The sequence below is a fragment of the Brassica napus genome, unplaced genomic scaffold (genome assembly GCF_020379485.1).
Source record: "Brassica napus cultivar Da-Ae unplaced genomic scaffold, Da-Ae ScsIHWf_1824;HRSCAF=2460, whole genome shotgun sequence".
NCBI classification, from domain to species: Eukaryota; Viridiplantae; Streptophyta; class Magnoliopsida; order Brassicales; family Brassicaceae; genus Brassica; species Brassica napus.
In genome coordinates, this window is record NW_026015241.1 from 78,842 (window position 1) to 130,154 (window position 51,313).

Sequence of the window (51,313 nt, forward strand, 5' to 3'; positions counted from 1 at the left end):
TTCATTAGCTTTGCACCTTTCTTGTTCTGTTTTGAATATATGTTCATTGACTTTCTCAGGTCTTCTCGATGCTGGGTACAAAGTCTTTAATGCAAGTGGCTGCGTGCTGCACCCATGTTCAATAACCTTATGATCCATCGTGTTGGTAAACAACTCAGGTGAAAGTTTGTGTCTCCAGAGTGTTTGACATGCATTCAATGTCATGTCTCATGGTGTTTCCCCTTTGAATTTTGGTCTATGTACTCATGGTTCCGTTTATGAATGTAGATCCCTCAAGCTTGGTGATGCAGCGTGGATCCTAATCCTTTTACGTGGATCCTAATCATTTTACGTGTTGGTTTTATTTCATTTTCCTGTTTGCATTGTTTTAGATAAACTAGCGTTTTCTGAATACTTTAGGAATATGGATTAATCCTTTAGGACTTAGGACTTTTCTAAGTATCTAATTATATAAACTAGTGTTTGAATCCTTCCTAAGGGGTCCAAGTCAGCATCCACCTAGGAAAGTCGCCTCCTGTCCATGCGACACGTGTCTGGTGGATGAAACTCACCGTTTCATTTAAACGGTTTGATGGGCTTCAGCCCAACAAGGCCATCTCTGCTGCAAGACTTCATCGTCTCCGCAACCTCGATTTCTCAGCAAGGCATCTCGCGACTCCTCATGTCATCTCTGTGGCGGCTCCGCGATTGCCTCCCTCCGTTGCCGTGACCAAGCTTCCTTCGCGACCAAGCCACGTTATCTCCTAGCTCCCAAAGTCGTCGATCTCACTTCCAATTGCAGAAGATCTCAAGCCGCGGCAGCCAATCTCACTTCTATTTTCGTCTGAAGGGTTGATGGTTGACCGTCTCCGACTCTTCACTTCGTCGTCACCATTTCGACTCTTTGTAATTCGTCGTTACCGCGACCCACTTTGATTAATCAATTATCTTCTTTACTCCTTTCGTCTCTTTTTATATCATAACTAGGTGTTTTGCCCGCGATGCGGGCTTTAAACATTTTCATAAATTTTTGAAAAGTTTTTTGTACACTATATTCATTACTAAATAAATCTTAAAATAACTCAATATTGTATTTTTAATTATATAATTTTTAAAAAATATTTGATTAATATTTAATTATATAATTTATGTTTTTAATGTTTTACTAAAATACTTTTTCAGATAACAATACAATATATATAGAAATTATTTTTTAATTATATTTTTAGATTTGGATAATTCAATATTCTATTTTTAATTATATAATTAAGAATTTTATTTAATTAATATTTAGTTATATAATTTATGTTTTTAACTTTTTACTTAAAGACTTTTTCAAATAAAAATACAATATATACAGAAGTTATCTTTTTTTAAAATTATATTTTCAGATTTTGGATAATTCTTACTATTCTTAATATTAATCAATTATCTAATCAAATAAATTAAAATTTCGTTTTTATTTTTTAATTTATTTATTTATACATTTTATTCATTAAAGGTATAAACGATATTAACCACTCTAACTTTCAACGTGATATTTTTAAATTTTGGATAATTCAATATTCTATTTTTAATTATATAATTAAGAATTTTATTTAATTAATATTTAGTTATATAATTTATGTTTTAACTTTTTACTTAAAGACTTTTTCAGATAACAATACAATATATACAAAAGTTATTTATTTTTTAAATTATATTTTCAGATTTTGGATAATTCGTACTATTCTTAATATTAATTAATTATCTAATCAAAATCAATTAAAATTTCATTTTTATTTTTTAATTTATTTATTCATTTTATTCATTAAGAGTATAAACGATATTAACCACTCTAACTTTCAACGTGAGAGCTCCATTGCGAAAATTTACTTCGCAAATAATAGTATAGATTATGCTTTATGGTTTGAATCCTTGATCTAAACACAACAGGATTTGAGGATATTGTGGGAAGGTTAAAGGCTTATGAGGAACGAGTTCAGGATGAGGATCAGACGATCAAGGAAAGCTCCTATATACTAACACTGACTCTAAAGAGCAACCAGAGAGTTATGGCAGAGGAAGAGGCCAGGGTGGTCGCTAAAACAACAGAGGACGTGGAAGAGGACGGTATAATAACCGAACTAACTGGAGACAAGGAGGCGAATGGACGCAAGGAAGGGATGCATCCAGAGTGGTGTGCTTTCGCTGTGACAAAACAGGACATTATGTCTATGACTGTCCTGACCGTTTGCTTAAGCTCCAGTAGGCACAGGAGACTGAAAATAATAGCACACATGAGGCTGAGGAGCTAATGGTGCATGTGTTAATCTACCTTAATGAAGAAAGGGTAGTACCAAGCAAGTTTGAGACACAATCTGAAGATGATAATGTTTGGTACTTAGATAATGGAGCTAGCAATCATATGACGGGGAATCAAGGCTACTTCACAAGTATAGATGAGTCTGTTACTGGGAAAGTGCGTTTTGGAGACGACTCAAGGATTGACATTAGAGGAAAAGGGTCGGTTCTATTTCTTACCAAAGACAGAAAGAGGAAGTTCTTGGCTGATGTGTACTACATACCTGAGCTGAAGAGTAACATAATAAGTCTTGGTCAGGCAACAGAGTCTGGCTGTGAAGTCAAGATGAAAGATGAGTATCTAACGCTTCATGATCGTGAAGGAAACCTGTTAATCAAGTCAGTAAGATCGTAGAATCGACTATACAAGGTCACAATGGAGGTTGAAGGAACAAAGTGTCTCCAACTAGAGAAGGTCAGTGACTCAGCTCTGTGGCACGCAAGACTTGGACACGTTGGTGTTGATGCCATGAGAACTATGATGAGCAAGGAGATCATCACTGGTATGCCAAAGATGAGTATAGGGAGAGAAACGTGTGCCTCCTGTCTTATGGGAAAGCAAACAAGAGCTTCTTTTCATAAGGCTACGGCTTATCGTGCCACAAAGAGTCTTGAACTTCTTCATGGTGATCTATGCGGACCAATCTCACCATCAACAGCCGGAGGAAGTAGATATATATTTGTTTTGATCGATGATCATTCGAGATACATGTGGTCGATTCTGTTGAGTGAGAAGAGCGAGGCTCTTGAGCGTTTCAAAAGGTTCAAGCTTCTTGTGGAAACAGAAACCGGAGCTAAGATTCAAACGTTGCGTACAGACAGGGGTGGAGAGTTCATGTCTCGAGAGTTTCAAGCTTTCTGCGAGACACAAGGGATTAAGCGACATATGACTGCGCCATATTCTCCTCAACAAAATGGAGTCGTTGAGAGACGAAACAGGACTCTAATGGAGATGACTAGGAGTATCATGAAAGCTATGAAGATACCACACTACTTATGGGGAGAAGCCGTGAGACATTCAACTTATCTGATAAACAGGGTAACTACTCGAACACTAAAAGATCAGTCTCCATACGAGTGTCTCAAGAAGAAGAAGCCCAATGTTGGACATCTACGAGTATTTGGCTGTGTGTGTTATGCTAAAAGAGATACTCCACACCTTAAGAAGCTGGATGATAGGTCTAGAGAACTTGTACATCTTGGAGTAGAACCAGGTTCGAAGGCTTATAGAGTATGATCCGAGGATTCGCAAGGTAGTGGTCAGTCGAGATGTTGTTTTTGATGAAAACAAGGCCTGGAGTTGGCACAAAGCTGAAAAACGAGCTCTGGAATAACGTGTGAGGTCACGTTTCCAACACATAATGAGGCAATAGTCGCTGAACCCGAAACAGGAGATAGTGAACGTGGAGAAGATGAAGAAGAGAGTGACTGTGAGGAAGATGTCGAGACAGAGGAGCTTGAATCACCAATACTAAGAAGATCAATGAGGACTATAAAACCGCCGGGTTACTTGGATGACTATGTTCTTAAGGTAGAAGTGCTTGAGACAGAGAGACTCTTGTTGCTTATCAATGAAGAGCCATGGGACTGGAATGAAGCAAAGGTCGAGAAGGTTTGGAGGGAAGCTTGTGAAGATGAGATCATGTCTATAAAGAAAAACAAGACATGGACACTTGTTGAGCTCCCTGCGGGATGTAAAGCTATTGGATTAAAGTGGGTGTTTAAAATTAAGCGCAATGCAGATGGGAGTATAAGCAAGTACAAAGCAAGACTTGTAGCTAAAGGCTATGTACAACGTCATGGGATTGACTACGAAGAAGTATTTGCCCCTGTCGCAAGAATAGAGACAGTTCGCATTATCATTGCGTTGGCAGCGTCCAATGGCTGGGAAGTTCACCACCTTGACGTCAAGACAGCATTCTTGCACGGTGACTTAGCTGAGGAGGTGTATGTGTCTCAACCTGATGGATTCAAAACAAAGGGGAGCGAAGATAAAGTTTACAAGCTTCATAAAGCTCTTTATGGTCTGAAACAAGCTCCAAGAGCTTGGAACATCAAGTTGAAATCTATTCTTAAGGAGTTAAACTTCAGTAAGTGTTCAAAGGAGCCTTCTCTCTTTAAGAAAAAGACGCATGGGAGAGATCTGTTAGTTGCTGTTTATGTTGACGATCTTTTGGTGACTGGGTCATGTATGGAGATCATACGAGAGTTTAAGGCAGAGATGGCGGAGAAGTTTGAGATGACTGATCTTGGGAAGGCTCACCTACTATCTAGGGATTGAAGTATTCCAGTCCGAGCTTGGCATTGTGTTGAAACAAGAAAGGTATGCGCTCAAGATACTAGAAGAAGCAGGGATGAGTGAGCGTAATGCAGTCCAAATACCGATGGACTCAGGCGTGAAGCTATCCAAGCCAGAGGAAGAAGAAGACGTCAATGAAACAGAGTTCAGGAAGAACATTGGGTGTCTCAGGTACTTGATTCATACACGTCCTGATCTTGCCTACAGCGTAGGAGTTCTGAGCAGATATATGCATAATCCCAAGGTCTCACATGCAGTGGCGTTAAAGCAAGTGCTTAGGTATGTTCGAGGGAGCTGCTCTCACGGTTTGTTCTATAAGAAAGAGAACAAAGAAAGGGATACAGTGATAGAAGCTACAATGTGGATCCTAATGATGGAAGAAGCACAACCGGTTTTATCTTCTACTTCAATGAGTGCCCTGTGTCTTGGTGTTCGATGAAACAAGAAATTGTGGCTCTATCTTCTTGTGAGGCTGAGTTCATGGCAGCGACGGAGGCGGCTAAGCAAGCTATATGGCTTCAGGAGCTTCTAGGCGAGATTGTGGATGAGCCTAGCAAAGCAATGATACTGATCGACAACGAGTCTGCTATTGCCTTGACTAAGAATCCAGTATTTCATGGTAGGAGCAAGCATATTCACAAACGGTTTCATTTTATTAGAGAATGTGTTGAAGATGGACTGGTGGCCGTGAAACATGTAGCTGGTACGGAGCAGAAGGCTGATATCTTGACTAAGGCACTTGGAAGATGTAAGTTCAAAGAGATGAGAGACTTCATTAGTGTTCAAGAAGTGAAGGAAGAAGACATCAAGCTTAAGGGGGAGAATGTTGACCTAACTTAAGCTTGAAGTTATCTTGTTGTTATCCTAATGAGTTTAGGATTTGAATATCTTGAGTTGTAGTTATCTAGTTAAGTTTATCCTAATGAGTTTAGGAAACTATGAGTTAGTATATAAGAAGCTATCATGATGTGATAGAGCTTAACGTGTGATTGAGAGCTTTTAGTTTTTGAGACTTTCTAAAGGCAATAAAAGAGTTCTTGAGTTTGAGATTATTAACTGTGATTGTTGAGCTACGATCATATCTTTGGTTTCAATAAGCTTGGTGTCTGTAATGGTTGAAGTGGACCGAATTCTTAGACCACAAGGAACATTTATAGTAAATGATGGCATGGAAAAGATAGGAGAAATTGAGAAGATGATGGAATCACTGAAATGGAATGTAAGAATGACACATTCCAGATATGGAGAAGGAGTGATCTCTGTTCAGAAGTCATGGTGGCGTCCTACAGAGGTCGAGACCATTACATCGGCCATAGCAAGTGAAAGAGAATTGGTTTAATATAGTTTTATGAAAATGTTTCTTTTATGATCACGTTGATTGTTTACATTGTATTAGGCCAATATGTGTATCCTTTTTTGCATTGACGAAAATTGTATACAAGACATTGTCCCTATAATTTAAGCTTTTTATAAGTTTTAATTTGGTCCTAAACACCCGTCACCCGTGGAATATTTATACTACTGCAGCAAACTTATATAGACTGTCTATTTGAAATATAGGTATATGATGAGCTCATGTTAATTACATCACCAAAGAACTCTCAATAGAAAAATAAACTAGAGCAAAAAGAATTATTAAATTAAAAAAAATTGTAACCAAATTTAAAATATAACTTATTAAATTCAATAACCAAATATAGTAAAATTGTTACTATAAGAAATAACTTATAAAATAAATTCAATGTAAATTCTTATACCAAAAATTAATCAATAAATCTTATATTAAAAATTATAATTAGTTATTCAAATAACATGGTTTTGTTTGGTGTCCAAATATAATAGCATATAAAAATTCAAATAAATATCTATATTTTTAAGTAGTAACAATTGATATTAAGTTTTCATGCTACCTACCTTAAAATATTTTTTTGTTATAGGAAAATAACAAAACAATTTTCCAAAAAATTTATATATCAAAAATATAAATTCTATTGTACATAGCTTACAGAAAAAATGATAAAATAAATAGTAAAAGTTGTTATAAAAATAGTGAAATTAATGTCACATATAATTGAAAATGAATTAAATTTTTTAAAAATTACATCAAAGTGGTTTTAAGGGTAAAATAAGTATTGTGAACACAAAATATAGGGTTAGTTTATTTAATTAAATGTGAATTTTTTTACAAAATAATAAAATATAAATATCAACCATAATTTAATACATAAATGAAACTAATATATATACTTGCATAGTCCAACAGAAGTCATAATGTAAAGTACCTATAACTAAATAAGTAACAGAAATAAAATTATATAACTTATACTAAAACCAACAGATTAATATATATAATAAATATAGACACGTTTTCATCGATAATCACAACAATTACATTAGAAAATTTATTCACCTAACGAAACTAACTTTGTGTCTTTTACAGTAAACGAGTTCAACCAAAAAGAATGATAAATTTTTTTTAAAAAATTATAAAATAACATTTCATACATTAATTAGAATAAAATAATTTAAACTAAAAACAAATGTTAAGCAAAATATAATAGAGAAACTTCCCGCAGGTGGAATATGATGAGTCCATGTAAATATTACATAACTATTATTAAAATAGGCGATCTCCATTATACAAATGTACTATTTGTATTGACAATTGATAGAATTAAAGAGATGGAGATGCTCTTAACACGAAACAATTTGGTTTTGGTTCGTACTCTATTATATGTTCGTTTCAGTTTCAAATGTATTTTGTTAAAAAAATTGTACAATCAGTGAAGTTATTGCCTTAGTCGATAATGTTTGGCAATAAAAATATTAAACTGATAACATGGAGATTCATTATATATATCGACACAAAATAATGAAAAAAATAAATAATATATATAGTAGAAAGTCTATAAATTAATACTCGGTAAATGAATAGACACAATAATTAATAAATTTTAGTTATTTTCTATTGGACATATGTAGAATATAACTGAATTCGATAAAATAATACTAACATAACTTTTATATATAAAATTTTTATATAAACATAAACAAATCATCTTTTAAAAAATCAATTAATCTTTCTTTCTTTTTTAAAAAATTAACTATTCTGATGTTTTTATTGAATTACAAAGAAAAGACATATATTATCATCAAATTCAACACACATTATATATCAAATAACTTAAATAAGTAGATAAAAATTTTAATTAACATATAGTATCATAAAGTTATTTTCTTTGGAAGACAACAACGACTATTGTAAACAAACAAAATATATCTTATCACATATCAATATCTCACCTAAAACTTCCTGAAAGACGAAAATCATTATCATACACATTTCTTGCAAATGCAAACCTAAAAAACAAATCACAAAATCATATAATAATAATAACCTAGATCACAAGTAAAACATATCCCGCCCGTAGGGCGGACCGACCCTAGTTATATATTGTGATCTCTTGGCTTTGTAAGAGACACAATACTTTCAATTTATAAAACAGAAGCTTTGCTTTAAACCCTTGTTTTCGGCTAGATCATTGGTGATCTCAACGCAAACAAGTTCGTAGGTTCTCTTGGGCCTTCTCAGACTAAACAGTTGAACTACATCTATTGATTACTATTGTTTACTCTATCAGTTGGTATCAGAGACACCTTTTAGATTTTTCAATCTAAACTGCGATCATGGCTCCACGGAAACTTACGGACGAACAACTGGAAGAAATTCGCCTCATGCTTGAGACGTTTACTACCGGTTTGCAGAGCACTTCACAAACCTCTGTAACTACCGCTCTACAAGAAGTGTTACACGATCAACAAGCTCATCGCGAAGATCAGGGAGTCAACCCTCAAAATCAACAGCAACAACGCGATGCTCAAGCCGTTGATTCTGATGAAAAAGAGATGGGAGAGAACGTGTTCGCAGAGCACGGTCGCGACCAAAGGATACGACGCAGAGGTCAACACAACGCTCGCAGTGATGACAATGATCAATGTCTACAGCAACCTTATCGGTGGGAAACAAGTTTCCGATCTGAGATTCCATAATTTCATGGCACTTTGAATCCGGAGGATTTCATTGATTGGTTGAACACAGTCGAGGAACTCTCGAGTTTCGTCGAGTTCCTGATAACGCACGAGTTCCATTAGTGGTTACTCGCTTCAAGGGCCAAGCAATGGCTTGGTGGCAGCAACTCAAGGAATCTCGTCGACAAGCAAACAAGGCTCGTATTAGTTCATGGGATCGCCTCACAAAACATATGCGTCGAGGTTTCCTACCATTCAACTATGAATGAACCCTGTACAGCAAGTTACAAAACCTAAGGCAAGGGACACGTTCCGTTGACGAATACACCAGAGATTTCATCTTCATGACTTCAAGAATGACTTCTGGTGAAACTCAACAGTAATTGATTTCACGCTTCATCGGAGGACTCAGATCTCAATTGCAGGTGGCCTTGGCACAATTCAACCCAACGACAGTTTCTGAAGCGCACCAACAAGCAATCTCAATGGAGTTCCAACTCGTTCTTCCTGGACTTCAACATCATGAAATTGTTTCCAGCAGAACACAACAAACGACAACTCAGAACAGTCACCAGGAGATGGATCAGGGACAAAACCCGACATGCAAAAACCGCCTAACAACGTAGATACAATTTCCAATTCTCGTCCAGCTCGAACCAACGCTCTTCGTTGTTTCACTTGTGGAGAAAGAGGCCATATCCAAAGAGCCTGTCCTAACAAGACGAAACGAGGACTTCTCATCCAAGACGCAGACGACGAAGAACCACATTATGATGATGATGGCGAGAACGACGAGGATACCATCGACATACTGCAGGGAGATACAGGTTTGAACTTGGTCTTGCGACGTAATTGTTTCCTACCAAGGGAAACACACGAATCTTGGATTTGCACTAATTTGTTTCGGTCGACATGTACTATCAATGGGCGAGTTTGCAAACTCATCATCAATTCTTGAAGCTGCACCAACATTATATCGTACGAGGCTACACAGAAATTGGGTCTCTCCATCAAAGCTCATCCATCACCCTACACCCTGGTGTGGCTCAACAACGGCACAGAAATCAACGTCTCTAAACAGGTCGTGGTTTCCTTTTCCATTGGACACTACAAAGACTCTACGACTTGCGACGTAAACCCAATGGACGCTTGTCATTTGTTACTTGGGAGACCATGGCAGTTTGATCGGGATGCTGTTCATCGTGGAAAAGAAAACACATATAGTTTTGAGTTTGACAACCGTACGATCACACTACTTCCGTCCAAGGAACAACCGGAGCCAAGCTTACGAGCGGATACTAGCGCTACACCAGCCGACTCTCCAGGTGCAAAAACATTATTGACTCTTCCAAAGAACGGTTTTGAGAAACAAATCAACGATGCTGACATTGTGTGGGCATTAGTTGCCTCTTCTGCACCAGCCCCAATGACTGAAGAACCCTCGGTAGCTTTTTTTCCATTGCTTACCGAATTCACTGATGTGTTCCCCGCGGAACTCCCAAGTGATCTACCTCCGTAAGAGACATCCAACATCATATCGACTTGGTCCCCAACGCAGTCCTTCCTAATATACCACATTATTGCATGAGTCCACATGAACATGACGAGCTGCGTCGACAGGTGGAGAAACTACTTCACAAAGGCCATGTTCGGGAAAGCTTAAGTCCAGCAGATGTGCCCGCTCTGCTAATCCCAAAAAAGATGGTTCGTGGCGTATGTGTGTGGATAGTCGTGCGATTAATAAGATCACAGTGCGGTACAGATTTCCAATACCGCGTTTAGACGACCTTCTTGACCAAATCGGCACAGCAACAATGTTTACTAAGCTCGATTTGAAAAGCGAGTACCATCAGATACGCATACGACTTGGTGATGAATGGAAGACAGCGTTTAAAACTCGCGAAGGTCTTTTTGAGTGGACAGTAATGCCATTTGGACTCTCCAACGCACTGAGTACTTTCATGGGAGTAATGAATCAAGCTTTACGGCCATTTATTGGAAAATATGTTGTCGTCTACTTTGACGACATCTTAATCTTTAGCCATGATTTACCTAGCCATCTGGAACACTTGCGAACAGTGTTGGAGGTTCTTCGTCGAGAAAAGTTGTACGCAGCTCTCCATAAGTGTGTTTTTGGGGTCGATTATTGATACCACTCAAATTACCCTAAGGAGTGTTACTCTCATCAAAAGAGGTTCAGATGTAATACTTAGGGATCGAATCCACAAGGAACTAGGGAACAATTAAATCTAATATTTATTAATTCTAAGGGTTATAAATGTTTAAATGAGATAGCAATAGTAACAAGCAAAGTAACTAGTAAACGTAACTTGGTTGGAAATGATATTAGATGCAGGGCCACTATTCAGGTGTTGGAGATTATAATACCTATAGATGCCTAATTGTTGCATGCATGATATATTAGAGCTCAATCGCTGAACTAAGTGATCAGTTGTCGCATGTTTCACTGGTTAACATGCTAGATCTCGTGTCTCAACGGTTAGTATGTCGACAACGAGAGAGTGTCGATCGATGGTCCTGTTAGTATTCAGGCTTTCCACATCGCGATGGGAAGAGCAAGACTGAAGGACGGCGAAAAGGATGCCGGCTATTGCCGCCTGTTTGTCGAAAATCTTGAAGGAGCAGCGCTCGAATGGTTCGCACGCCTTCGTCGCAACACCATCGGTAGTTTTCGACAGCTCGCATCGGAATTCCTCAAACAGTACTCTGTATTCATAGACAGAGAAACTTCCGATGTTGATCTCTAGAGTCTCTCCCAGAGGGAAGACGAACCCCTCCGCGAGTTTATCAGTCGGTTCAAGCTGATAATGTCCAGGGTCAGCGGGATAAGCGACAAAGTGGCCATCGACGCGCTGAGAAAGACGCTCTGGTACAAGTCGAAATTCACAAAGTGGATAACTCTCGACAAACCGCGAACTATCCAGGACGCCCTCCACAAAGCAACGGACTACATCATAGTCGAGGAAGAAACTAAAGTCTTATCGCAAAAACATAAGGCGGCAAGACCATCCTCGAAAGATGCGGATCCGAAAGGGAAAAAGAAGAACTCTCGTAACGACAAATACGTCCATCACGAGGGGGAAGATCTCCAAGGGGCGCATAACTATGCGATCAATTCGGATCAAGGCCGAACCACGGGCAACACATGGACTCGCAATCAAGGGTATGACGAAAACACCTTCTGCGAGTTCCACCAATCCCGAGGACACTCCACGACCAACTGCAAAGTCTTGGGAGCAAGACTGGCCGCGAAGCTACTCGCTGGAGAGCTTTCGGAAGTAACTAGCGTCAAGGATCTCATCCTCGATTCTGATCGGCCTCCAAAGACGGATAGAAATCCGCCCGCTGAAAAATCCCCTCAACGAAACCAACCTGGGGATAAACGCTGTAGGAGGCCGGATGACAAAGGGAACGATAACAATCGTCGCATAGTCAATATGATCATCGGAGGATCACAATACTGCAGCGATACCGTGTCGGCCATCAAGGCTTACCTACGGAAGGCAGAGTCGAGTGCAAATTGGCCTACATGGTCTCCTTCTCGAGACGGCCAAAGTTGCTCGATCACCTTCATAGAGGAAGAAGCCGGCGGTATCGACCAACCTCACTGCGACCCGCTCGTCATAGATCTCGTCATACGAGATTTAAAAGTCGGAAGGGTACTCGTCGACACGGGAAGCACGGTCAACGTAATCTTCCGCGACACTCTCAAGCGGATGAGCATCGAACTCGGAGAAGTAATTTCGACGCCAAAGCCGCTCACGGGTTTTTCAGGCGAAGTATCGATGACTCTCGGATCAATCCAATTGCCAGTCATGGCCAAGGAGATCACGAAAATCGTCGAGTTCGCGGTAGTCGATCATCCCGCTATCTACAACGTGATCATGGGAACCCCATGGCTCAACGCCATGCAGGCAGTCCCATCGACCTACCACCTGGGTCTCAAGTTCCCAACGCCGAGCGGAGTCGCGGCCATCTGGGGATGCCAAAAACAGTCGCGACCATGCTTCCTCGTGGAGCACAAGTTAAGGCAAATCACGGCTTCTGCAACTGCAAACGGCAAACGCGCGAAGATAGATCGATCTTCAGCCAAAAGCGCCCCGGGAAAAGACGAATTAAAATCGTCTACCGACGCAAACGCATCGGACGTCGAAGCTCGACACGAGTCCGAAGCCCACGCTACAACTCAACCGGAACATCCGGAAAATAGCGTTGATCCAGCCACGATCGACACGGTCAAGGTGGACATCGCGACATCTACCGCCGAGTAAGAACACTCGCGGCATGAAACAGAACTACGAGATGGCTTGATCCTCGAAAGGGGTACGTAGGCAGTTCGTCAAAAGATGAATTCAGCTATCCCCCTCTCTAAAAAGGGGGGGGGGAGTGGGTGCGTATACTCGTATACTCCCACTTAGAAAAATCTTCGTTATTGTAATCGAGTTTTTAGAAACTTCAAAAACTTTTACTACAATATACGTTGTCCTTTTTATCGAAAACGTTTACGCTTTAGTAAAACAAAAAAGAAACTTTCAGGACACGCCTGAAAACGTTAAGACTCTTATCCGCGGCCCCTTCCGCCCAAAAAGCGTAAAGATTATCATCTTTCAAACACACAAAAATACATGTACAATCCTCGAAATAACTGCGAGACGTCGCAAAAGTTAAAATTCGAGGATAATATTAACAAATTGTTCGAACGCGACCACCAAAAACTTACACCCCGTTCGTCGATTGGCCCCGAAGAACACACTAGCCGTCTTAAACAAACGCAATTCGATCACTCTTTTGATCTTTAAAACGTCCAGCACAAGGACAAAAGCGCGCTACAACAAAAATCCGAAATTTTGGTTTAGCACTTCCAGTTAACTCTGAGAAGATGCTCGATTCGTACCATACAAGTTATATAAGCCGAGAACCTATCGCGGACTTTAAATCGGTACGAGTCAGGAAGAAATCGCAACAGGAAAAACGATAGCCGGCTAGTCACCGCACAAACCTTAACCGAAAGTAAACCTAGGTCTTGCCCTAAACCCAACGCTCTGGTCTCAAACATCTCAAGGCATGATATCTAAAAGATACGAGATCCTAAACCATGTCTCTCCGTTCGTATCTCAATGTTCTCGAAAATCGTAAAAATAAGTAAATTTTTGCGAAAATCACGAACGAACCAACAGATTGAACGTCTAAACAGAACTAGATACGAGATGACAACTCGTATTTACTTCGACCTTACTCAGGAAAACTCGAAACGAAACATTCATCATATAAATAAACCGCGTAAGGCGGCAAGGGATTCAAAGACACCAACGGCCAGTCCCGGTAAATACACATACGGCCATCTAGGCCTAAGCAAAATCCAAATTCAAAAGGCCACACTCGGCCGAAAACAGATAAAACAGAAAGACGAACATATTTCTTTCGATAAACTACTCCACCGCTCATAATCCAAAGTCAAAGTCCCCGGACAACGAAGCACCGAACGCATCCGTGGGACGATCCACTTCCTCGCCACCATCGGGAAACCCTGTCGAAACCTCCTCGGTATCAGGGGAAACTGAGATGGAATCCCAGAACCCTTGAATCCGCTCGTCGATCGAAGGTATAAGCGCCTCAGCGTGGGCATGATCATTCATCCCACTCTTCATCAAGCTCATTTTGTCCTCGAACACGTAGTCATCGGCTTGCGTCCTCCAAAGACTTCCAACCGAACCGCGGCACTCACGAAGGTCACCCACCGAGGAAAAGGCATTTTTGAGGTTCCCATACTCAGCCTGGAATTGAGAGGCACGAGTCTTCATCACCTCGACGATTTCCCTTTTGCCCTTCCTTTCCGCTTTGCGGATAGCCCGCGCATGATCGCGAGTAAGTTGCGCCTCTCGCTCCAACATCTCGCCTTGCACGCGAGCAAGATCCCGCTCCGCTTTCTCCGCTTTGAAGCGGTAAACCCTGGCTTCTCTATGACCCGCCTCAATGGCCGAGCCCAGCAAGCTCAGGCCCTGCAAAATCGATTGACGTGTTATAAACATACATGGGACAATCGCCAAAAAATTCTCAAAAAAAAAAAAAAACTAACCCCATTGATGATGCGAGATCCTTCCGCAACAACTCTCGGCCTCGCCGATTCCTTCGTAGGAGGAGGAGCATCGAAACCTGGTGGCAGATCAGCAAAGAAATCATCGAAATCCGGAATAGGGACCTCGCTCGAACCACTCCCATCGCCGTAAGCAAGGTTCGGATCCCATCCTGGAAGCATAGAGTCATCCATCGAAAATTCTATGTCGCCAAGATCGACATCTTTTCCCTTCCAAGAGCTCGACTCCGGCACAGCTCTTGGAGCTTCGACGGGATTCTGGTCATCAGGTTCGGAGTCGCTTCCCGTGTCCGCAGCCAAAGCAGGACCGGGTTGCACGAATCTTAGCGCCTTCCGAACCCTCTTCGGCGTAAAAGAAGTCCAGAAGAAGGGACCATTCCTGAGAAGATCCCTCACCACAATGATGTCCTCAGGGAACAGAGCAAGAGGATTGATGAAAGGACGATCGTTCGGTAACCTCCGGAACAGTGGAATGCAACTCTCTTCGACAGACGCAGCGTCTAAACGGACAAAGAAGAAAAACTTCTTCCACGAGTTAAAGTTCGAAATGAACTTCTTAACCACTGACATAAATTTCCGAGGGACCAACCTATGCTTATCCATATCCGTGACAAGTTGAAGCCTCAAAAGCGCTTCATAATGATCTATGGAAAGGGAAATGCCATGCTCGTAGCTTAGGATCAGGATCCCAATGAGATGCTGAATGGCGAGGGGAGTCAACTGGCTTATCGCAACTTCGAAACGGTCCAACACTCGGACGAGAATTTCGGGTATTGGGAACCATAGGCGACAACGCACTACGAACGCCTCGTAGCAAGTGAAGTAACCCTCCGGGGGGCTGTTAGCACATTCCCCGCGGCGGGGAACCCGGAACTCCACAGCATCCGGGATATGGTAGAACGATCGCATGATCACGAGAAACTCGTCGGTACTCCTGCTTGCATCCCCCTTCTCGACTCCACGATGGATCAGAACCGGGAACGACTTCTCCTTGGGAGGGGTCAACGAGCCATAGTGAGCAACCCACCATGCCTCGTTCTCGGCAGGATGTACCGAGTGAGGCACGAACTCCATCTTCGGAACAATGAGCTCTTCATAAGCACTCGCGGACGAAGATCCTTTTTTCGCAACATTTTTCTTGCTCGACATCTTTACACTTCTCTTGAGAAAATAGAGGAAAAGGGTGGAGAGAAAAGAAGTTTTTCTTAAGAAAGATCTTAGACAAGAAAGTGAAAAAATTGTGAAACAAGTTACCTCCCTTCTTATAGGCATGAGGATTTACTATTCAAGCTCGGACTTTCGAATATTAATTCCATCCATCACGCCTAACTTACCAAACATGCCTAACCGCACGCTAGGATCCTGCGGTGCATGATCCTAACGGGCTGGGGGGCTAACTGTTGGGGTCAAAAACGGTCGCGACGGAATTACCACTTTGACAATTTCCAAAGAAGTTTCTATTTCTGTCCTGGTTTCCAAATTTCTGGAATCCGGTACCTCCGATGTAGTTCACATTTTCTTCTCCTTTCGTATCTGCAAACTTCTCCTTCAGCTGAACAGACTTGCTTCCTAAGAAGCTCATGCACCACATCTAACTTAGCTCTTACTTCGTCCATCTGTTCCTTCCTGATAGAGGCTACAGACTTCTTCCGTTCAGAGTCAGTGTTTTTGGTGCTGCTGCTGTTAGCAAGGTTTTCGATAAGTCTCACAGCTTCCAACAGATTCCGAGTGGTGAAGTTTCCTTCATTCGCCGTATCAAGAGCCATTTGATACTGTTAGGCGAAACCTCAGAAGAAAGTGCTTAACAGCTGCACTTCGTTAAATCCGTGGTGTGGACAGTCTCGCTGGAAGAACCTAAATCTAATCCACACATCTTTGAAGGACTCTCCAGCTTCCTGCGAGAATGTGGAAATTTTGTTCCGAAGTTCTTCAGCGCGCGCCTCATCAAAGAAGTTTCGTAAGAAAGCATTCTTGATGTCGGCCCAGGATTGTAAAGATCCTGTGGGTTGCTGCCTAAGCCGGTGCATCGCTTCTCCATTCAGCGTGTATCTGAAGAGCTTGCACAGCAGGTAGTCTTCGGGGACTCCTTCCATCCGAATAGCAGCGATTAGATCCTCGAACCGTTCCAGATGGTCCATAGGATGCTCGTTCGGTAACCCAGAGTAGGATATCTGCGACACGAGGGTGTAGTATTAAGGCTTCAGCTCGAAATTCTGCTTCTGGATCTCCGGAAGTCGAATAGCTGATCTGTTGGAATAGTACTCATTTGGGCGATTGTAGTCGGCCAGTGGTTTCGATCGAGCGTCCTCATCTACAGGTTGAGCAGCTCCTGTAGCATTAGCATCAGGGATTACAGTCCCCTGAGCGTCTATTTTCTGACCTGTTGCATTACACAGATGACCTTCCTGGTCATACAGGTTTCCGTTCTCGTCCTGTGTTAGAATAATAATATTTACCATTTTTGACGACACGGTATCGATCGACGTACGCGGTGTAGTATCGATCGTTGTCGAACGATTGGGATCGATCGACGTTGAAGGTCTGGTGTCGGTCGACGGCTGGTTGTGCGTATCGATCGACGATGATGTTGTTGCGTCACGTAATGTTGAACGTTGACCTCTACAGATGGTGCGTTCCAAATGAGCAGGATCGTCTGAGAACAGCAAGTCTTTCTCCTTGTTGCTTCTGGTACCGCTGGGCATGCACCTGAAAAGACAAGAAAAAAATTATTAGAAAGGGGTAGAGAAAAGAATAAGAATCAATAAAACTAAATCTAATGGCGATCAAAGCTCCCCGGCAACGGCGCCAAATTTGATACCACTCAAATTACCCTAAGGAGTGTTACTCTCATCAAAAGAGGTTCAGATGTAGTACTTAGGGATCGAATCCAGAAGGAGCTAGGGAACAATCAAATCTAGTATTTATTAATTCTAAGGGTTGTAAATGTTTAAATGAGATAGCAATAGTAACAAGCAAAGTAACTAGTAAACGTAACTTGGTTGGAAATGTTATTAGATGCAGGGCCATTATTCAGGTGTTGGAGATTATAATACCTATAGATGCCTAATTGTTGCATGCATGATATATTAGAGCTCAATCGCTTAACTCAGTGATCAGCTGTCGCATGTTTCACTGGTTAACATGCTAGATCTCGTGTCTCAACGGTTAGTATGTCAACAACGAGAGAGTGTCGATTGATGGTCCTATTGGGACGTCGACCGATACACCTTTGCCAACGTCGATCGATAGTCAGTTGAGGATATCGATCGACGGGTTCTAGCCAGGCCTATGCGCGAGTATGAAATGCCCTATTAAGATACTAAATTGGTGGTTAGCCCTCTCTAGCAGTCCTAATATGATAGATAGATGTCAGGATGGGATAACAAGGGTGCTTGAATATGCAATCCTATGATCAAGTTCTAGTTAGCAAGGCTAAAACAAACAATGAATACAAATCTATCATGAATATCACAACAAGGCAGATCTATAGTGTGGGGCTAATCCCACAAACCTATCTGAACCCTGGATCTAATAATTGAACTACTAAAACATAGCAAAGCAATTCATAAAAATGAAGAAATAGAAACTCATAGTATAGATGAAAAAGAAATGATAACAAGGAGTTCCAATCACAAGTGATCTTCTCTCAAAAACTTGTAACAAAAAGGTCTCTACCAAAAAGCTCTTCTGCCGTCAAAACACTTAGGCAGTATATAATCTACTAGGTTAAAAACTCGTCAGGGCATTTTCGTAATTTGGCTTGGCCTTGGGTTAAGTCTGCTGAATCCAAAATGTCGTGTGTCTGATGTCTCGACATCGATCGATGGTACTTGTGTACATCGATCGATATAAATCTTCATCTGTCGAGGCATCTTCTGGTATCGATCGTCAGCACTGATGCGCATCGATCGATTGTTCTTCCTCTCGTCGACCTCTAGGTGGTCAGCTCGGGTGAAATGTCCTTTAAGCTTCCAAAATGCTCCAAAGTCATAAGTTTACTCCGAAATGCACCTGAACCTGAAAACATACCTAGAAGAGTAGAAAACATAGATATATATATAGTAAAACACCTATATACCATGAATGAAAACGGGTCAAATCCAAGGTATATCAATTATGTCCTACTTTTAGGGTACATCGTCTATAATAAGGGTTTACAAGTGGATCCAGGAAAAGTGGACGCAATCAAGTCTTGGCGTACTCCACGTTCCATTAGCGACGTCCGCAGCTTTCATGGGCTTGTCTCCTTTTACCGATGGTTTGTACATCACTTCAGCAACATCGCAGCTCCTTTGACCGACTGTATGAAAGGCACTTCTTTCAACTGGATGCCAGAAGCTGATAGAGCTTTTGAAGACCTCAAACGGTGTTTAGTTTCCGCCAAAATTTTGGCCTTACCAGACTTCACTCAGGTCTTTGAACTCCACTGCGATGCTTGTAAACTTGGTATTGGTGCGGTGCTCAGCCAACTGGGACGCCCCATTGCGTTTTTCAATGAGAAGATTGCGGGTTCTCGTGCTCGATACAGTACTTACGACGTGGAGTTTTATGCTATTGTTCAAGCTATCAAGCACTGGAGGCATTATATTTTTCATCAAAAGTTCATCTTATACACATATCATGATGCTTTAAAGCATTTGAGCAGTCAAGATAAGATATCTTCGCGTCATGCCTCGTGGATAGCCTTTCTGCAGCAATTCATGTTTGTTATAAAGCACCAATCCGGGAAATCAAACAAAGTCGCGGATGCCTTGAGTTGTCGACATTCTTTGGTCGCTACTTTACAAGTCTCTGTCCCGGGTTTCGAAGTTTTGCCTGACCTCTATGCGGCTGACCCATATTTTGGATCAATTTGGTCGTCGTTGCTGGCTGGACTTCGTTTTGAATTCTTACTTCAGGATGGATATCTATTTTTTGGTCCTCGACTTTGTGTGCCAGAGAGCAGCCAACGGCTTAAAATCATCAAGGAGATACACAAGGAAGGTCACGTTGGTCGTGATAGGATGCTTCAGCTCATCATGGACGCCTATTTTTGGCCTTCTTTACGTCGTGATGTGTCTCGCTTCAGGGCTCGGTGCATCACTTGTTACAAGTCCAAAGGTCATTCATCCAACAATGGTTTATATCTTCGTCTTCCCATACCTACTCAACCGTGGACTGATGTTAGTATGGACTTCGTTTTGGGTCTTCCCCGAACTCAACGTGGGCATGATTCGATTTTTGTCATGGTCGATCATTTTTCCAAGATGGCTCACTTTATTCTTTGTAGAAAGACCACCGATGCAGTCCAGGTTGCGGGCCTTTTCTTTCGAGAGATATATCGTTTACATGGTTTGCTTTAATCAATCGTCTCTGATAGAGACTCTCGGTTTCTCAGCCATTTTTGGCGTTCCCTTTGGCGTTTACTACGTACTAGTCTTGATATGAGCTCAGCCTACCATCCTCAGACTGATGGACAGACAGAGGTCACTAACCGGACGCTTGGTGATATGCTTCGTTGTTTGGTTGTGGACAATATTCGCAGTTGGGATTCGGTGTTATGTCAAGTAGAGTTCGCTCATAACCATGCGGTTAACGAAAGTACAAAGTTCAGTCCTTTCTGGGTTGTATACGGTGTCAGTCACCGTGGTCCTATCGACCTCGGTATCGCTCCTAATTTGACGCGCGATCATGGCCAAGCTGTAGATTTCGTTGCAAATGTGTCTGCAATCCACTGCCAGGTCCATGATAATCTCTAAGTTTCTTCTGCAAGATATAAAGCTAGTGCAGATCGTCACCGTCGTGATCTACAGTTTAAAGTTGGCGACTCCGTGTGGGCGGTCTTGACTCGTGAACGTTTTCCACCAGGCGAGTATAACAAACTTAAGTCTCGTAAGATTGGTCCTTTGCAAGTCCTTCAGAAGATTAATGCAAAAGCCTATCGTCTTATGCTGCCTTCGGATGCTCGCTATTCTGATGTTTTCAATGTGAAACATCTCATTCCCTTTGTTACTCATTTTGAGGCTGAAGATCCGAGGACGGATCTTTCTCTACCCCGGGTGACCATATGCAGCGTGGATCCTAATCCTTTTACGTGTTGGTTTTATTTCCTTTTCCTGTTTGCATTGTTTTAGATAAACTAGCGTTTCCTTAATACTTTAGGGATATGGATTAATCCTTTAGGACTTAGGACTTTTCTAAGTATTATATATAGTGATCTCTTGGCTTTGTAAGAGACACAATACTTTCAATTTATAAAACAGAAGCTTTGCTTTAAACCCTTGTTTTCGGCTAGATCATTGGTAATCTCAACGCAAACGAGTTCGTAGGTTCTCTTGGGCATTCTCAGACTAAACAATTGAACTACATCTATCGGTTACTATCGGTTACTCTATCACTTGGCTGTTGCTCGCCCAGATGGACCTGACTATACTCCTTGTGATAACGAACCTTTCGTTTGCCCCTGTCCTATAATCATGGTTTCCTTACGATTTGAATTTCCATCATCAACCTTTCTTATTTTTATTATGTAATCTATATTCATAATCTCTATCACTACCATATACACTGAATGGTCACACTGGTTTCTTGCTCAAGAAACTGTTGGTTATGTTATCATGTTTTTAATTTGGTATCATACTGCCTCATTCTACGAGAGGTAAATGAATTTTCATTTGAGTTGTTTCATCAGTCTTGCTTGCTGTGACACTCATTGACCTTTGATATCTCAGAAAGAACTCAAATTAACTTTTTATAATTAAGCTGTGTCAGCTGACAAGATGTGGGTTCTCATCTGTTGATCAGTATCTTATAATATAAAACTAGACTATGATCCACACGCCTGCGCGGATATATATTTTGAAAAATATATTGATATTTGTTTTCCATGTAATTAATTTGGCAAAATGAATCCAATGAACAGAACCTCCGAAAATATAGTACCAAGCCCGAACATAAATTGATTAAATATTCGAATTATTCAAAATTTTGTTATTTAGAGAACCGAATATGATCTGAACCGAAGTATTCGGGTACCCGAATTTATCTAAAAATAGATTTATATACTTATATATATATTAATTAGTTTTAGATTTAACGTATATTAAACATCAAGAATGATACTTTTAAATTGATTTAAATACTTGAAAAATATATATAGATAGTCAAAAGTAAATATTTGAAATAGTTAAAGTATACTCAAATCACCAAAAATACTTAAAATAATTATTGATTCCGTATCCAAAATTTTAAATCAAGCCAATTGATATGTTAAGCTTAGGTATTCTGACATATGTTATTCAAATTAATAGGTAATATATTATTTTATTTATATATTTTGAAAAATATAAAATATTTAATGATTTAAAACTTAAAAATAAATTAAATGGGTTATCCAAACCCAAACCAAACCCGCAAAGATCCGAATCAAACTCAAACCAAAATTTAGAAACATCCTAATAGGACTAAAATCTTTGATCCCGAAAATCCGAAATGCAAACTGATCAAAACCAAACTTGTATGGGTACCCGAAAGTCCATCCCTAGTCATTATTATATATTGTATATTGTCATCATATAATTAATCATATTTTATATGTACCATCATATAAGTAATCATATAATTAATAGTATTTTATACGTACCATCATATAAATAATTACATATATTATATTTTTAAAACTTAATATGAAATATAAAAACCATAATTTGAGTTGGTATTTCAAACTGCGCTTTGTATTGTATTTTTCTTATATATATTGACAACATTTTGTTTATTGGTTATTGAAAAACAGTTTAGTAAAAATCCAATTTTGAATATATATATATATATATATTTGAATCAATTTTTGATATAAAACAAATTTGAATTATTATTTTGATTTGAAATATGTATATAAATTTTAAATTTTGTTTTATGGTTAGTTTAAAAAAAAAAGTTTTAGGCAATTAGATTGATCCGTTTTCGTATATTTTAAAACTGGCTCATATATATAGTTTCTTATAATATGATGGACTTTCAGTTTTTCTTAATAACATAAGCCCATTAATTTTTAGGAAGTTGACTCAGATATTATATATTTTAGGACTTATGACCAGAACCATACAAATCTTTTTTTTATTACTGGTATTTTTTAAATGCCAAGCGTGCCCTTTATCCACGTTATGAGAAAAAACGTATTTACGAGAATGCCATTACTTTTTAACCCCACGTAAGCAAAAATCCGGCGACACATAGGAATACGCTTCCGTGTTTTCATTAAGTCAGCCGTAAAAGAATATGTCTTTTGTTACGGCTGGTATATGTATAAGTTTCGGCTGACTTATAATAAAATAGTTGACGTAGTAAAAACGGCTGATTTAAGAGGATAAGTAAACCACGCGTTAGGGTTGAGTTATATGAATCTAGTTGAGTTATTGGACAACGGCTGACTTACGTACTGACGTTACGGCTGACTTAATCATCGATGGATTGAATTCTGGAAAATTTGGTTGAGTCGTAGTAAAGACACGACTCAGTTATATACCCACGGCTGAGTTAATGAACACCGAATGGCTGGGTTATGGGATGTTTGACGGCTGAGTTATTTTAAATCAGCCGAAACTGGATGGTTTAACATGAAACTCAGCTATATTGTGGTTGAGTTATTAGCAAAAGATTAATTACTAGAATAATATTGTTTTACGGCTGAATTATTAAACGATATGGTTGGCTTATTGTATTTCATCATATTTACAGCTGGGTTATCGAAAAAGATTAATTACTGAACTAGTATCCACGTTTCGGCAGACTTACTTACTACATGTGGACTGACTTAGGGTGTCTGAGTTATATATTCTTTTGGTGGCTGAAAAACGGAATTTCCATGTCAGCTGCCATGTCATCAATTCGGATTTGCCATGTCATCAGTAACGAAAGAACTTCAAAACTAGGTTTTAATCAGCCTGTTCATATTCCTCTCCTCCCCTTTCATACCCGTTATTGCTCTTCTTCATATATCTCAGTTGGTTATGGATCCGGTTATTATTGTTTCCGGTAACTGGATTAAGAAAAACAAATATGTATTCAACGCTGATAGTAGAGGGTGTAGAGTTCTCCATTCAGATGAGAACTCCACACATGAAGATTTTACAAAGTCTGTTATCGATGATTACGGATTGAATGAAATGAGTGATCATATTCAGCTAAGCTACATGTTCTCGAATAAATCATTGAAAACAATGGCGCACGACACTCCACCAGTGTACGTGTCCAATACCCGGCAGTTGCATGGTTTTGTAGCCCTAAAGAAAATCGAAAAACTACGTCTTTGTGTTGAGATTACGGAGAACAAGGACGACAGAGCAAGAGAGAAGACTAAAACAAACTTCAGTTTTAGCTCAGAAGTAGAAGCGTCAGAAGTTGAGTCCAGAGACGATAATTACAGTGGGAGTTACGATGGTTGCAGTTCGGAGAAGGAAGAAGAGGACAATGAGATTGATTGCTCTAGTATTGTGGAAGGAGAAAATCAGAACGTAGGCGGAGAAGATGAAACAGGCAAAGAAAACGAAGAAGACGATGAATTTGATAGCCGATTTGATATGTTCGACGACTCGGACGGTGCGTCATCTGAAGATGATAACTTCAGCTCATACGGTGAGTCTCCTTTAGAAGACGAAGAGTCACCAACGATACCTGCCAAGAAGATATATCAGAACTTCTCGATGAGCGGGTCTAAAGAGAGTGAGGAGGTTCTTCTAAGGTTGGAGATGTCGTCGTTAAATCTTGCGGTAGGGCAACGATACGAGAGTAAAGCCGATTTGGAGAGACGACTGAAACTTCTTACAGTGAATGATCGATTTGATTATGATGTAGACATATCAACCCGAACATTATTCATTGTTAAGTGTTGGGTTGATGGATGTATCTGGAGGGTTTGTGCTTCTACCAAAGGGGAATCCCCGGCGTTCTATGTTTGTATTTACGAATCGAATCATACATGTTCTACAACTGAGCGTTCTAATCGATGTCGAAATGCAACACCAGATATTTTAGGAGAGTTGTACAAGAACTTTCTCGGCGACGTTGGTCCGGCCGTTTGCCCTACGAGTGTTGGAATAACTATCACTAAGCAGTTTGGTGTAAAGGTAATTACTTTGGTGTAACTGAGTTATGTTTACGAAACAGCTGAGTAATATGTGTTTCGTAGCGGCTGATTTATTTACACAATGCGGCCGAGTTATATTAAAATAGTGTTGAATTAGTTTTACGTTGTGACTGACTTAATTGTATGATGTGGCTGAGTTATTTGTATCGTTTTTCATGTGAACAGATGGATTATTGGAAATCTTACCGGACGCTGAAATTTGCAAGGGAAATCGTTCAGGGAACACCTGAGAGTGGGTTTGAACGCTTGCCTTCTTACTTATACATGATAATAAGGGAAAATCCGAGTACAATTACGCGTCTTCAAATCGATGAAAATGGAAAATTCATGTATGTGTTTCTTGCGTTTGGTGCGAGCGTAAATGGGTTTCCTTTCATGCGCAAAGTTGTGGTTGTCGACGGTATGTTTCTTAATTGTAGATACAAAGGGACGCTTCTCACAGCACTAGCTCAGGATGGTAACTTTCAGATTTTTCCAATAGCCTTCACAGTGGTTGACACTGAAAATGATGATTCCTGGCATTGGTTTTTTACGCAACTAAAACTTTTGATTCTTGACGACGAGGGTCTTGCGATAATCTCGGATAGGCATAACTCGATTGGGAAAGCAATTACAAATGTGTATCCGCTTGCTTCTCGTGGAATTTGCACATACGATCTATATAAGAATATACTGGGACGGTACAAAGGAAAAGATGCATTTCGTCTGGTGAAGAAAGCGGCGAGATGTTTTAGGATGTCTGACTTTACTCAGATTTTCAAGGATATTGAAGCGATTAATCCAGCACTCCACGGCTACCTCCAAAGGGCTGATGTCCGACTGTGGACGCGTGTTCATTTCCCGGGCGAGAGGTACAATTTGATGACTACGAACATAGCGGAATCAATGAACAGAGCATTTTCGAATGCTAGAGGTCTTAACATTGTTCGGATATTAGAATCGATACGGGTTATGATGACCAGATGGTTTGCTGAACGAAGAGAGGATGCCAGATCGCAGCGAACCACGCTTACTCGTGGTGTGGAGAAACTACTACATGTAAGTAAGCCTTTAAAAAAATTAGTCAGCCTTTAAATTCATAAGTCAGTCTTTACAGCTCTTAAGTCAGCCCTTAAGATGTACTAAGTCAGTCGTTTCACATTAATTATATATTTTTTAATAGGGTCGTGTAACTGCCGCCAGAGATTTGGCGGTACAGAGGATTGATGATCATCACACTGAAGTTAAATATGGATCTTCCGGCGAGTCTTTGCATGTTGTTAATTTGGTAGAGCGAAAGTGCACATGTCGCCGTTTCGAACTCGATAAATTACCATGTGTACACGCAATCGCAGCGGCGGAGTACAGGAATGTTTCTCGTATATCTATGTGCAGTCCTTACTATACCAGCAATTATTTGGTTAGCGCATACGCTGAATCGGTCATGCCGGTTGATTCAGCGCAACCTGTTCCAGAACTCGTGGCTAACCAACGCTGCTTGCCCCCGACTGTACGTCAACCACCAGGCAGAACGAAGAAAAATAGGATGAAATCTGCTTTAGAAGTTGCACTATCAAACAAACGTCCTAGGAAAGAGCACACATGTTCTCGATGTAGACAGAGTGGTCATAATGCGAAAACTTGTCCGATGTAAGCAAGTGTTGTAGGGATTTTCATGTTTTTGTATTACGGCTTAGTTTATGGTTTAAATGTTTTTGTATTACGGCAGATTTGTTGATTTTCATGTTTTTATTACGTCTAGGTTATTGTAGGGATTTTCATGTTTTTGTATTACGGCTTAGTTTATGGTTTTAATGTTTTTGTATTACGGCTGATTTGTTGATTTTCATATTTTTCTTACGTCTGGGTTGTTAATTTTAATAGTTAATACTTATGGCCGGGCTGTTATTTTTCATGTCCTTTGGAAAGCATCTCAACGACTCTGATATGCGTAACGGCTGGGTTAGTGTTAACATGGGCTGAGTTATTGTTTACTAGGCTGAGTTACCTTTTTAACGGTTGAGTTATTTTGAATTAGTAGTATGAAATAGGATGAAATCTGCTTTAGAAGTTGATAGTGCAACTTCTAAAGCAGATTTCATCCTATTTTTCTTATATCATAATGCGAAAACTTGTCCGATGTAAGCAAGTGTTGTAGGGATTTTCATGTTTTTGTATTACGGCTTAGTTTATGGTTTTAATGTTTTTGTATTACGGCTGATTTATTGATTTTCATGTTTATTCTTTAAAAATTCCCGCCAAAAAAAAGAAAGGTCGTCAGACGACTGAGTTTCACACTGCCAATAAATAAGACTTTCAACTCTATATTCTATATTTTTACACATTTTCTCTGTCTATCTAAATCAATTTCACCCCTGAGAGACTAAATGAAAATTTTCCTCTTCTTGAATTGCCTGAAGAAATTCAGGCGGTAGTGGTTGAACGTGCGGCCCGTAACTCCATCCAAGATCTCTATGGCCTCAAAGCATCGTCGAGGTCGATGAAGGCGTTAGCAGAGCGGCGTTGGGTTTACCATTTCCTCGATGTTTTATCTGTTCCCTGGGGACTCAATATGCCTTCTGAGTTGTTGAAAGCTTGCTACGATGAGGGAAATCCAAGCACGCTTTATACAAAGGGTGTACAGTTTTTCTACTCCTTGGACCTTCACGAAGAAGGGCTTTCTCTCATGAAGCGTACAGCAGATGCTGGATATGAGCGTGCTGTGTATACACACGCAATGACTCGAGCAATCTTTGAGGGTGAAGGGAAGTATTTTGATGGTATTCCATTTGAATTTGTTGACAGGATCGGTAAACTAGTGCGCTCTGTGAAATGGGGTTGGGGTTTGTGGCATGGTGACTATTTTCGCGACCATAAGGTCCTGTTCATTTGCTTTTTTATGTCATCGTTCTACAGATGCCAATGTGCAAATCTTGTGCAGCGACAATGTCACTGCTTGTGGCACATTGATGTCACTAAGGATGATAACATGTGTAACCGCTGTTTCTGGATCAAAGAGCTCGGCTTGTTCTTACGTGATTTTGAACCGATAAGCCTGTTAAGGGACACAAGGAAGTGGTGAAGATGTAATGTATCAAAACTTATCTTTTTTATGTTATTTGCTATTCCAGTATGTTGTATGTCGAAACTAATATTCTATGGCTAAGTTGTTGTTTTCTAATATTTGATTAAATGCTATTTATCGGCTGAGTTAATTGTTTCGTTGGCTAAGTTAAATATATTTGAAGACTGAGTTAATGGTTCCTAAGGCAACGTAAAATATATTCGAGGCTGAGTTAATTTTTGTAAGGCTAAGTAAAATCTATTTAAGGGCTGAGTTAATTGTTTTCAAGGTTGAGTTAATTGTTTCTTAGGCTAGGTAAATGCTATTTGAATGCTGAATTATTTGTTTTTACAGCTTAGTTAATTTAATTTCACGGTTATTAAATGATTTGATTAAAACATAGGACTGAATTAAACCAACCTAACAAGAAACTCCATTAAAGAAAATTTTATTGTCTCGATAGTATAAGGGTCTTGATGTTTGTTAGAACCTTGACTTATTTTCACACGCTTAATATTAATTTTGATTTATTAAAATTCACGTGAAATCCCAACCGTCGCAAATCATGTTTCGGCTGAGTTGGCTGAATTATATCTTACTGGCCAATTAGAGTCGAGCAAAACATCGAAAAACTCATGGCAACTGAATTTGATCACGCGCATAATAATGGTCTCGATTTACACTGGTCTGGATAAATGAACCGTCTTGCTGAGTTATTGATGCATAAAAACTGATTTGTGTTAATTTATGTCACGACTGAGTTATATGAATAGGTAGAAAATAAAACATGATGTGTGTTACATAGTACATAAAATCCGGTCTTAAAAACATAAAAATAAAAGAGAAGTTGATGACATGAGATTAATCATCCAGCATCCATTTTTCATGAAGCTTACACCAGTCAGGGTCGATGACCTTCACAGCTCCCAACTCTGCTTCGGCTTCACAATGTTGAGCGGTAAGTGTCTCCAACTCAGCCACGAGGTCAAATTTGCCTTCGGCCTTGATAATGGCATCAAGCAATTTCATGAGCGCAGCAATAGAATTTATTTGCTGGAGGCGTCGTTCCATTCATATTCAGATTGCCTTTGTTCCTTGGCCAAGCGGAGAAGCGCCCTGTAATGCTCCGTCGTTTCCATTTTCCCTTTGTTATAACCTTCAACAGCATCCGCTCCATAGACATCCTCCATAGGACGTTTCATCGATCTTTTCGATCCTTCCATTGCCACTTGATCACTTAATGAGGGTTTGGATTTGTGGCATTGTGCGCTTTGTATTTATAGATAAAAAATGATCTATTGGAGTCGTTTGGAAAGCATCTCTTCGACTACGAGATAATTCATGTCCTTTGGAAAGCATCTCTTCGACTACGAGTTAATTGTTTCCAAGGACTGAGTTAATTGTTTCAAAGGCTGAGTTAATTGTTTCTTAGGCTAGGTAAATGCTATTTGAAGGCTGAGTTAATGGTTCCTAAGGCTAAGTAAAATCTATTTAAGGGCTGAGTTAATTGTTTCTCAGGCTGAGTTAATTGTTTCTTAGGCTAGGTAAATGCTATTTGAAGACTGAATTATTTGTTTTCACGGCTGAGTTAATTTAATTTTCTGGTTATTAAATGATTTTATTAAAACATACTTACTTATCAATAGACTGATTTACGGTTTCGGTCAGGTTATCGTTTACATAGGAGTGAATTAAACCAACCTAACAAGAAACTCCATTAACGAAAATTTTATTGTCTCGATAGTATAAAGGTCTCGATATTTGTTTGAACCTTGACTTATTTTCACATGCCTAATAAAGGGCGGCATAATTGATTGAAGCGACTAATATTAATTTTGATTTATTAGTTCGGATAACCACACAATATATAAGAATTATCTTTTTTATTATAAAATATTTTTTAGATTTTTGATAATTCTTATTATTGTTAGTTATAATACATGAGTGCTTGCCGTATCCCTATATGTAAAAACATACTAATAATGAGTCTCGATATTATCATGGCAGCCAAAAATTCTCACACGCATAATAATGTTATTTTCTGATATTTGATTAAATATTATTTAAAGGCTGAGTTAATTGTTTCCAAGGCTGAGTTAATTGTTTCTTAGGCTAGGTAAATGCTATTTGAAGGCTGAATTGATTCTTTTTACAGCTGAGTTAATTTAATTTCACGCCTAATATTAATTTTGATTTATTAAAATTTACGTGAAATCCCAACCGTCGGGAATCATGTTTCGGCTGAGTTGGCTGAATTATAAATAAGGTACTGAGAACAATCGGACTCTCAACAGTCAATTATTACACATTTTCTCTATCTCTCTAAATCAATTTCACCCCTGAGAGAGTAAATGGAATTTTTCCCTCTTCTTGAATTGCCTGAAGAAATTCAGGCGGTAGTGGTTGAACGTGCGGCCCGTAACTCCATCCAAGATCTCTTTGGCCTCAAAGCATCGTCGAGGTCGATGAAGGCGTTAGCAAAAAGGCGTGGGGTTTACCATTTCCTCGATGTCTTATCCGTTCCCTGGGAACTCAATATGCCTTATGAGTTGTTGAAAGCTTGCTACGCTGAGCGAAATCCAAGCACGCTTTATATAAAGGGTGTACAGTTTTTCTACTCCTTCGACCTAAAAGAAGAAGGGCTTTCTCTCATGAAACGTGCAGCAGATGCAGGTTATGAGGGTGCTGTGTATACATACGCAATGACTCGAGCAATCTTTGGGGTGAAGGGAAGTATTTATCTCGTATTCCAAGCGACACCTTCAGCTTCGCCCAAAACGGTTTGTATTTATCAGGATCAGGTTCAAAACTTTCTGTTGGCAATGGACCAGTGTTTAACCCAGTTATCTCACCAAATTCTACCAAGCTAAACCTGATAGCCTCATCAACCACCAGACTCCATATCTCCTTCCTATGTACTCGCAGCTGTCTACATAGTAGATAGTGTACTGTTCTACCAGACCACACGCTTCGGCGTTCAACTAGCCTAGCAACTACTCCAATGGGAGAGTTCACCAGTGCTTTCCATACATCTTCTCCTAGTGTTTCTATAATATTAAGTAAATCTCGTGAACGGAAATTGTGATTAATGTTTTTATTTTCTAGGTTAGAAGACCCTAGAGGATAAAGTCTTGGAGGGTAACCCCGTGATTTAACATCAGAAACATCCATCTGAACAAATAAACAAACAATAACTCAGTCACGACATATAACAATAACTCAATGAATATAACAATAACTCTGCCACAACATTAAAATAACTCAGACACAACATAACAATAACTCAGGAAAAACATAACGATAACTCTGCCACAACATAACAATAATTCAGCCACAACACAACAATAACCTAATCACAACTACACCCTAACTCACTCGAAACATAGCCCTAACTCAGACGAAACAAAACCCCAAATCAATATTTAACGTCGCGACATCCTACCGAAAAGACGAACTTGTAGATATGAATGCGGCGAAGACGATTTCGTACAAACGAACGATAACGATAACGGAGATCTCACAGTTATTTTTAGGAAGAGGAAGTAAACACAATGTCGACGGCGATTTCGTATCCTTGCGGTTCCTTCTCCGTTTTCGACAATGTTTTTTTTTCTAATTGTTCTATCAATCAATGTTACTGGTTGATGAGACTATCTGAGCATAAAAGTAAATAAAACTAACCAAAGGCTATTTATGTCATTTACCAGAGGTAACAAAACATTCTCGCTTTTATCAATTTGATTTAACGGCTGAGTTATATATTAATAAAGGCATAGTTTTGTTTACATACGACTGAGTTAAAACAACTTAAAAGTTAATAAAGGCTGAGTTACATAACACGCGAAAGCTGACTTATGATGACAAAACATGACTAAACAGAGAAGTAGTAGTAGCAAAGTATCGCCATTCCAGCCACACAAACAACCACATTCCTCAAACACCGACTCTCACTCAAACATTCGCCTCCTTTTCTCTCAGATTCTGTCTTTACTCCATTCGCCAACCGAGCAACGTTAACTCGCAACTCCGAGATGTCTCTATTCATGCCATTTATCACTGCCTTAATATTTTCAACCTCTTCCACCATGCACTCATCCGCCCATTTGAATAAATGACTCTGTTTTCACCAATGTAACCAGATCTAAGTATTACGTTTCCGAACATGGAAAATAAGAACCAGAACTAACCTTATGATATCCTTTTGCACAGCAATAGTACAATCTTCCTGGATTTGTTTCGCTTCCAGATGTAAAAATGTCAGATGGTGCACCACACCAACACTCTTTCGGCGTTCCTCTTTCCGTATTCCTACGTCGTCTGTAATAATTTCCTGAGGTGAAGGATGAGGAAGACATTGTTAAAATAGATTTCAAAGTCCTTGGAAACTAAAATTTTTTTTACTTTGTAAGAAGAGATACGACATCACAGATATAATACTATTAAATATATAAAATACAATATAATATCAGTGTCTCGATATTGTAAATGAAACATATATATAAAAACTCGTAATAATGAGTCTCGATATTATCATGGCAGCCAAATTTTCCCACGCGCATAATGATGGAACTTCCCATATACCGCCACTTAAAATTAAATCGATGCTGGGTTATTTAAATACAATGATGACTGAGTTATTTAAATACGATATGCCTGACTTATTTAAATAAAATGATGGCTGAGTTATACCTTAATTATATTAGATATGTGGCCGAGATAACATTCACAAACAGAAATAATGCGTTTCAAAATACAATTACGGCTGAGTTATTGAAACAAGTTATGGCTGAATTATATAAAATGTGTGGCCGAGATTACATTCAAACTAGTTGCGGCTGAATCATTGAAACAAGTTATGGCTGAAATAATGAAGTTCAAAATACAGACACGAAAAGACTTTTAGGAACCAAAATTGTCTGGACCAAACTCTTCAAACATGTGGCAGAGATCAAGCCAAACGCTGGTTAGCATCCAAGTTGGCTTCTCGCCTCCTTCCGACCAAGTCCACCTCAAATGGCGCATCTGACAACGAAATAGACTTCTGGCCACAAGATTAAAATTACGCCAAACTGTCAAATGATGCCTTCGATCCCATGTGTTTGTCCGATACGGCAAACAAAAAATACAAAGATTACAGACCGATGGTATATATTAATATATATGAACAAATGTCGGGCCTTACAGCGAGTTGAAGAAACCAGCGTTCTTTAAAATGATCGGGAATGTCGCAGTATGTCGGCCATGCATGAACCCATCCTTCTGCAAGAATCGTCGGGATGACCAGGGAGAGATAGTTAAAAATTTAAACCATGTAGGGCTGGTTGTGTCAAGCAAGTCACACGGATGTGGGAACCGAAATTTGCACTGTCGATTTCCGTTTAAATAAGGAAACTAGGAAAACCCTTATTTCCCAGAGGTCTCGGATCTCTGCGAGTGCCAACGACAAGTGACCAAATATATGCGGAAATTGTGAAAAGATAAAAAACGAGTTTAGAGAAAACAGTTGATCTTATTTCGAGTCCGCGTAAGAGCGTTGCGATCATTACTAGAGATCATGAAAGCTTTGGCCGCAAAGGCTGTCAGCGAGTTACTTAGTTCTAGTGTCCTAAAAGCTCAATCCTAGTTGAGTCGCAGCTCGATAACAAAAGACGAAAAAAGATACATAAAAGGTTTTTGATTGATTTCGGACTGAACCTTGTTAAAGGCTGCCTACGTACCCCTTTCGAGGATCAAGCCGAACGTAGTTCAATTGATAGAGCTGGACAAGAGACCGAACTGCCTGGACGAGTTCGTCTAGTAATTGAGTGCCAGTCATAGAAACCAAACTTGTCGAGAATAAAGCCTAAAGTTTCTAAGTGCAGAGAATTCCGAATCTAAAAAGTTCTCCTATGATCCTCGCCTAGGACTCCTTATATACTAGCTCCAAGGTCGGTTTACGCTTTTACTCTTCTGCCCTTAAGCCGTCATAGCATAAAAATGGAGATATTCCATTTTCCCGATTTTCACAATTATCTTCAAAACTTCCGTATTTATCCGCGGAAACTTGACATTTATCCTTTCTTGTGGACCAAGCGTAAACCATGCTGTGGTTAACGGGCTTTTGGTTAAGAAATCGCAGGATGGGCCTCGAGTCGTGTTTTAGGTCCCTTTGGGCCGTCTTCCGACTCGAGGCGTTTACTATGATTTCTTTCGACAAAGAAAGAACTTTCCGCGGTTTCTAATCCGCAAAGTTTGATCGATGATTTAGAATAGCGGAAATCATAGACTGAGCTCGCTACGGTCTTCGGGAGATAACATTCGAAGGTTTGACGAGAATGCATGTACTGGTGTCGCACCGATGTTCGAAAGAGCTAGGTCACTACGCAGCGACTGAACTTTGGCTCGAGCCCGGTCGCTACGTAGCGACCGAACTGCCTGGGCGAGTTCGTCTAGTAATTGAGTGCCAGTCATAGAAACCAAACTTGTCGAGAATAAAGCCTAAAGTTTCTAAGTGCAGAGAATTCCGAATCTAAAAAGTTCTCCTATGATCCTCGCCTAGGACTCCTTATATACTAGCTCCAAGGTCGTTTTACGCTTTTACTCTTCTGCCCTTAAGCCGTCATAGCATAAAAATGGAGATATTCCATTTTTCCTGATTTTCACAATTATCTTCAAAACTTCCGTATTTATCCGCGGAAACTTGACATTTATCCTTTCTTGTGGACCAAGCGTAAACCATGCTGTGGTTAACTGGATTTGGTTAAGAAATCACAGGATGGGCCTCGAGTCGTGTTTTAGGTCCCTTTGGGCCGTCTTCCGACTCGAAGCGTTTACTACGATTTCTTTCGACAAAGAAAGAACTTTCCGCGGTTTCTAATCCGCGATGTTTGATCGATGATTTAGAATAGCGGAAAACATAGACTGAGCTCGCTACGGTCTTCGAGAGATAACATTCGAAGGTTTGACGAGAATGCATGTACTGGTGTCGTACCGATGTTCGGAAGAGCTAGGTCACTACGCAGTGACCGAACTTTGGCTCGAGCCCGGTCGCTACATAGCGACCGAGCGGAACGAGCGCTCAGTCGCTATGTAGCGACCGAGCTTGGCGGAGCTCGGTCGCTACGTAGCGACCGAGCGAGACGGACGCTCGGTCCCTACGTAGCGACAGAGCTTGGCTCGAGCTGGGTCGCTTCGTAGCGACCGAGCGGGACGGACGCTCGGTCGCTACGTAGCAACCGAGCTTGGCTCGAGCTCGGTCGCTACGTAGCGACCGAGCTGTGTGCATGCTTGGTCCCCGCGTATCGATCGAGCTTGGCTTGTCCGCGGTCTGATTTCCATACTCGAGCTTGTCCGCTGCCGATTTGGATACTTGTCCGTTGCCTTTGGACAATCGGTATTTAGTGGTTCGATTGAGATTTGGACGATATTTTACTGCAAGGCTCTTCGTAAAGATATCTTTACGAAGATCACTTTTCGTAAAAACGTTTATGCTGATTTTACGGACTTTCAGACATTGATTCCGTCGTGACCGATTTTGACCCCAACAACGGACCAGGGTATAGAACAGTGAGGTTTTCACGATTTGTAGAGCTTAGTATCGCAAAAACACTGTTCTCTAACCTCTCTGAATTTCCAGGAACAATCGGCATGGCTTTTGATGGGGATAGAGAGATATTGTTTAGGTTTTTTCTAGAGAGATAAAGGCGTAAGAAAGGGTATTAGAGAGGGCACTATATATAGAGAAACATAGAACATGAAACGGCGGGAATTGAAATTTCTCAAAATTCATTTATCTTATTTCCCGCCAAACGACAACATTTAACAAACATGGCATCCGAGTTATATAGCCTATTACGGCTTATTTAATATTTGGGATTTAGGGTTTAGGGTTTAGTATTTAGAGTTTAGGTTTGTTTATTTAGGGATTTATGTTTAGGATTTGGAATAACGGTGTGATAAATATAACAAATAACATAAATTTATTCTTAAAATGCGTTGTATATAGTTTAGGAGAGTTGTATTATGAGCACACTCTATATCTACATGTAAGGTTTTAAGTAACTGCAAGACAACATATACCTCAAGATCATGATCGATTCTAAACTCGTTAATTCAATAAATAAGAGACATTCGGTTGATTATATATTCACTTATTAGGGAATGTTATAACATTTTGAAGTATAAACATATCAATTATTTTAATTCAGGGTATGGTTTAAGGTATGGCTGACTTTTATCTACCCTAACGGCTGCTTTATGAAGACGAATCGGCTGACTTATTAAATATTTTCCTATCTTAGGGTATGGTTTGAGGTTTGGCTGAGCTATATCTACATTAACGGCTGTTTTATGAAGACGAATCGGCTGACTTATTAAATATTTTCCTATTTTAGGGTATGGTTTGAGGTTTGCCTGAGCTATATCTAACGTAACGGCTGCGTAATTTAAACAAGGTGGCTGAGTTACGACAAACAAATCATAACTTTAAGTCAAGTACAAAATATCTAGCCATAAGTCATACAAAACTTATCTTCATTCATCGCCAAACGACCCTACCAAACTACAACTTCCTTCATCGAAGACATCTGCTGCCATCTTCATTCTCAGACCTTGAATATTTTCATCCGATATCCCATCAAAAGCTACACCAAGCGCTAAAAACTCGACGAACTTCAATGCATACACTCCACAGTCGCCTCTCAGGTTGTTTTGTGGAACAATACGTTTTGTCCTTCGTCTGAATACAAACTCTTTCTTGGTAGGGACTCGGATATCATCAGGAATAAGGGCATTCAGAATCGCAGGGATCATACCAGTAAGTGGCCTAAAGAAATTTAGCATTCTCAGCTCACTTTCGAGTGTTTGCTCTCCAACGATTGAATCATAGCAATCAACCTTCTCTTTATGCAGATCCACGTGAAAACCCACCCAATGATTGCCGCTAGTATTAAGCACTCCGTACAAGTGATCTACATCGGTAAACCACCGCAACTTTGTCTGAATGTCTATGGGGATTAAACCGTTTGCTAACCCCTCGTAACCACTTCCTTTGAATTTGACCATTTCCGGTTTGGCTTCAAACTGCTTATAATCGTGAACCCATGATTGAAGGAACCAAGAGTCTATAAAGGCAACGCGCTTGGACCAGAATGGGCTGGGATCTTGTTTGGACCTTTGAATGAGGACTCTAATATACGCAGCAATATGCTGCACAGATAATATATAACTCAGCTGTACCATACTTATAACTTAGCCGTAAAATAAATATAACTCAGCTGCATACTTACATTTTGAACCAGCCATCCATATTCTTTGATGGGCCAAGGTCTTGGAGTGATGAGGATTCTGTAGAACTCAATATCCTCGTGAGCTTCTCCATGTGGAATTTCCCTGATAATTTAACACAACTCAGTCTCTGCAAAATCTTTTTATTAGCTACAATCAACGAAATGGTGCAAAAGTCCTTACTCGTGTGGCTTTAGGTGTTGCAAAAGATTATCTCTTTTAACCGGATCAACAGGTCCTAGGGGATCATATATTGCAGGTGAAGGTTCTAAACCTTTTCTCATGCACGTCGTTACATTGTCTCCGATGTGGGGAAATGGTACAGAAGGACCAAATTCCGCACTCATTTGAGATCCATCTGGAGATAATTGAACAGCTTTCAGCCGATACTCCTTTATTCTTCCACACCTTTTCCTTTCATCTTCCTCCACATCAGATTCTGGCAACAGTTCGTCTGGCCACAGTTCGTCTGTTTCCGCCTCAATTTGCTTAGTCGGAATGGTTATTCTTATTGTACCACTGCGAGTCCTTTTTGAAGCAGGGACATCCTTCTTTAAGTCAGCCTCTTCTTGCTTCTTCTTCTTCTTCTTCTTCTTCTTCTTCTTCTTCTTCTTCTTCTTCTTCTTTCTTCTTTAAATCAGCCTCTTCTTGCTTCTTTTTCTTCTTTAACTCAGCCTCTTCTTGCTTCTTCCTCCTCTTCAACTCAGCTTCTTCTTGCTTCTGCTTCTTCTTTAACTCAGCTTCTTCTTGCTTCTGCTTCTTCTATAACTCAGCTTCATTCCTCTCCAAATCAGCCGCTAAGTTATTTCTTTTCCCTAAGCCCCTGCAACTGCGTCCGAATGGTGGTTCCTTACCAGGAGAATCAGAGACCAAATCAGCATTTGTTGCATCGGCATTACCAAACGCCGAATCCAAGTTCTTTTTCACCCCAACAGCCTTATCCCTGACAACCTTCGAATTCAGCTTTGCTCCCATACCTTTCGCATCAGCTTTAGCAATATCATCTGCCAGATTCTTCTCAGATTGGCCTTTATCAGGGGTCTTTTGCGGTTGGCTGTCTTCGGACTGTTTATCAATAGGGGTCTTAGATGCAGGTTGACCACTATTGGAGTCCGGCTGTCGGTTGTCTTCTGAGACCATCACGTTTTGACCATCAGGTTGACCACTATTGGACTCCGGCTGTTGTTGTCTTCTGAGACCATCACGTTTTGACCTTCAGGTTGACTACTATTGGACACCCCCAAAACTCTCAGACGCTCTTCAACTGTAGTTTTCACTGTATCTCCAATGGTATCCAAAAGGCCTCGGAAAAAAGATCCAAACTTGGTGTCGTATTCTGTTAATCTCGAGTCAAATTTTCGGTCCAACTTCTCGAGATGAGCAACTATGTTCAGCAGAACCGCTTCGCTACGACCCTTCTCCTTTGCACTCTCCTTCTCCTCTAGAACAGCAGTTTCACCCTCATTGATTTTCACCTCCTTCTGTTTCTTACCTTTCTTCTGCTTCTTTGAGGGTGGCTCAGCCTCTGACGAAACTCCAGCCTTCGTTTTTTTGTTCTTCTCATTCGATTGCACATAAAAATCTCTAACAAACCTATCTGCATGTATATCTTTAATTAGGTTATCAAGTTGTGGGTCATCTGCTTCATCCTTCCACTGAGGAAACAGCTCTTCTAGACCCTCCTTCATCACCATTTTCCTCACACACACCTACAATACAAAAACATAAATCAGTCATTAAAATTAACAACTCAACCATAAAATAATCCAATAACTCATACATTACATTACAGGATTCATATGTCTGATTTAAACCTTACCGTTCCATGATCATTCATCTCCCTAGCTATTGTAGTAGCAAGACTTGCACGAGTACGACTTCCACCCCATCGCAAAAGCGGAATTTCGTCTGGATTCACTTTTCTGCCATAAATCTCTCCGAACACTGTGACAGATTCATATGCCCAAACCAATAACACGTCCTTGAAGCCGCTAAGGGTGTACGACCCTCCTTGTGGATGCAACAACTTGATAGAATCAACAAGAAATTCATAGGCAGTCCGACCCCAAGGATAAGTCATCAGGGCGTCATCATCGAATACTCTTTTTGCACTTTCAAAGGGTATTCTACAATTATGATGCAAGCCATAAAGTCCAATGGCTTGAAGAAACAACAGCCCATACCATTTCCGCTGATCAGCACTCCAGAATGGACACTCCGTTAAAGCTTCTATAAGTTCATCAAACTTGGGTCCGTACCCAAGCGGCACTTTCAACAACTCCCACAACGCTTTGTAATTCTCTGGATCAGGTTCAAAACTTTCTTCTGGCAGTGGATTTGTGTTTAAACCTGTGATCTCACCAAATTCTATTAAGCTAAACCTGAGAGGTTGATCAACAACGAGAGACCAAATCTCCTTTTTATAGACTCGCAGCTGTCTACAAAGTAGATAATGTACGGTCTTACCAGACCACACCAATTTGCTCTCAGCCAGTTTAGCAATCAATCCAACAGGATACGTCTTCTGATTATCCCACACATCTATTCCAATTGCTTGTCTAAGTCGAGGGATCTCAGAAAATGGTTATTCGTATTAATGCTTTTGTTTTCAAAAATAGAAGCCCCTTCAGGGTAAAGTCTTGGAGGGTAATCCCTTGCTAGATCTTCGGAAACATCCATCTGATAAAAAAAGACATATATAACATATCAATGATAAATCAGAAGAAATGCATAAAATAAACAAGCCACAAAACATAACTCAGCCATCATTACATAAATAAATCAGTCACAAAGAATATTAAATCAGTCACAATTACCTTCTATAAATCAGTCGTTAAGGATCCTAAATCAGCCGTAACGAATACTAACTCAAACTCAGACAAAACATATATCTAACTCACAGCATTAATTATACTCACTCAAATACTCGAAAGCTCAGAGCAAAGCCTCGAAATATACCAGAGAATATGATTACGGAGATTTGAGGAGACAACCAATCTGAAGAAGAAGCTTACGGACACACGATTTCAGAGAAAACGCTTACGGAGACTAGAGAAGAAGATTACGGAGATTATTTCAGAGAAGCCGCTTTGCCGAGAAGAGTTGTAGTGAACAAGATTTCGAAAACAGTTAGGGTTTAGTGGGAGAACAGTCTCGGAGAAGTTAATGATCGTCGTTTGATTTTCTTTCGTGTTAGGTGACGTGGTATCATTACTTCTGATGTGGATTTTCAAATTAAAATTAATCACAACTAAAAAAAAAATAAAGGGCTTAAACAGTAATTTACTAGAGTTCTAAAAACACTATAGTCATTTTCAAAAGATTTGTATTAGTCTAGTCATTACCTCACTTTTTTGTATTAGTCTAGTCATTTTCTCTTAATTTTTTTTCTTAATACTACTATCCTTGTTTCTAAATATTTTTTTTTTTAAAAAAAAGACTATAATCCATGTTTCCAAACACTCCAAATCTTTTTAATAGTCATATTCAAGTCTGCAAACACTCTAATTTTGTACTTGAGTTTTAATAATATAGATTAATTATTTCAACATAATTTAGTTAAGATTCAGTGTCTTAAAATATGAGTCATATTATTTTTCTAATACTAGTCTCTCAACTGGTAGATATTTCTTGTCGAACCCGTGGTTTGAGACAGGATTTGTTGTAAAGACTGAATAGTCGTGGCCATTTACCATCTGTCGTCGCTGTTTCTGGCGTTCACGGGCTTTGTTGTTTTGGAATTTGGAGCCAATAGAAAACGTTCTTGGCTTCGATCTTACCATACCGTCTCAGCTGCGCGGTAATCTGTTTCATATGGTCGGCCGAAGGAGTTCTAGTTCCTTGTTGGTAAATCTCTTCGAGAGCCTTTAAATGATCCGGTGTTGGGTTCCACCGTGAGCTCACCATTACTGGTGGATGTTGAGTCTCTGAGTTTAGCATCATCAGCTCCCTCTTGTTCTGCTCTGCTGACATTGTTTTTTTTTTTTTGTAAGAAGGCTTCTGCTGTCATTGTTGTCATCACTGTTTTACAAATCATAACAAGCAAGAAAAATGAGCATTGCCCTCTCTCTAGATACAGAACATTTATAAAAAAAATTAACAAGAAAGCCAAGAAAATGAGCATTAATGGAAACTAGAAAATATATCTTTTGTAAGGGGGGAGAGAGAGCGAGAGAGTAAGAGAGACCCATGTTAAAGCGGTGGTCGAAATTGGTATTTGCGGCGGAAGTGGGGCAAGAGTATATGCGTGTGCTGAGAGGACGAAGCTTTCTTCCTCCGTTGAAGGAATCTGCACCTCCTTCGTTCTAACCCATCATCCACATTTCGAACTATTTTAATAAAATATTGTGTGTATATTGGAGTGGAGAGTGAGTGAGAGATATCAACTAGATTTTCCCTCTGTTTCTGAATAAGTGTCAATTTGACATTTTTCATACAGATTAATAAAGTGGTTAAAATATATATAAGTTGTTATTAATTATACTACTCTGACCAATAGTATTTGAGATATAAAATTATTTATAAAATCAATGCAGTTTGCTATTAATTTTCAGCTCAAAGTAATTTGCATTTGAATTGTAAAGAGACTTTTTGTGTAGCAAGAAAAAATGTAGAATGACACTTATTATAAAACATAGTGAGTATATTGTGGGAACCGAAATTCGCACTGTCGATTTCAGTTTAAATAAGGAAACTAGGAAAACCCTAATTTCCTAGAGGACCCGGATATCTGTGGGAACCAAAATTCGCAGTATCGATTTCCGTTTAAATAAGGAAACTAAGAAAACCCTAATTTCCCAGAGGACCCGGATATCTGCTAATACCACACGTCAAGCAATCAGAACACGGGAATAACAACGATAAAAATAAGGAATTGAAAAGAGAGCAACAAAGATCTTATTCCGAATTTGCGTATGAGCGTTTACAACAAGGTATAAGACTGGGCTCGAGAGGTGTCTGCGAGATTCCTGGTTCTAGCAACCCTAAGACGGCTAAACCTAATTGAGTCGCAGCTCGAAATAACAAAAACGGAAAAATGCCTAAATTGTTCTAAGTGCTAAGTTTGCTCTGAAAAAATCCTCCTTTCATGCTCCTCGCCTAGGACTCCTTATATACTAGCTCCAGGGTCGGTTTACGCTTTTACTCTTCAGCCCTTAAGCCGTGATAGCATAAAAATGGAGATATTCCATTTTTCCCGATCTTCACAATTATCTTCAAAACTTCCGTATTTATCCGCGGAAACTTGACATTTATCATTCCTTGTGGACCAACCGTAAACCGTGCTGTGGTTTACGGGCTTTTGGTTAAGAAATCGTAGTATGGGCCTCGAGTCGTGTCTTAGGTCCTTATGGGCCGTCTTCGACTCGACACGTTTATTACGATTTCTTTCGATAAAGAACGAACTTTTCGTGGTTTTTAATCCGCAAAGTTTGATCGATGATTTAGAATAGCGGAAAACATAGACTGAGCTCGCTTTGGTCTTCAGGAGATAGCATTTGAAGGTTTGACGAGAATGCATGGACTGCTGTCGTATCGATGTTCGGAAGAGCCCGATCGCAACGCAACGACCAAATTTTGGCTCGAGCCCGGTCGCTACGTAGCGACCAAGCGGGACGAATGCTTGGCCGCTACGTAGCGACCGAGCTTACAAGCTCGGTCGCTACGTAGCGACCGAGTTGGACGAGTGCTCGGTCGCTACGTAGCGACCGAGCTTTGGCTCGAGCTCGGTTGCTACATAGCGACCGAGCGAGACGAGCGCTTGGTCGCTACGTAGCGACCGAGCTTTGGCTCGAGCTCGGTCGCTAAGTAGTGACCGAGCGGGAAGAAGCGCTCGGTCGCTACGGTAGCTACGACCGAGCGGGACTATCGTTCGGTCGCTACATAGCGACCGAGCTTTGGCTCGAGCTCGGTCGCTACTTAGCGACCGAGCGGGACGAGCGCTTGGTCACTAGTAGCGACCGAGCTTGGCTTGAGCTCGGTCGCTACGTAGCGACGAGCGGGTGGGATGCTCGGTCGCTACGTAGCGACCGAGATCGGCTCGGACTTGGTGCTACGTAGCGACCGGACAGCGTGTATGTGCGGTAGTTACGCAATGACCGAGCTTGGTTCGTTTGCTTTAAATCTTCAAGGATACTTCTTCGTAAAAACTTCGTATTGGTTATTTTTAAAAAATTATATCTTTCTTTTACTATCTCTTTCGGAAATGTGATTTCCGAGGGTTTTCGGGTGATAATTCCGTCGTGACCGTGACCCCAACATATATATTAGGGTCTTGTTTATTTTATTAAAATTTAGGAGATGTGAGTTATGGAAAACATGTAAGAAAATAGAATTAAGCAACAAGAAAACGTCAACTACACGAGTTCGCCCTAGCTCGTTCTCTCCCAGGCACGGAGTCTGAGGCAGCCGCTCAACAAGCTTCCTTCACCAGCATAGCTCCTCCTAATCTCGAGCATCTCTTCCGCTGCCGTCGACGTCGCACACCATCTCAAAGGTTTCTTCTTCATCTCCTCCAATGGATCTCCCTGTAGCTGGTTCATCTCCTTCTCCTTGCTTGCCCCCTGAACCACCAGATGCAAAGCTTTACGTTAAGGTTCCGGTGGATCCGCCAGACCCATAAGTCCCCCCGACCCTCCACCGAATCTCTGGGCCAATGCTTTTCACCGCCAGATCTCGTCACCTTGCTCCGCCTCTTTCCATCACAGTGAACAGAAAGGTCTCCTACACCTTGAGAACAACTCAGCTACATGGAATTTCAACTCTAAATCAAGAAATTAAGGGCTCTCTCGCTGAACCTAGAAGCCTATGTTTAAGTCCAGACAACCTACACATCAGCTCCAGCTTGATGGGATCCGATGACCAGCGATTCAGACCCAGTTCTGGCAAAGTGTATTGGGTCAAGCATGGTAATGTGGATGTTCAAAGCTTTGACTTAACTGAAACACCCGCCCCTTCCCCATTTCCGACCGTGGTTCCTGGGCGCGGGGTTGAGGACACACATGTCTACTTTCCCGACATCTCCGTGTGTCCCGTTACTGGTCCCATGTGTTTCAGGTGCATTTCTGAAGGACCCTAAGATCGGATTGCCCTCGACTGGATTCGTTTGGATATGAACTCCGGAAAGGAGAACTGATGGAACGTTGGGTCGCACAAGGGTTGCGGATGTTCCCTTGATATTCTCGACTTCAATGGTGCTTGATATGACTCACAAGTCCGCCAAGGATGATCTCGAACTGGTTGCTTGATATGACTCACAAGACCAACTAGTTGAGAAGTGAATTGCTCGGATATGACTCACCAAGACAATCGAAAACAAGTTCTAAAGAGAACAGAGAGTTTAAACTCAGAAACTTAATCCAAAAATGATCTGATTTTATTAATGAAATGAAACACTTATTTATAGTACAAGTAGGAGACAAAGGGGCTACTTGACTAGAAGTTTGAAAGACAAATAAAATTAAAAACATTTGACTAGAATTTTGAAAGACAAAGAAGAAAGACTCTTCAATTTGCGGACTGGTCAAAGTGACCCATCGGCTGGTTGAACCGCGGCCAAGAGCAGGACGGTCGCGGGCCGGTCCGTCTGTTCCGTCTTGTCCGTCTCCTGAACCATCTTCGACCATAATCGTCCTAAGTCTTCTGAAAGATGAAGAATATGTGCCTTAGAGAGATTCGGATGATCAAAGTGCATGAACTGATCAAATGGATCGATCAGTTCGTCAATACGGTCGGTACGTTCCAAACGTGCGAGAAGAGAGAAGTCGCGTCCAGTTCCTGTTCGGCTCGGCCTAAGTTGCTTCTGGCTTGACCGTCAGTCTGAGATTGGCGAGTTGTCCGAGAGAGAGACGATCCAGTACGGTCAGTTCGGCTGATAGGTCGAGGATCCAGTCTAAGCTCCTTCCCGTCCATCCGTGGATCGATCCGGTACACAGCTCGGCCTTGGTTGGGGCGATGAACCTCGGTTGGAATGTCCTGATCTTCCTGATGGTTGAGTTCCTCGGACTGAGGCACATCATTCCCTCCCTCTTCAAAAGGATTTGTCCACAAATCTGGATTATCTGCAAGAAAAGGAGATAGATCAGAAACATTAAAACTTGAAGAGATTTCATACTTACCTTCCAAATCAAGCTGGTAAGCATTATCATTGATCCTTCTAAGAATCCGGAATGGACCGTCGACTCGAGGCATAAGTTTGGACTTCCTTTCTTCCGGAATCGTTCCTTCCTCAAATGAACCCAAACCAAGTCACCTTCTTGGAAAACCAACTCCTTTCGCTTCTTGTTGGCATATCTTTTGTAACCCTCGGTTTTGGTTTCATTGTTGACTCGAACTTACTCATGAAGCTTTTTGATGGTGTCCGCCCTTCTTTTACCATCTGTACTAACTCTTTCACTCAAAGGTAAAGGTAAAAGATGAAGTGGAGATAAGGGATTAAAACCATAAACAAATTCAAAAGGAGAGAACTTTGTAGCTGAATGCATAGCATGATTATAAGCAAACTCAACATGCGGCAAGCAATCTTCCCAAGACTTAAGATTTTTCTTGACCAAAGATCTAAGCAAAGCAGACAAAGTTCGATTAACAACTTCAGTTTGACCATCAGTTTGCGGATGACAAGTTGTGGAAAACATCAATCTCGTTCCTAACTTAGACCACAAAGTTTTTCAAAAATAACTAAGAAACTTAGCATCACGATCAGAAACAATGGTCTTAGGCATTCCATGCAATCTCACAATTTCTCTAAAGAACAGATCAGCAACTTGTACAGCATCATCAGTTTTATGGCAAGGAATAAAGTGAGCCATTTTCGAAAATCTATCGACAACCACAAAGATAGAGTCTCGGCCATTCTTAGTTCTAGGCAATCCAAGAACAAAATCCATAGAAATATCAATCCAAGGATGAGAAGGAATGGGTAAGGCCGAATACAAACCGTGATTGGATGCCTTGGCTTTGGACTTCTTGCATACCACACATCGGCCACAAATTCTCTCTACGTCCTTCATCAAGCTAGGCCAGTAGAAATGATCATACACGGCCTTGTATGTCTTCTTGATTCCAAAGTGTCCCATAAGACCTCCTCCATGAGATTCCCTGAGAAACAACTCCCTCAAAGAACATTGGGGCACACACAAACGGTTATCATAGAAAAGAAAACCCGAGTTTCGATAGTACTTGCCATAAGCCACTCTGGAACACTTGTTGAAAATTTCTTTAAAATCCGGATCAGAAGCATACAAGTCTTTGATAAATTCAAAACCAAGAAGTTTTGTTTCGAGGGCTGAAAGAAGAGTATACCTTCGGGACAAAGCATCAGCCACAACGTTTTCCTTACCTTGCTTGTATTTGATGACATAAGGAAATGTCTCAATGAACTCAACCCAGCGGGCATGCCTCTTGTTCAGCTTCTGTTGGCCCTTAAGGTGTTTCAGGGACTGATGATCCGTGTGGATAACAAACTCCTTAGGCCAAAGATAGTGTTGCCATGTTTGAAGAGCTCTTACCAAAGCATACAACTCTTGATCATAAGTTGGGTAGTTGAGTGTGGCGCCTCCAAGCTTCTCACTGAAGTAAGTAATAGGCTTTCTATCCTGCATCAAAACTGCACCAATACCAACACCCGAAGCATCACATTCGATCTCAAACGTTTTAGAAAAGTCAGGAAGAACAAGTAAAGGAGCATTAGTCAACTTCCTTTTAAGGATTTGGAAGGCTTCTTCTTGAGCTTGTTCCCATTTGAACCCAACATTCTTTTTAATGACTTCGGTCAATGGGGCCGCTATGGTACTGAAATCTTGGACAAACCGTCGATAGAACCCGGCAAGGCCGTGGAAGCTCCTTACTTCACTCACGTTCGTTGGACTTGGCCAGTCTCGGATGGCTTTGATTTTCTCCTCGTCCACTCTAAGTCCTTCAGCACCTACAACAAAACCTAAGAAGACCACATGATCTGTGCCAAAAGAACACTTTCCAAGGTTAGCAAACAAATGTTCTTTTCTAAGAACTTCAAGGACAGATTTCAAATGTTTCTTATGTTCATCCATGTTCTTGCTGTAGATAAGAATATCATCAAAGTAAACTACCACAAAATGACCAATGAATGCCCTCAAGATATGGTTCATCAATCGCATGAAAGTGCTAGGTGCATTAGTAAGACCAAATGGCATGACTAACCATTCATACAATCCTAGCTTGGTTTTAAATGCAGTTTTCCATTCATCACCTTCTTTCATTCGGATTTGGTGATAGCCACTTTTCAAATCTATCTTAGAAAAGACACATGAACCGTAAAGTTCATCAAGCATGTCGTCTAGTCTAGGAATGGGATGCCTATACTTTACCGTAATGTTGTTGATGACACGGCAGTCCACACACATGCGCCATGATCCATCCTTTTTGGGAACAAGTAGAACTGGGACGGCACAAGGACTGAGGCTTTCCCTGATGTAACCTTTCTCCATAAGGTCTCCAATTTGTTTCTCAAGTTCCTTGGTCTCCACCGGATTGGTTCTGTAAGCTGGCCGGTTAGGTAGAGACGCACCCGGAACAAAGTCAATCTGATGTTCAATCCCTCGTACTGGCGGCAAACCCTTTGGGTTTCATCTGGAAAGACATCTGAATATTCCTGCAAGACATCTAGCAAATCACTCGGAACTTCCGGTGCAAGGTTAGAAGAAGTAGAAGCCATCAGAGATTCTTTGTACACAAGTAAAAGAAAGGGCTTTTGAGAGTAAAGAGACTTCTTAACCTGACTTTGTTTGATAAAGAAGTTGGAGTTCCGGATTGAAGACTCAGGTTTGCCGGTTTGGACTCTTGTTCACGGTTCTTTTTGAGTTGGAGCTGGTCTTGATGGACCTCCAAGGCGAGAGTGGTACAAGCGTGATCTTCTTTCCTTTATGGTCAAAGGAGTGCCGGTTTGTGTAACCATCATGGACGGTTCTTTTATCAAACTGCCATGGACGTCCCAACAGAACATGACAAGCATCCATGGGAAGAACGTTGCACACAATCTCGTCTTCATAACGACCAATGGTGAGAGGGATCGTGACTTGCTCCTTAACATACTGTTCACCAGTTTCATTGAGCCATTCCAACCTGAAAGGACGAGAAAGAGGTCGAGTAGCTAGACCTAATTTCCTGACAAGAGTATCACTAGCAACATTAGTACAACTCCCACCATCAATGATCAAAGAACAAACTTTTTCAGAGATTAAACAACGAGAATGAAAGAGATTCTCCCTTTGTTCCTTTTCATTGGTTTTGGGCTGAACACTCGAGGAACGTCTAGTGACCAGTAGTGGCCCGTGAGCTGGATAGTCAAAGCTATCTTCATCATCAAAGATCGGCTCAGAATCTGGATCAAAGGTCGGGTCAGGTCGTTGTCCGTGTGGCCGTTCGCGTGGGCCGTCCGTTTTATCGAAGATGGATCGTTCCAAGCCTTCCTAGCCACAAGTAATGGTCCGTGATGGTGGGTAGTCAAAGGACTCCTCTTCCTCATCAAGATAGGACCAAGATCCTCCTTGTCTTCTTGTTCATCCTCGGACTCAACTTCACCATTTTCCAAGAGAATCATCACACGCTGGTTTGGACAGTTCTTGGCATAATGTCCTAGCCCTTGACATTTGAAACATCTAATGTCTCTTGCTCGGCTTGAGTCGTCTACTGCTTTCCTTTGTCATCACGAGTGGAAACATCAGTTTTAAAGGCAGTATGTGTTGTGATAGGCGACTTACCTTTGTCTTGATAGCTTGGCTTAGGAGCATAGGCCGGTTTAGGAGAAGGCCGGCTTAGAAGTAGTGGCCGGTTTTGAGAAACTCCTTCTCTTGAGTTGTTGCTCGATCAAGGGCTTTGTGTAGCATCTGTTCCACACTTCCATACTCTTGAAGCTCCATACGATCTTGGATGTCACGGTTGAGGCCTGAAAGAAAGCGAGCCATAGTGGCGTCCAAAGGTTCATCCGTGTCCGTTTTGGTCATCAAAACTTCCATCTCTTGATAATAGTCTTCCACAGATTTGGTTCCTTGAAGCAAACGTCTTAGCTTCTGGTGGAGGTCGCGGTGATAATGGGTTGGCACGAATCGTTCCTCATCAACAAGGTAAGCTCATCCCATGTCTCAATCGGCCGCTCACCTGTTCTCCTCCTGTGGGTCAACACTTGATCATACCAGTTAATAGCATAGCCAGAGAATTCAGTGGCCGCAAGCCTTACTTTTCTAAGTTCAGAATAGTTTGACAATCAAAGACATGCTCAATTTTTCTTTCCCACTCAGAAAAGCATCAGGGTCGTTTTTACCATCAAAAGGTGGAATTTTCAATTTCAATCCGTTCAAAACTATCATCAGTACGATTGTTTCTAGCAAATGGATTGACATCACCTGGGTTTCGAGTTCTATGACCTCTTCTTGGCCGGTAAGCGGATCTGACCTCGTCCCTTGGGCGTCCTCATCAGGAAACTCATCATCTGACCGGGTATTCCTTCGCGGCTGATTGGTTCTTGTCCTTGATCTAGGATGGGACTGGCTTACTTGAAGTTCGTCAAGCCTTTGATGGATCTGCTCTAGACCTGTGTTTATAAGGTTAGAAAAAGAATCATTCAAAGCTCGCATCTGAAGATTAGGACAGTCCAGCAACTGAATTTCCGGGACGGTTTTGTTCTTCATGGCTACTCATGGTTCCTGAAATTCTTAAACACAAACGTTAGGATTAAAAACTCACACCTCAAGTGTTTGTTCCTCACCCACACACGTGTTTCTCTCGATTTAAAAGTGATCACTCAAGTTTCCACTCAAAGTTCTATGAAGAACAGATCTCGGAATCTGGATGGCCAAACTTAAGCAAAACACACGGGAACTTTAAAGATAGAAAGATAAGAGATTGGTTTTAAAGAATCCGTTTTAACCTCCTCAAAGGCTGGATTTCTCCTCAGCCAGCAGGCTTCCTCTTCCACCACCAATCCACAAAGTAAACTCTTTTTTTTTTTTTTTATAATATGGATCTTGCTTGTTTCTTTTTTTTTTTTTTAATAAGTGGATGGTAATGAGGGGCCCGGATTCAAGATAGACAGTGAAGAAGTGTTTAGAAGAAAATGGAAGATGAGAAGATGGATCGAGATAGAGAATACCAGAAGAGTGGCTCTGATACCACTTGAAGGACCCTAAGATCGGATTGCCCTCGACTGGATTCGTTTGGATATGAACTCCGGAAAGGAGAAACTGATGGAAACGTTGGGTCGCACAAGGGTTGCGGATGTTCCCTTGATATTCCCGACTTCAATGGCGCTTGATATGACTCACAAGTCCGCCAAGGAAGATCTCGAACTGGTTGCTTGATATGACTCACAAGACCAACTAGTTGAGAAGTGAATTGCTCGGATATGACTCACCAAGACAATCGAAAACAAGTTCTAAAGAGAACAGAGAGTTTAAACTCAGAAACTTAATCCAAAATGATCTGATTTTATTAATGAATGAAACACTTATTTATAGTACAAGTAGGAGACAAAGGGGCTACTTGACTAGAAGTTTGAAAGACAAATAAAATTAAAGACTTGACTAGATTTGAGAAATACTGAATTTTGAAAGACAAAGAAGAGAGCCTTCAGAACACTGGACTGGTCAGTGAGACGAGACGTCAGAGAGCGGCCCTTCGGCGAACCAAGCGGCAGGAGGAGCAGGACGGTCGGGGCCCGGTCCGTCTGTTCCGTCTTGTCCGTCTCCGAACCATCTTCGACCATAATGTCCCTAAGTCTTCGGAAAGATGAGAATCTGTGCTTAGAGAGATTCGGATGATCAAAGTGCATGAACTGATCAATGGATCGATCAGTTCGTCAATACGGTCGGTACGTTCCAAACGTGCGAGAAGAGAGAAGTCGCGTCCATTTCCTTGTTCGGCTCGGCCTAAGTTGCTTCTGGCTTGACCGTCAGTCTGAGATTGGCGAGTTGTCCGAGAGAGAGACGATCCAGTACGGTCAGTTCGGCTGATAGGTCGAGGATCCAGTCTAAGCTCTTCCCGTCCATCCGTGGATCGATCCGGTACACAGCTCGGCCTTGGTTGGGGCGATGACCCGGTGGGAATGTCCTGATACTTCCTGATGGTCGAGTTCCTCGGACTGAGGCACAT

At 40.7% G+C, this 51,313-nt stretch overlaps 2 protein-coding genes and 1 non-coding gene across 3 annotated transcripts; 1 reads left to right on the forward strand and 2 right to left on the reverse strand.

Moving 5' to 3' along the window:
- Window positions 1–16,586: 16,586 nt before the first annotated feature.
- On the forward strand, window positions 16,587–16,692 carry LOC125599260. The gene has a single exon (XR_007333076.1). It is a non-coding gene; the product is annotated as a small nucleolar RNA R71 (small nucleolar RNA).
- Window positions 16,693–31,802: 15,110 nt separating this feature from the next.
- LOC106417253 (uncharacterized protein At4g04775-like) lies at window positions 31,803–32,286 on the reverse strand. Its single transcript, XM_013858089.2, has 2 exons — window positions 32,119–32,286; window positions 31,803–32,048 (listed from the first exon to the last, which is right to left on the reverse strand). Exons 1-2 carry the CDS (start codon window positions 32,284–32,286, stop codon window positions 31,803–31,805), a joined length of 414 nt encoding a protein of 137 aa, XP_013713543.2.
- Window positions 32,287–38,334: 6,048 nt separating this feature from the next.
- Window positions 38,335–41,167, reverse strand: LOC106417254. The gene is made up of 4 exons (XM_048772682.1): window positions 40,980–41,167; window positions 39,662–39,753; window positions 39,015–39,544; window positions 38,335–38,904 (listed from the first exon to the last, which is right to left on the reverse strand). Exons 1-4 carry the CDS (start codon window positions 41,165–41,167, stop codon window positions 38,335–38,337), a joined length of 1,380 nt encoding a protein of 459 aa, XP_048628639.1.
- Between the last annotated feature and the right edge of the window lie 10,146 nt (window positions 41,168–51,313).

Coding starts and splice junctions, on each gene's coding strand:
- LOC106417253 (XM_013858089.2), bottom strand. CDS start 32,286: ATGTCTTCCTCATCCTTCACCTCAGGAAATTATTACAGACGACGTAGG. Junction 32,049..32,118: donor GTGCAAAAGGATATCATAAG/GTTAGTTCTGGT, acceptor TGGTGAAAACAG/AGTCATTTATTCAAATGGGC.
- LOC106417254 (XM_048772682.1), bottom strand. CDS start 41,167: ATGTCAGCAGAGCAGAACAAGAGGGAGCTGATGATGCTAAACTCAGAG. Junction 39,754..40,979: donor ATTACCGCGCAGCTGAGACG/GTATGGTAAGAT, acceptor CCCTCGACTTAG/ACAAGCAATTGGAATAGATG. Junction 38,905..39,014: donor AGATGAATGATCATGGAACG/GTAAGGTTTAAA, acceptor TTTGTATTGTAG/GTGTGTGTGAGGAAAATGGT.